The 70,250-nt window shown below is 41.0% G+C and overlaps 2 protein-coding genes across 3 annotated transcripts; both read right to left on the reverse strand.

Moving 5' to 3' along the window:
• Positions 1-31,305: 31,305 nt before the first annotated feature.
• LLPH (LLP homolog, long-term synaptic facilitation factor) lies at positions 31,306-38,899 on the reverse strand. Of its 2 annotated transcripts, none has more exons than XM_059683522.1 (3): positions 38,770-38,899; positions 36,726-36,937; positions 31,306-34,519 (listed from the first exon to the last, which is right to left on the reverse strand). In XM_059683522.1, exons 2-3 carry the CDS (start codon positions 36,928-36,930, stop codon positions 34,341-34,343), a joined length of 384 nt encoding a protein of 127 aa, XP_059539505.1. In that variant the 5' UTR covers positions 36,931-36,937; positions 38,770-38,899; the 3' UTR covers positions 31,306-34,340. The 2 variants fall into 2 exon arrangements, with proteins under 2 accessions (XP_059539505.1, XP_059539506.1); XM_059683523.1 differs by having other exon boundaries at positions 36,726-36,939; positions 38,775-38,838.
• Positions 38,900-42,439: 3,540 nt separating this feature from the next.
• Positions 42,440-60,426, reverse strand: TMBIM4 (transmembrane BAX inhibitor motif containing 4). Its single transcript, XM_059683521.1, has 7 exons — positions 60,153-60,426; positions 51,948-52,056; positions 50,607-50,712; positions 48,303-48,336; positions 45,559-45,676; positions 43,373-43,418; positions 42,440-42,693 (listed from the first exon to the last, which is right to left on the reverse strand). The coding sequence occupies exons 1-7, from the start codon at positions 60,247-60,249 to the stop codon at positions 42,490-42,492; spliced, it is 714 nt and encodes a 237-aa protein (XP_059539504.1). The 5' UTR covers positions 60,250-60,426; the 3' UTR covers positions 42,440-42,489.
• Positions 60,427-70,250: the final 9,824 nt, after the last annotated feature.

The raw sequence follows: 70,250 nt of genomic DNA on the forward strand, positions 1-70,250 counted from the left end.
CTTCAAATAGGTTTTCAATATCTTGCCCTCTCTCTTCTTCTGGTATCCCTATAATTCTGATGTTGGTACGCTTGAAGTTGTCCCAGAGGCTCCTTACACTAACTTCATATTTTTGGAATCTTTTTTCTTTTTTCTTTTTCGGTTGGGTATTTTTTGTTTCTTTGTATTTCAAATCTTTGACTTGATTCTTAGGATCCTCTTGTCTGCTGTTGGATCTCTGTATATTATTCTTTATTTCAGTCAGTGTATGCTTAATTTCTAGTTGGTCCTTTTTCATATCCTCGAGGGTCTCACTAGATTTCTTGAGGGTCTCACTAAATTTATCGGCGGTTTCCATAAAATTCTTGAAAAACCTTATAAATGTGGTTTTGAACTCTATATCCAGTCGTTTGCTTTCCTCCATTTCTGTCATTTGTGACCTGTTTCTTTGTCTCCGCATTTTTTATGCTTCCCTGTGTTGGTAGAGTGGTTTTGTGTGCTAGGTGTCCTGTAGGGCCCAGTGGCTCAGCCTCCCCCATTACCTGAGGTGGACACTCTTGGTGCACCCCCTTGTGGGCTTTGTGCACAGTCTTGTTGTAGTTATGCCTTGATTGTTGTAAGATCACTGCGAGGAATTGACCTCCAGGCCAATTGGCAGTGAGAATTGGCTGTGTCTGCAGTGGGAGAACTTCTGTACTGAAGACACCCTTCTGGGGCAAGACTTGCTTCAGTGGGGCTTTGGTGCTCACTGAGTCTGCCCCCTGGGTGTGTCCCTTATGGATCTGAGGAGTTGTAATTGGATGGTCCCACTCTGACCACTGGGTACACTGGCTCTTGGAGGTTACCCAGCAGGAGCTATGAAGAGAACTGCAGACTCCCCTTCCTTTTTTGGAGTTTGGAGGTGCCCTGATGAGGCCCAGCTGTGAAGCAATGCAAGCCACTGTGGGGCCTTGGGCCTTCTCTTGGAAGTTCTGGGTCTGTCTGGCCCAGCTGCAGTTTGTTAGGTAATTTTCAGGTTGCAAATGGCCGGGGCATTCATATGCAAAAGCCTCTGCCGCAGCCTGGGTGGGACGGGGTCTCAGGGAATCAAAGGGCGGAGCAAGGAACTATGGCAGATTTTCAGCCCTGCCCTAAGGGGCCTCGCGCGTCTCAGTGTCCTGATAATTTAATTGCTGCAAGCACCTCTGAGAGAAAGCCGCCCTTGAGTTCCGAGTTCTGCCCGCTGCCAGACAGTCCAGTTTCTCCCCGTATGAGTCCTGGGTCCCCAGAGACTTCCCGGAACCGGAGTTCAGAGCAGTCGGGAGCTTGTGACTCCCTCCCAATTCAAAAAGACAGCCGCGTCCTCAGGTACCAGCCCCTTTCCGCGCACTCTCGAGCCTCCATACCTTTGCACTTTACTTCCGCAGCTCCTGACCCTCAATGTGCTTTTCTCTTTCCTTCTAGTTGTAGAATGTCCACTCCGCCAGCCTTCCTGTAAGTTCTGGATGATGTCCGTTTTGTCTTTTTATTGTGTTTTGAAGTTGTTGTAGGAGGCAGCAATTTCGGTGTTTCCCTATGCCGCCATCTTAGTTTCTTCTACTATGTGTTTTTTTAAAGGGTGCTTCCAAATTCTGTTTGAAAAAAGGTCTCTAAAATTCCACCCCATTGAGGAGCTGGAAGGAGAAGAATCAGGCTCCACACTACTCATGCAGCCATACTCGTGTAAATAGTTTTCATTTTACAGACAGCATTTTCTGAATTGCGCACATATTCATACCCATTTTCAGAGTCTTATTATTTACAAACCAGAGCATTAGCAATCCTCCAAACATGGTAGAACTAAGCCATTTAGACCAATCTTTCCATGAAAGAGAACTAAGGAGCAAAAGTAAAACAGTTCTTCACAAAATAGTGAAGAATTCCTGGGCCAAAATCCAGGTGAAGACCCCAGAGAAGTAAACACAGTGTTCAAAGTTGCTCTACCCTGAGGGCATTTGCTGATGAATAAGAAATAGTTTTTAAACAAAGCTGGGCTTTGATTGGACTTCAAAGGATCCAGAGTATGAAAATAAAAGTTACGGGCCTGCCAAAAACAAAGATTCTGATAGTCTCTCTTACTTAACATCAGCATAAGGATTCCTGGAAGTAGCCCAGACTTCACAGGGATTTATAGCTAACATCTATCTGGGTTGTTCGGGAAACTTTCAGCCTTCAAAACAGATTATGATGTCTCTAGATTCAGAATGTTCCCAGCCTCCTGGTTGAAGCACAATTGTATGCTCTACAGGGAAATAAATGTTTAGGCCTCCAACCAGTCCTAAATGTGGTGTCTAGCACACACACAAAAATAATTAGGCACACAGAAAGCAAGAGCTTCAGTTGACAACTGGGAGGAATAACAGCTAACAGACCCATAAACATTTGAGATACTGAAATTATCAGATGAATACTATTAAAAAATATGCTTATATTTTACAAAGACATAACAGCTAAGCCTGAAACTTTTATTGGGAAACAGGAAACTATAAAAAGTGACAGAGAAGCCCTAGCTGGTTTGGCTCAGTTGATAGAGTGTTGGCCCATGGACTTAAGGGTCCTGGGTTCGATTCTGGTCAAGGGTACGTACCTTGGTTGCAGGCTGGAATCCAGACCCTAGTCGGGGTGCATGCGGGAGGCAACCAGTCGATGTGTCTCTCTCAAATCCATGTTTCTCTCTCTCTCTGTCTCTCCCTCTCCCTTCCACTCTCTCTAAAAATCAATGGATAATGTATTTGGGTGAGGATTAACAACAACAAAAAAGGTGACAGAAGATTTGAAAACTAATCAAATAGAAATTCTACAAATTCATGATACCAACAGTAAAAATATACAAAATCAAGATTTTAGACAAACATAAGGAACTATCTGTATCAGATGCAGAACACACTCTGGCACTGGCTTCCTCTAAGTTAACAAATTTCTGAAGTAATAATGCTTGTAGCCAAGATAATTTATTTATTTATTTATTTATTTTTAATTAAATCTTTATTGTTCAGATTATTAAATTTGTTCCTTTCCCCCCCCTCCATAACTCCCCTCCTCCCAGTTCCCGCCCCACCCTCCGCCCTCACTCCCCACCCACTGTCCTCATCCATAGGTGCACGATTTTTGTCCAGTCTCTTCCCACATCTCCCACACCCCTTTCCCCCCCAAGAATAGTCAGTCCATTCCCTTTCTATGTCCCTGATTCTATTATAATCAACAGTTCATTCTGTTCATCAGATTATTTATTCACTTGATTCTTAGATTCACTTGTTGATAGATGCATATTTGTTGTTCATAATTTGTATCTTTACCTTTTTCTTCCTCTTCCTCTTCTTAAAGGATACCTTTCAGCATTTCATATAATCCTGGTTTGGTGGTGATGAACTCCTTTAGCTTTTCCTTATCTGTGAAGCTCTTTATCTGACCTTCAATTCTGAATGATAGCTTTGCTGGATAAAGTAATCTTGGTTGTAGGTTCTTGCTATTCATCACTTTGAATATTTCTTGCCACTCCCTTCTGGCCTGCAAAGTTTCTGTTGAGAAATCAGCTGACAGTCGTATGGGTATTCCCTTGTAGGTAACTGAGTTTCTTTCTCTTGCTGTTTTTAAGATTCTCTCTTTGTCTTTTGCTCTTGGCATTTTAATTATGATGTGTCTTGGTGTGGTCCTCTTTGGATTCCTTTTGTTTGGGGTTCTCCGCGCTTCTTGGACCTGTAAGTCCATTTCTTTCACCAGGTGGGGGAAGTTTTCTGTCATTATTTCTTCAAATAGGTTTTCAATATCTTGCTCTCTCTCATCTTCTGGCACCCCTATAATTCTGATGTTGGTGCGCTTGAAGCTGTCCCAGAGGCTCCTTACACTATCCTCGCATTTTTGGATTCTTTTTTCATTTTGCTTTTCCGGTTGGATGTTTTTTGCTTCCTCGCATTTCAAATCATTGACTTGATTCTTGCGCTCCTTTGGTCTGCTGTCGGGCGTCTGTATAATATTCGTTATTTCAGTCCGTGTGTGCTTAATTTCTAGTTGGTTCCCCAATATAAGATCGAGGGTCTTATTAGTTTTCGTGTAGATCTCATTAAGTTTATCGGCAGCTTCTAAACAGTTCTTGAGAGACCTTAAAAGTGTGGTTCTGAACTCTATTTCTTCCATTGACAATTTTGTCCTGTTTCTTTGTCTCCGCATTTTGTTATGCTTCCTTGGTGCACCCCCTAGTGGTCTTTGTTCACAGTCTTATAGATAAATCTTGATTGTTGTAGCTAATTCCAGGGAGGGTTTGACCTCCAGGCCAAGTGGCTATGAGAATCAGCTGTGTCAGCAGTGAGAGAACTTCTGTCCTCTAGGGAGGTGCTAATCTAGCCTTTGCCTGAGGCTATCCGGCAAATGCCTCTGTGCAGGGCTTGGGTGGGGCGGGTCGCACAGGATCAACAGGGTGGGCCGGAGAGAGCAGTTATGGCGGCTCTCAGTCCTGTCCCAAGGGGCTCTGCCTCTCTGAGTCCCAGCACCCGCTGCAAAGCTGGGAGAGAAAGCTGCCCTCGCTCTGACCGAAGCCAGACAGTCCGGCTTCTCCCGTTTGAGTCTGGGTCCCTAAAGACTCGCCCGGATCTGGTGCTCAGAGTCTGCGACTCCCTCCCGATTGAAAACAACAACCGTGCCCTCCGCCGCCAGCCCGCTCCGCGCACTCCGCACCTCAGAATTTGACTTCAGCACTGCGCCTCCTCTGAGTGTCCGTATGCGTTTCTCTTTCCTCCTAGTTGTAGGACTTCCACTCAGCCAGCGTTCCTGTGGTTCTGGGTGATGTCCCTTCCGTTTTTTGGTTTCACTTTTGAAGTAGTTGTTCAAAGCAGCAAACTCCGGCGTTAACCTATGCCGCCATCTTGGTTCTCCAAGATAATTTATTTAATTCTTCTAGGTATTACTGGTAGTGCACAGCCTGGGCCACATGGCAGAGATGTGCTGTATTGAGTAGTGGCACTTTACTTTAGCTTGGATTCCCACCTCCTACCCCTACTGAATTATTACTGTTGATAAGAGTAGAAAGCCAAGTCCAGATCATTGATCTATTCTGTAAGTAGAACCTCCAAATATACAGTCATTTTAAGGAGCAGTTCCATTATTGGACGTTGAGCCAAAATCCCCACTAACTACATTTGTCTATATGACATCGAATTTCAGAATACAGCAGAAGTGGGTCCAGAAGAGAATTAAAAAAGAATAATAATAAAACACACAAGGGAAATCCAACAATATATCTCTTCCTTTTTTCTCTTTAAAATAATAATAATCCTTTCCTTTCCCATATTTTTTTATGAGGAAAGAACAAACTCTGTCTTCAGAAGAGCTTGCAAATTAGCTCTTGCACACTGGCTTTCTCCATTTTGGGGAAAAATAACTTCTCCTCCATGACACAAAGTCCTGAAGCAGCATCTAAAGCATAAATAATAATAATAATTTTTTTGCCCTGGCCAGGTGGCTCCGTTGATTGGAGTGTCATCCCATACACTGAAAAGTGGGTTCAATTCCTGGTCAGAGCACACACCCAGGTTTCAGGTTCCATCCCCATTTGGAGCACATATAAGAGGCAACCAATTGATGTTTCTCACATTGATGCTTCTCTCTCTCCCTCTCCCCGCCACCCGCCGCTCCCTTACTCTCTATAAAAAAATCAATTAAAAAATAATGGGAAATACTTTAATTACAAAAAGATTTTAATTGATGAACTGTGTTTAGAAGATAGTAGGCATTCAATACATATTTATTTACGAGTGCCAATATTTCTACATTCATTGCTAACACACTTACATTTAATCTTTGAGGTAGATATGATTGTCAAACAAAGGCTCAGAGAAGTTAAGCCACTTGCTGAAAACCACACAGTTAGTCTGTGTTAGATCATCAACTCAAAGCCAGATCTGACACCAAAGCTAGAAACACACAATAATACTTCTTTGTGGAATTAACCTAATAAACTCCCAGATGTCTAAACATCCCTAGTTCCCCTGTGAAATGGAAAGAAGCAGACTTACCTCGTTTTTTGCCATTTAGAAGCAATTAGGTGCATTTTCTTCCTGTGCTTCCGCCCCACCCCCAACCCCCACGCCCGAAAGTCTTAAACATTCCTGTGGACAGTAAAGCAATATTGCTCTCCTGATTAACTGTTTGCTGGAACAATGGTCTGGTCTCTTTTCATGTGTTTCAGGCAGTTCAACAGTCTTCATATTACTTTTTATGGTTTGCCATTTGAAATATCTACTTGGAAGACTGAGAATAAAACTGCTTTTTCCACAGACTAGTTTCTGTTTCCATTTGGTAGACTCTAATATTTCTTTCTTCTCATATTTCGAATTCAAGTGAAGTCAAGATGGCTCCACTCTTGGCCCTTTCACTATTTTCATCTTTGTGCACCAAGGCCTTTGAGCTCATGAGAACATGCCTGCCTCAGGGAAGGTTGATACAAGGATTCCTGAAGCCAACTACCTTTGAGTCTGCTTCCAAATTCCAGATGCAAAAGCATCCCCCGCGCCCCCCCCCCCCATAGATCAGTGCTCCTGGGGACACTTGAGACCCCCATCACTGCTAATATCAGGGCTTGGGCGTGGTGCCTTTGAATAGGGTTTCTCTCCTGCAGTTCCTGCCTGCCCTTCCCTACCTCACAACTTCCTGAGGGATTTCCCCAACTTTCAACCCAAGTGATTGAAATTCCCACAGAAACAACACCAGCTCACCCTCACTGGAGATCCCCAAGGCTTCTCCTCCCCTTCAATACCAACTTGCCTCAAAGAATGATGATTTTATTTTTTGTAAGATATAACTCTGTGTCAAAGCTAGAAGTTAAATAAACTCTGAATTAATCAATGTTTGTGATTAACAAGAGATAAGTCTGCCAGATACTTCATACAAAAAAAAAAAAAGAAGAAGAAGTGCTGTTAAGAAAGGCAAAGAGGCATCCTTGGAGGCAGATCTTGCAACTTCAAAAGGAATAAAATGACCAGCAATGTTCATACCAGGAAGCTAATCTCATATCCCTGCTCACAAGCTCCAGTACCATGTGTGTGCACCGTTATCTTCACTCCCGAATGTTACCATGGTTTCTCCTCTTTTGGGTGCCTCTAGAACAGTGGTTCTCAACCTGTGGGTCGCAACCCCTTTGGGGGTCGAATGACCCTTTCAAGGGTTGCCTAAGACCATCGGAAAACACATATATAATTACATATTGTTTTTGTGATTAATCACTATGCTTTAATTATGTTCAATTTGTAACAATGAAATTGGGGGTCACCACAACATGAGGAACTGTATTAAAGGGCCGCGGCATTAGGAAGGTTGAGAACCACTGCTCTAGAACTTTGGTGACTCTCACTAATACCCTTCTAATAATTGAACCCCGACTTTGCTTCTGTTCCAAATACAGTTTTGGTGTTTGGCTTCAGTCTTTGACCCTCCAAACTGCCCTGTAGTTTTTGTTTGTCCTCCACCACGCCTTGTTTGACTGTCTACCCAGCAAGGAGTATACCAGCAAAGAGATAGTTGATTTTGTTCAGACTTCTACCCACAGTAATGGCTTGTTTAGTTAAGGAATAGCTTCCTTTCTGAATGCTATATCTACAACCGAATTCTAAGAGTCATTTCCTACTCTAAAGCCTTCAGGTTTGGGGGTGGAGAGGAGTCTGAGATGGGGGTGGCATTCTTATACTAAAACCATATCTGTATATTTGTTCATCTTGATCAACAGTTGTATGTACTTGTGTGCATATCTCCATACAGAAGTATTCATTAGAACAGAGACATTTATTTACATTGTTCTTTTAAAAACACACACGCAATGTGCTGCACTCCATTTCTGCTTCCTGTATGAGTGAGTTTCCTTTCCAGGAATAGTTAGATCATGAAAAACGTTCTCCTGAGTTTTACTGAGCAATAATATGACACATAACCACGAAACCTCATATTAAGAAAAAAATTAGTTTAAATAAGAAATTGAAAATTTTGCCCACAAATAATACTGTAAAAGTTTACAGTCCATCCTATCGAGGATACTTTCCATAACTTTAGGGTTTGGTAGTAAAATATATACACACACATATGTATGTTTCTAATAACAAAGCACCAAAGTAAAATAAACCTGCTTGTCCAAATACGGTTGCGTTTCAGTCAAAGTTTTGCTTAATATTTTGAGAAGAGCTTTGAGAAGATAAATATTCTCAGCCTGGGATCTGACATCAGATGCGCATGGTGCCATCTACTGGCCATTGCTATGTGAGTCTTGATTGAGAGACCTGGATTTGGAAAGTTGTTTTCAGTACAAAGCGAACTCCCGGTTACCATATATCCACAGCTCTGATGGTGACTTGATTTTAAAACATCAGCTGTGCTGATGGGACATCCAAATTCTTGTTTCACTCAAATTATATGACATCTCATGTTTGAACAGCAATGCTTATAATTATATAAAGCCTGAGCTACATTCTGCACCAGGAGCCATAGATTGCCATCAAATTCTAGTGAGACGCCTTGCTCTGTCAGAGCATCAGAATGAGAAGGGGAAGCTCAGTGGTTGACCATTGACCTATGAACCAGGAGGCCATGGCTTGATTCCAGGTCAGGGCACACGCCCAGGTTGCAAGTTCGATCCCTATTATGAGGCGTGCAGGAGGCAGCCTATCAATGATTCTCTCTCATTATTGATATTTCTGTCTCTCACTCCCTCTCCCTTTTGCTCTGAAATCAATCAAAATATATATGTTTTTAAAAAGAATGAGAAAGGGAAGCAGACCTGGCCAACTGTGTCTTCATGGAAACACCATCTCAAGAGCATAGGATGTTCCCAGTAACGTGAAGCTGATGAGAAAGAGGGGAAATGTTGCCACTAAATGAGTCTCTGTAAAGACAGCAGTTGGCAGGATCTGTCCCACCTCTTCAGAAGTCTCGAGGTTACTGAGGCTGCAGCTGATGGCTCGCCTTCCCCAGTGACTTTCTGAGCCAGTTTTCTCTGGTGGCCCAGTCCTGGAGAGCAGGTCCAATGTCTTCTTCCTTGTTCATCTCCCCACTGAGTGCATGCTCTTTGCATGGCATGTCCTACTTTCATTTGTCTTTCAGAAGCTAAGTTTGTTCTCTCCTCTAACGCTTTCTCTCTCCAGTGCACGAGACCCCTGTGGGTATCCCATACATCACTATGAGTCCATGGATCGTCCTGCCTGGCCCCTGTGGAGCTATGCTGAATTTGGAGCTCCCAAGGGCCAGGGCGATTTCAGACATCAGCCCAGCTCAGCCGTAGCAGGAGGGCTTCAGAGCCACCCCAGCTGCTGGTCAGGCCAGCACTGAGCAGCCATGGTCCTTTCACACAGGGGTTGTGCACAAACCAGAAAGTGTTCCGTAGGTCTCTGTGCAGAGACCACCTGGTCAGATCAGACTTCTGAAATCTCTTTTTTATTTAAAACTCTATTATGAAATTATTTTTCAAAAATTAAATTCCAAACCTGATGTATATTTTGAGGATGGACCCCAAGCTTCTGAGAGGAGGGTAGGGGCCCTGTTGACCCCAATATTAACCAAACCCCTTTAAAACGCTATGGCTATCTGAGGTCTCTAACAAAGACTGTGTGAAAAATTTGGTAGAAATTAGGAATCAAAGTCAATTCTTTCTCCCCTTCACACCAAACACGGGTCTATTTGCATGTCCTTAAAAATAGCAGTATGACTCATGCAACAGTGTCGGATGCATATTGATGATTTTAGCAACCAGTCTCTCCTTCTGCAAAACAATAAATGGGAACTTCGAAAGGGCCTAGAAGTTTATAAGAGCACACAATACAAAGTCCAAGACCACAACAATAATTTTAAACAGCAAGTTCTGTAAGCAGGAGCGATACTTAAAATAAAGGTTGTACCCAAATATTGTTTTACTTTTAAAAGGCTAGTCACACTTCAGTTAGCACAGAAAAGGGGCCTAGAAAAAAAGGTTGTTTCCTGAATGGCGCAACCCTAACGTCACTTTGCTGGGATCCAACTGATGCCCATGTGTCCGTGGTAAAGAGTTCATTACCCAAAACAAAACAGTTTTCACCTAGTACATGCGAGCTGTAAGAAAAGCCTTTCAAAATAGAACAAGTCTGCGGTAATTTAACTGAAGATGAAGAGACACAAAATAGATTTGCACAGTACAAAGACATAATGTAAGTTAAAGTACTGACATCATCAACTGTGCCCATTCAGAGCCCAAATCTAGTTGATAGACTTTGTGAATTTTCAACTTGATATAGTAACAGAGGTTTAGGTTTTGGTCTGGGCCTTCTGAGGATTACTGCTTTGTTTCAAGTTTTTTAAGTAAAGCTACCAATTGGTAAGTGCTACTTTTACTATAGGGAGGAACTCGGGTTATTCAAGAAGGGTGCCCAAAATGTGGCACACCCAAGAAACATAGCTTCTATTGCATTTGAACCTCAGTCATATTTGCAATGACAGTGATGCACAGAGAAACTAAAATAATATATTTTCAGTGCCCAAACTTCTAACTATTCCAAATGTTCATTTCTCATTTTTGAAAGAGATGTCCACCCATTCTGAATTTTCTTTGAGCAATCTTTCAGTTATTTTCCAAGGATCTGCTTGTCTATAAACAGTGCAGGAAAGGAAAAAATAAGGTGTGCTGAATTCAATGAAAGAAAGAAAAAGAAAGGAGTGAAGGAAAGAGGGAGAAAAGACAACACTTGAGAAAAGAGAGACACAGAAAAGAGGGAGGCAAAGGGAGAGACAGACAGACAAGAGGGGATGAGGGGGTGAGGGCAGGAGAGTGAAGACACAGAGAAAGGAAATCAGGGAGAAGAAAGAAAGAAGCGGGGGAGGGAAGTAAGGGGGGGAGACAATACCAGAAAGATAAAAAAGGAAATAGGGGAAAGAAAGAAAAAGCAAGAGAGAGAATGGGAGAAAAAAATTACAAAGGGGTGAGGTGTGTGAAAGAGTTGAAGAGTGGGGGGGTGTTGGTGGGGGCAGATTCCTGGAGAGGCTGAGAAACAGAGATAATAATCAAATAGGCTTTTAGGAATTCCACAGGTGGAGCTGGAAGGAATAGTAGAGAACATCTCATCCAACCCTGCAGAGCACAGATTCAGAAAGAGACGACCAGGGAGGTTAATAACTAAACGAAAATCACCCAGCCAGATACCACTGTTGGGAAAATGCCATAGAAACAAAACAAACAGGCACTTCATGGCAGCTTTTCGGTCATGAAATGCTTGAGCAGCACCCACGCCCTGAGGAATGGACCAGGGTAGTCAGAGGTGCCGGTGTCCCGGGACCAGGCGGGAGCCGTCTGATTCAGCATCCTCTGACGTTACTCCTGGGCTCCGGGCGAAGTCCCCATGCAGCTGACAGCTCCATAAGCGAATAGAAGTCTCAAAAACAAGAGCAGTAATAACAAAACTCTAATCCCTCTGGTGTTTAGAGGGGGATAGGGCTTGAACTCTAGGGTCAGGCTGCCTCTGTGCGAATCCTCACTGAGCCCCTGCCTGCTGACCCCACTAAAGCCTTTTCTTTACCTGTTTCCTAGTCCGTAAATTGAGATCTCAACAGTATTTACCGCCCAATATTGTCACGAGAATTAAGTAAAACAATCCGTGTGGTGTGATGACTGCAGTGGCCGGCACACCAAACACAAAAGGCTTCGGGACTCCTTGCTGGACTACTTGAGCTTCTGTGCCGCCCAGCTGTGTTGAGAGCATCAGACTGACTGCATTTTACTTTTGTACAATACTTGGTTATGAAATATCTTTGGCATTTATAATGAATGAATGAATGAATGAATGAATGAATGAGAAGGTATAGTGCCAGGCTGGCAACCACTCGGTGAGACTTTCCAAGCTCTACTTACCAATTTTGTGGGACCCTAAATGTCCAATGTCTTAGTTATGAAGAACAAAATTTAATTTTACATTTGACGTGCTTGGCTGCAGGCCTACTGAATGCTATTTGTTTTGAAGTGAAAACGGAAAATTTAAAGTAAAGCAGGACTTCCTAACTTACAAACATTGATGCTGATCTGTCGCGTTTGCTATTAAAACAGCTCTATGTCTACTTCAGCCAAGGTGCCGATCCCCCGTGACCGCCTCTGCGCCTTTCATGCCACTTCGGAGTGCTCTTTTATTGCAGGAAGTGAAGTAAGCCAGTGGGGAGGCTGATAAAATCCCTGTTAGAGGCAAGTGGGTAAAAATGAGATTAGGGAATGTGAGTGCATCTCTAAATCACAGCACTTGACCAAACCAATTACAGTTAAGTATACTTTTGCCTCAATCCAGGGGAGTAAGCAGTGATCCAGCGAAAAGGAGACTCAAACTCCAAGAATGGTAAGCTATAGGTACTGACTGTTCACACACACACACACACACACACACACACACACACACACACACAAAGCATGCATGATTTTCCTTAGGAGAAGTGGTATTCCCAACTTCTCCAGATGTTGTTTTGTGATCACAATACCTCCTATTATGGAGTACATTATAAGTGACAGACACTGGGCTGGGAATGTCACATATGTAATTTCATTTAATCTTCACAAATCTGTCCATGGGTAGTGTTCCCCTTACAAGGATGAGGAAATGGAAGCTCAGAGAATAATAGTTACACTTTTTAAAAAATATTTTTATTGATTTTTAGAGAGAGAGGAAGGAAGAGGGAGAGAGAGATGGAAACATCAATGATGAGAGAAAATCATTAATTGGCTGCTTCCTGCACACCCGTTACTGGGGACTGAGCCCGAAACCTGGGAATGTGCCCTTTGACTGGAATTGAACCCTGGACCCTTCAGTCCGCAGGCGGACGCTCTATCCACTGAGCAAAACCAGCCACGGCAATAGTTATACTTTTTAATACTTACATGTGCTACGTGTTTTTACATATGTTACTTCATCTAATCTTTTTAATGATTCTGTGAGATGGATTTTTCCCCATTAAAGATGAAAACAATCCAGCCAGTGTAGCTGAGTGGTTGAGCATCGACTTATGAACCAGGAGGTCAGGGTTCGATTTCTATCAGGGCACATGCCCGGGTTGCAGTCTTGATACTCAGTGGGGGGTGTGCAGGAGGCAGCTGACCAGTGATTCTCTCTCATCATTGATGTTTCTACCTCTCTCTCCCTCTCCCTTCCTCTTTGAAATCAATAAAAATACATTTTAAAAAATAAATTTTTTTTAAAAGATGAAAATAAGCTGTGGCCAGATACTCAGTTGATTAGAGCGTCATCCATATATGCCAAGGTTATAGGTTTGATCCCTGGTCAGAGCACATACAAGAATCAACCAATTACCCTGACAGGTTTGGCTCTGTGGATAGAGCGTTGGCCTGGGGACTGAAAGGTTCCGGGTTTGATTCTGGTCAAGGGCATGTATCTTGGTTGCAGGCACATCCCCAGTAGGGGGTGTGCAGGAGGCAGCTGATCGATGTTTCTACCTCTCCATTCCCTCTCCCTTCTTCTCTGTAAAAAATCAATAAAATATTTTTTTTAAAAAAGAATTAGACATCTCAAGCTAAACTTACTGTTAAAAAAAAAAAAGAATCAACCAATGAATGTATAAATAAGTGAAACAAATCTCTCTCTCTCTCAAAATCAATAAATTTTTTAAAAGTTTAAAGGTGAGAATAGTGTGGCTCATAATTATTTAAAATAGCTACCATTTATTGCATACTAAGCACGCGTCACATCTCTTAAATACAGCACATTATCTCCTATAATTCTTACGACCTATAAAATAAATCCTAATTCCACTTTACGAATAAGTAAACGAGGCACAGCAAGGCACACAACCTGCCCAACATCGGTCAACTAAGATAAGACAAAGCCAGGATTTTAACCAAGATTTTGGTGATTTCAAAGCCCGAGTGCTTAACCTATACCTTGTAAACAGAGTTTTAATAAAAGAATACAGATCTAGGGGGCATGGCTCCAAAGCCAATTTGAAGGAGTTCCCACTGACCAAATCTGAAACAATTTGAGCATCGAAATAAATAATAACAGTAATGGATTATAATACATTTGCTAAGAAGGAATTCTTAAGTCCACACTGATATGAATGAATGAAAAGAAGAGAAATCTCATTCTTAAAGTAGGAAGCCAGCCAATAAATACAGGGGGGAAAAATGATGGAATTATAAAGCCACCATAGTAGCCACCATTCTAGTAATAACTAATTCTTGAAAGAAACATCAATAGATGCCAAACTTAGTGGGTGAAAGTGGAGTGAAGAATGAGACTTTATATAGTCTAAAAGTATCTCTCCACACAAGATATTTTTTCATAACAAAGGGAAAAATAACTTTACAGTAGAGAGACAAGGCAGACACCACAATCTTAACTAAGAGGTCAAAGTTAATACCACTAGTAACAAGACAAGTAGACACCGCATGCAATTTGTCTCTCAATAAAATGCAATGAAAAGAACGCAGCATCCATGATCTCTCAGCCCAAGATGTACCAGGGTCCAATCATAAGACAATGTCAGAAAAACACAAAGTGAAGGACATCCTACAGAATGACAGGTGTATAATCTTCAAAATCGTCAAGGTCATAAAAGGATTGAGGACCTGCTCCAGAATAAAGACACTAGAGACAAACAATGGAGTGCCGCATGTGTCCTTGAATTAGATTCTTTGCTATAAAGGGCATTCCTGGGGAGGTCATTCGCTGCCCCTATGCTTCAGTCTCATTACTTCTGAGGTCCTTTGCAACCTGCAAATGCAAGAGGCCCGCACCTTCCCAGAAGTGTGTAGCACAGCCTTTCGGTGAGGGAGAAGGGGAGTGGGAGATGGGGTGGGATGTGGTGAGAGTTACTGCGCGGTGTGGGGAGGAGCAGGAGGACGGTGGTGCCGCAGAACACCAGCCTCCACGTCCCTGGACTTCCAGACCCAACAGCTGCTCGCAATCGATTGGGAGGGGGTCTAAAAATAGGTCAAAACTCCATTAACAGCACAAATGTGGAAATAAAAGTACCGGACTGGAAATATTGGATAGATATTAATACTTAATAGACTTGCCATTTGAATAGAAAAACCTAAACTAATAGATGAAAAACGAAACTATGTGGAATATTTGAAAGTCTCATCATCACAGATGTTCCACTGAAATCCTAGAAATTCCTAGACAGGGCCTGACCTTAAATGTAAGTGGATATTGGGGAAATAACTACTATGTTCCCGTTCTCTCTCTCTCTCTCTCTCTCTCTCTCTCTCTCTCTCTCTCTCTCTCTCCACGCTCCCTGGAACTTCTAAAGAGCATTCAAAGTTAACAGGATATAAATTCCACCTTTGAGGGAATTCTGAACAGTTTTAAAGTTCGAATTTATCTTAATAAGGTGTCAACATAGAAAGCAGACCAGTATTCACATCAAGTTCGAAAGAATTCCTTCTATCTAAAGAGATTGACATTTACTGGATTAGAAAGAAATTTCCCTCTTTATCTTTAGAGATTATAGAATTCCTTCTTTTGTTATTATTTCCTTCTGTTTCTCTCCTGGAAGGATGATCTATTTCTGTTTTTCTTACTGATCCATCTCATCCTACTTTAAAGAAAAAGACTTAAGGTCTAGACAGACCACAGACCGTGTTTCATTGTTCAATCACTGTAAAAAAGGCAGAAGGATCCTGTACTGCTAAATTTTCTTGACTATCTTTAGACATTTGTCTCTTTCTTTAGTAACCTTTCATTCAAATGGGGTGTGTGTGTGTGTGTGTGTGTGTGTGTGTGTGTGTAGACACACATGTTAGAGGTGATAATATATATTTTTTTAATTGATTTCAGAGAGGAAGGAAGAGGGAGCGAGAGATAGAAACATCCATGATGAGAGAGAATCATGGATCGGCTGCCTCCTGAAAGTCTCCCACTAGGGATCGAGCCCACACTCCAGGCATGTGCCCTTGACTGGAATTGAACCTGGGGCCTTTCAGTTCACAGGCGATGCTCTATCCACTGAGCCAAACAGTCTAGGGCTGGTAATATATTTTTAAAACACAAGACAACTTTCTTCAAAAATGTACCTGCTCTTCAGTCATTCTGGGAGGCTGTATGCTCATTTCAGCTCTGAGACATCAAGTTTTTAAGGCTGGCTACATTGACAAAAATATAGTCATTTGACAATATAATCTCTGTTAAAATTCCTCAATCTCAGTTAGATAAGCATATCGCTTAAGTAAATCGATTTCAGCTAAATAAAATTATGGTACTACATGCATATAACTGAAAGTATTCCCAACCTGCAGCTGTTAAAAGGGATTATTTAGCTCATCTCCAATACATTATTAAGTGAAAAAAGACAGACTCAGTGGTGTGTGTGGTGTACTATCACTTACATGAGGGGCAAAAAGGATATATACATATACATGTATCAAAGCACAAAATATTCCTGAAAGAATACACAGCAAACGCTGACGATGGCGGCCAGCGGGAGTGTGGCGAGGTGGAAGGGAGGCATGGAAGGACAGACACCTATTTGTGACTGTGCATTTGAATTTGTCACGAATATGTTTTACCTAGTCCACAAAAAAGGAAAATAAGAAAGAAGTCTCCTTCCATCCCATGTTTAATGGTCACGCGGTAGAACACTCTACTGACATGAAGTTGGGCTTTGGGGTCAGGCAGGTTAAGATTTGAATCCACACTTTAACTGGGAGACTTTCTCTGGGTCCCCGAATTTTCCTGAACATCCATCCTCTTCCACGGAGAGTGGGAGGAAGGATCACTGCCTTCAGTGTGGTCCTCCTGGATTGAGGACAGCAACGAATGGAAACCCAGAAAGCGAGCAGAAAACCGCAGCCCTGTTTCCTCCCTGCGTGTCGGAAGGGCCTGTGGTGGTTACGTGAGGTCCTTAGTAATTTTTAAACAGTTCATTGATTACAGCTTGTTCTTTTCCACTCTTACCAAGAGGTTACAAACAAACTGTTGATAAGAAACCCCTCCCCATGCCCCAGGGAACAAACCTCCTGCTTCAAAACCACCATCCTGGTAGAGGCATTGCCTTGGGGGATCATGAGTTTAAAGAAAAATAAAAAAATAAAATAAAAAGAGGGAAAGAAAGTTTTACTACTTGTCTTAAGACATGAAATTTCACCATTAAATTTCTCTCTTTTATATCTAGGTGGCTAGTAAATCCCTAGCAGCCTTAGTATAAATGATATTTAAACCTCATCTGCTAACACTTTGCAGGGAATTAGTTTAAGCAATTAAAATCTTTCCCTTCCCTAAACACCACCACCCATAAAACAGAGGACATTGAAAGGGGAGGCCAAGTAGTCTCTAGTCTAGTCTAAATTGCAACTTGCTGTGATTTTAGCAGTAACACTCTCCGTAAGACCCTCTACTGCCACCTGCTGGAAAATTGTAGGTATCTGCTGTACAGATTCTCCCTGGACTACAAGACAATGGCACCCCTGGAATTGTGCAGCAGGAAGCTCACACACCTGGGAGCAAGGCTCCCCAAACAAGCATCACAGCTTCGCCAAGGACTGGCACCACGCTGCAGCGCAGGCACCGCTGAGAGGCAGCTGTCACTTTCTGGTGTGTGTCCCTCATGAATTCTTTCCTACGGGGACTTTCCTGGCCCATCCGTGGTAATGGCCTGAACCTCTAGAGTGGAATGGCTGCAAGGCCCCTTCCTACCATTTCAAAGACCCATTCAGACCATTTTGGAGACCCCTTTCAGGGGTCCATGACCTCCCAGGTGAAAGAGTGCTTCATGAGTGTGAATTCATCTTCCCATCATTGCTTGAGGCAGCACCATAAATTGTGACAGTCAGGGAGGTTGACTGGAATGCAGCATTTTAGGCAAACTCGGAGGATAGGAAACAGATCTGCCTAGATGCCATCAAGACCAGGCAACTGGCCCCTGGAAACGCTGCTGAGGTCTTGGGTGCTGGGGAGCAGGGAGCAGAGAGGAGGGGTAAGAAGTCCTGAGGGGCTCGCACAGCCGGCCAGGTCCTCATCTCCAAGACAGAAATGAGGTTTGGCCTCATTCTTTTCAGCCCACTGATTGCTTTATTTCAAATTACCCTAACTACTTAGCATGGTGAATTAAGTTGAAACCCCCAAAAGTTTGTAGAGGATGTCATCTAATCTGATTAAACGGAATATTCCCGTCACAAGCCAGGGAGGAAATGGAAATTACTCTGAGTGCACTGCTATTAAATAATTTGCATAGACTTGCATATGCTATACATCAGCAAAGCATATGCTGTTTAGATTTAATGAAATAATTTTCCCTCTCTGAAGACTGACTCAGTCTCCGTCCTCCTCGCTCTGTCTTTTTCTTTTCCCATCTGTCTCTTTTTGAAGGTTGAAATTATTTTTACGGGAATGGCACACAGCTATGCACAAGTTACATAAAACACGCTAACAACCTTCCTGCTGGCAGGACTGGGAGGTCCTCCAACTGTGTGCTTCCCACGCGCCCTCCCCCTCGTCCACCTCACATAATTAAAGGCTCCCTTGAACGGCCCTTAAAAGGTTCAGCTTGATTCATTTGGGGCTTCCATTGATGGGGGGAGGGTGGTTTTAACCTTTGACTCTGCTTCCCCAGTGATGTTTTCCTAACCCTAAGGAACAGCATCTAAATCAAACTGAAAATGAAAGGACAGGTCTCCGCGGCGCTCATGTCATCCGTATCTGTTGAGTCTGTGACACCACCGCTGTGGCTGCACGTGCGCACTAATCACCCCTGAAAGATGTCTGTGCCTGCTCTGCATCTCAAGGTTCCAAACCCCTGACAAGTGCTGGCCGCTGCGAAAGCGTCGTTACCATTTTTATCAATGGAGACAAGGAAGCCCGGATAGACGAACATGATGTGTTAGTGGCAAGGGGGCGGGTGGGGGGACGAAATCTATCTATTTTTGTATTCTCTATGGATATTCCCTAGTTTTGGGTAATATTTTAGCAGATCTCATGTTCAGTTGTAATGTAGCCAACAGAGGAATTCTAGTGAATTCCCCAACAAAATTACATTAGGATCAAATGTGATAGTTATAAACACTATCCAGATGTTGGGGATGGACTGGATATAACTCTTTAAGCCCCAAATTACAGTATAATAAATGCAGGCATGGGGATCTGCCAATACATCTGAACTTCGTGTCGGAAACCAGGTCTGACCTTAATTTAACTCTGTAAGGAACTAAGAGTTTCCCCACTTGGGTAGTTAGGATGCATCCAAGGCTCTCCAAGTGCTGCGATATTGTCACAAGTTTTATCACTCACTTGAAGAATAACATTATCAGTTCCTGGAGTCCAGCCAATCCTAACACAAGCATTTTATTGCAAACAGAATTGCAAATATAAATAACTACTGAGGTTATGAAACAAACCTGTGAAATAAAATACAATATAATATGAAGATCACATTTGTCCTTGGTGAAACTTAGGGAGTCAAGATCCTATATAATAAAAGCCTAATATGCAAATCAACCAAATGGTGGAACAATGAGTCGCTATGATGCACACTGACCACCAGGGGGCAGATGCTCAATGCAGGAGCTGCCCCCTGGTGGTCAGTGCACTCCCACAGGGGGAGTGCCGCTCAGCCAGAAGCTCTGAGCTGGGCTCACGGCTGGTGAGCACAGCAGCGGTGGAGGGAGCTCTCCCACCTCTGCAGCAATGCTAAGGATGTCAGGCATCCTCTAATGGGAGGGTCCAGGCCAGGCTGAGGGACCCCCCACGAGTGCATGAATTTCATGCACCGGGCCTCTAGTAGTATAATAAATACTAAAATAATTTACTACATAAACCAGCAGTGCAAACTGGCACAGGCCCACAGCAAAAGCTAAGATTTGGCAAGAAAAAACTTCATCCTCTGCCCCTGATGTTTGCTTTCTATCTGGAGGGCTAATAGAAACTGATCGTTTGTACTATAGCTCATGGTCAGTGGTGAATGTATCCTAATTAGAATGTCTGTGGTCATAAGGGAAGATGAATATTTCAAATATTGTAGTGTCCAGAAAAAAAGAAAAAAGCAGGCACTTTGGAAAGCTGGAATCAATAGACTAACCAATTTGTTAAATGGTAAACTATAGCAAGCCTATCTGTGATATTGTGTTGGATATTGCTGAAAGAAACCAAAAGTAAAAGGAAACGTTTAAAGGGGTGCCAAATATGCATCAAATCCTTCAAGAAATGTATGTTTTTTATCTGGACATACCAAAGCATAGAATGGTCTCCCTGGCGAAACTTAAAAAACACAGTGCCAAAGATACGAGCTATACAGCCCCCCAAATTCAGAAGTTAAATCACCAAACCAAATAATAGATGCCATAAGCCAGCATAAGCACAGCATTGAGGAGCTCTGTGTATCTCCTACCACTAACTTTCCAAACGAAAAATAACTATTTGTAGCAGTCAAAAAGTACTGGGAAAAAAAAAAAACACAAGAAAACAGCTTCCAAAAAATGCAAAACCTAATTGATGGTTATATTGTATAAGAGTATTTTTTGAAATCATACATTTTTTTGCAAAAAGAATGTAAGTCTATCACTATCATTTATATAGTCTGTGAATGAACTCTTCCTCTGCTCCTTCCTCACCCTGCCGCCATCTTCCCCAATATTTTCCTCACTCGGTATGTGAGTTTGAGACAGACAAAGGAGTTTCAAGAAGGGAAGGTTGTCTGAGAATGGAGAACTTGGATGAGCCAGCACCATGGGCCTCAAGATACTCTCAGCAAAACCACCCAAACTGTCCATTGACACATAAACAAAATGTGACCTATCTGTACAGTACAATATTATTCAGCCATTAAAATGAATGATATTCTGCCCTAGCCGGTTTTGCTCAGTGGTTGGAGCATCGGTCTTAGGACTGAAGGGTCTCAGGTTTGATTCCAGTCAAGGTCACAGACCTCAGTTGCAAGCTTGACCACCGATCTTGGGCGGGACCCGTGCGGGAGGCAACCAATTGATGTGTCTCTCTCTTCCATTTTGTCTAAAAATCAATGGAAGCTCGACAGTCATGGCTCAGTAGTTGAGCATCAACCTGTGAATCAGGAGGTCATGGTTTGATTCCTGGTCAGGGCACATGCCCGGTTGCAGGCTTGATCCCCAGTGTGGGGCATGCAGGAGGAAGCAGGTCAATGGTTCTCTTTCATCGTTGATGTTTCTACCTCTCTACCTCTCCCTTCCTCTCTGAAATCAATAAAAATACATTTTAAAAAATAAAATAAATCAATGGAAAAATATATCCTCTGGTGAGAATTGACAACAACAACAACAAAAATGAATGATGTTCTGACACTTGCTACAACATGGATGAACCTGGAAGATATGTTCAGTAAAAGAGGCCAGGCACGAAAGGCCAAATATTGTATGATTCCACCCTTGAGAGGTATACTTAGAATAGGCAAATTCATAGAGACAGAAAGTAGAATAAAGGTTACCTGAGGTTGGGGGAGCTGGGAATGGGGAGTTATTGTTTAATGGGTGCACAGTTTCCATTTGAGATGGTGAAAAAGTTGGAAATTTAGTGGTGGTAGTTGCACAAAATTGTGTATGCTCTTAATGTCACTGAATTGTACCCTTAACAATGGTTAAAATGGTAAATTTTATTTTATGTATATTTTACCCTAATAAACAAGTACCAAAAAAGAGAGATTGTTAATATTCTTAAGGGAACAGCCGGTGGAAGCCCACATGCCCTGGCAGTGACAGACCTGAGTCCACTGGGAGAGATCAGTAAAGCTGTAGAGCAGGTTTGCAGCGGGCGGATTTCCTTCCTGGGTAGCGGGTATGAAACAGCAGGGAGGAGGGATTACTGTGAGAACTCAGAAGTCCTGGTCCTCCTAAAGACAGCAATACTTCCATCAGAAACAAAGCAAACACTGGACAAAGCATCTGCAGGGCAAGGGCACCAAGTTTTCACTCCTGATAGCAGGTCTCAACGCATGTTAACCTACAACAAAATACCTATTATGCGGCTCCTACCGCTAAGCACATCTTACCAGAAGCTGAAAGTAGAATGTGTGAGAGAAGGAGAGAGATAAGAGGGCGTGTAACAACGAAACGACCACCACCATTTGCAGTGAGCTACTGTGTGCTAGGTAGGCCCTGAAGGTGTCTCACTTATGCTTTCTTATTTAATCCTCATGACCACCTCTGAGGTAAGAACTACCACCATCCCGATGTTGTAGGGATGGAGAGGAAGGTACAGAGCGGTAAAGCCTCTCACTAGGAGGTAGTGGAAGAGTCGTCTGGTTCCAGTCTAGGGTCCCTGCCCTCAAGGCAAAAACAAAACAAAACAAAACAAAGGTAAACACTAATGATCCTCAAACTGGAAACCTTTTTCAAACACTAGGGTCAAAGAGACATAATATTTAAAGTCGTGAGAGTAAACAAAGTTGACAAAGGTAAGCATATACAAAAAGGAGATGATCGCGTTAGGAGCTCATCTTATATCCACATTTCAGTGGACAAGAATGCAATGGAGATGGAGGAGTTGTCAGAGATGGAGAAAAATGCCAAGAGTGTTAATGACACCAAGTCAAAGGAAAAGAGGGTTTCAGGAATGTCAACAATATTGAATGCTTCGGAGAAAGGACTGAGACCAGGCTGGTACTATTAGGCTAGAGTGCAATCACAAACAACCCCAAACCTGGGAGCTTTCCAAAAGCAAAGTCTAGCTCTTGCTCGAGATACGTGTCCATTCCTGGTTGGTCATTCTCCACATTGAGGTTCTTTCTCCAGGATCCTGGCTCATGGCTTCACCGTGGCAGAGAGGGTGGAGAATGACTGGCTGCTAAGGCCTAGCTCTGAGAAGATTTTGTATGTAAGTATACATCACCTCATATTGCATTGGCCAAGTCAGTCACGTGGCCACATCCAAATGAAGAGGAGAGGGGAGTGAAATTCCACCGTGAGCCTAAAGGGAATCAGAAATATTTGGTGGACGGCACTAATAACTACCACACTACCCTCAAGAGTAGTTGCAATAACAATACACCCCCTAATGTTTACACAGCATTCCACAGATTAAAAACTATTCTTACATATATTATCTCACAGGAGCCCCACAAATCAAGGTCTGTTTTATTATTTCCATGTTAAAGCTTTGGAAACAGGCTCAAATAAATTAAGTTACTTGCCCAAGGTCACATACTACTAAGTGGCAGGGCTGGGATTTGAACCCTAGTTTTCTGGCACTTAGTCCATCCAGGGCTGTTTCCTTGATGCCTCCAGGCAGACGGATGGGGGCAGATGCCAGAGTGCTGTGCTGAGAAATCAGTTGGAAGTGAAGGAAAGGAAGAGTGTACACTAAGAAGCTTAGATTTGATCTTGCAGCCATGGGAAGTCTCCTAGCTGGAGAGTGACTTATTGAAAGGAATGTTTTAAAAGGCTTAATTTACAGTCCTTCAAGTGTGCCCCAGCCAGGCAGTCACACACTCCTTGGAAGGATTAATTGTTTCAGCCTTTTGGGAAAGTGGTTTGGCAATATGGATCAGGAGTCTTTTTTTAAAAAGTTCATACTCTTCTAGAATTCGTCTACGAGAATATCACCAGATAAGGATTTACATGTAAGGTCATTAATATTTCAGGAAAATATTTTAGTAGCAAAAAATATTTTGGAAAAAGTTTAAATGTCCAAAAATAGGGAAATAAGAAAATTTATAGTTTGCCCACAAGACAGAATAAGAGGCAACTTATCAAAAAAACACTTTTAAAGAATTTCAGAGGCATGGGAAAATTTTTCATGATACAAAGCTAAGAAAAAACGCATATAAAATTATACAGTGTTAAGACAATTACAAAATATATATATATACATATATAGATATTCTCTGGGTGGTTGAATTATGAATGATAGCATTTCATTTCAACTTTCTTAGACTTCATAAGTTTCTACTAAATACATGTGCTATTTATATGAAAAAAAATAAGAAAAGTTACAAAAATAAAAATAAATGGCTGAATTAAAGGCAAAAAAAAAAAAAAGTCCAGGGGAAGGGGGTTTGTTATTTTGTTTTAATGAAAAGGTGTTTTACTACCTCTGAGGCAAAGAAGCACAGTTACCAATAGAAAAGGTTTAGCTATTAACCACAGCAGAAATAGACCTGCAAAAAAGACCCCTGGTCACACACCATAGTTTCATTAGGAGCCCCTCTTTTATTTATTTTAAAAATATATTTTTATTAATTTCAGAGAGGAAGAGAAAGAGAGAGAGATAGAAACATCAATGATGAGAGAGAACCATTGATCGGCTGCCTCCTGCACGCCCCACACTGGGGATTGGGCCCACAACCCAGGCATGTGCCCTGACCGGGAATTGAACTGTGATCTCCTGGTTCATAGGTCAATGCTCAACCACTGAACCATGCCAGCCAGGCTAGCAGTCCCTCTTTTTATAGAAAGGAATAGAATTAATCTTGACATGAAGCAGAATGTTAGCGTTTGTGTGACTAGTTGTCACTGTGTTATGTTTTAGAAAAAGACTGGTCTGAGAGTAGAGACCTGGGCTCCTGGCCTCTGTTATGAACTTCTAATATGTTGCAAAAATTGGGACCTCAGTTTCCTCATCTGTTAAAAAACACAGGATTAAAATAGGTGATCTCTAAAACATGTTTCAGCCTTAAACCCTATGACGATTTTTGGTCTGTATTAATTTCATGTTAATGAAACCAACCTGTAAGAGTATTTGGGTAAAACATTTTCAGCTAGACCACCCAGCAAATGCAACTAAATTGGAATGCTTTCATATGTGCCAGTATTCTAGGTGCCATATTAAATTAGAGCAGAGTCCTTTCTTCAGCATCTGACATTTCCAAATATGGTTCATAGACTTAAAGGAAAAGTTAGCTATGAGACTTTTGAAAAGCTTTACAATGGAATGATTTTTTTATTTAATTTGTCCAAAGACTAAAAGACCAGGTAGAGGTGGAAGGTGGGGAACATATCTAAACACATACACACACACACACACACACACACACACACACACACACACACACCCCTGGCTGGTGTGGCTCAGTTGGTTGGGCATTGTTCCATGCACTGAAAGGTCACTTGTTCAATTCCCAGTCAGGGCACATGCCCAGATTGTGGTTTAATCCTGTTTGGGGTGCATGCAGGAGGCAACCAATTCATGTTTCTCTCACACAATCAATGTTTCTCTCTGTCTCTTTCCCTCTTCCTTCCTCTCTCTCTAAAATCAATACAAATATATTTTTAAAAAATAAACACACATTACAACATGACAACCCTTTGGTGTCACCCACCTTGCTTTGATACTTACGGTGAGTTCGTATACAACTGCCTTCAAGTAAGAAATTTAGGGAGGTACTTGCAAATATAAAATGCAACCTAACTTCATTAACTAAGGATGGGAGACATAAAACAGATCCAGCTCACCTGAACTTCCAAATAAAGAACAGAAGCGTTCATTTAATAAGTAGGAGGCAGCAAACTTTTCCTTAAAAGGCCAGACAGATATTTTAGACTTTGCAGGCCAGAGAAGGGTCTCTGTCACAACTACTCAACTCTGTCTTTGTAGCACAAAAGCAGCACATTAACCAGTGGGCATGACTATGCTCCAATAAAACGTTGTTTACAAAAACAGATGGCCAGCCCTGTTGTAAAGCATATTTTTTATTTTATTATTTTTAATCTTCACCTGGGGATATGTTTTTACTGATTTTAGAGGGGGAGGGGAGGGGAGGGGAGGGGAGGGGAGGGGAGGGGAGGGGAGGGGAGGGGAGGGGAGGAGAGAGAGAGGTTGCCGAGATCAGTTGCTTGCTGTGCTCGCCCCCACAGGGAATCGAACCCACCACCTTTTGGTGTGCTGGATGACACTCCAACCAACTGAGCCACCTGACCAGGGCTTAAGTTTTTATTTTTAAAAAATGTTTTAAAGAAGTACGAAAGATAAACAGACGGAAGGAGAAAGACTAAAAGTAAAGGGATGCAAAGAAAAGGGAGATTCACAAGAGTGTACCAAATGGGGACCAGGGCAGGGTGCTGACAGCCAGGAGGGAAGAAAAATGGGTCCATTTCCCCTGTCCTTTCGGTCTCTGCTCTCTGGAATTCAAAGCGCCAAGTTTGACCTGCAACCCTTTGGTCTTGCTGGAGATTTCCTGGTCAAAATATTCAGCTGGCACATGCCCAGCAGTAACATGGCCATCCCAGTTCCCCATTCCCTTCAAACCATCCCCAAGTCCTAGTGGTCTCAGCCTACCCTTTGCCTATCCAGAAATTGCTCAATGTCAAATTCCTCCCTGGCACTGTGAGCGCAGTGTGTATACAAGTCTTTAATGACAAGGGTGGAAAATTAACCATGGGTCAATTTCCTCATCCATTGGTCACACCTTAGCATTTCCTTTCAATTAAGAATTACACCAAAAGGACCTCTAGACCTATGGGGTCGGTCCTCTGGCACTTTAGTTCTAACAACTAAAGTATACTCTTCAGGTCTGACCTTTTAAACCTTGTAACCTGAGATGTGAGTGTGAGAGAATAAAGGACTTATAACCATCAGGCGGAATTAAATTTTAACCATCTTAATTAAGTGGGGATCTCCCACTCTCCACTCCTTTCCATTTCTTTCTCTAGCACTCTCCTCCAGAGATAATTCAACAGCCTCTTTTCAACCCATACCTGGCTTTAAATAACACTCACATTCAGGAAGTTCTTCTTTACATTTAACCCAAATCCCTTCTGCTACAGTTAAAACCCATTTCCTCAGTGGAGATTTGGAACAGCTGGTTCCCATTCTCTTTATAGCAACTCTTCTTAAAGATTCATAGGCTTAGAAAGGTCGTCCATACCAACGTCGCCTAAGGCATACAGCTTCCTTTTCTTAAGCATTTTCCAAGAATATTTTCCTATATAGTTATCAATAACCAATTGCCTAGTCTGTGGAGAGCTGACTCATTAAGCACAGTTCTACAGCTGGAGAAAAACAATAGCCCCCTATCCAATTACTCAAGGGATTACCTGAATTATTAAATACCTGTGCTTTTTTTTGAAGACACTTAATTTGCAGTTTGGGACAGAACACAAACTAACACAAGAGCACAATGCTTGCTTATGTCTGAGTAGGGAAGCCTGCGGGAATGACCAATCTTTGGCCAAGTGCCTACAGCTCTGCTCAAGAATATCACCTCTTTATGTGAGCAAGGTGAGGCATTTTAGAATTTTGACAAATAGCACCCAATGTTGGTCTCTCACTGAAATTTGTAACTGTCTTCTCCCCACCACATATCTCAAACTGTTTCTTCTCTAAAGCATTAAAAAAAAAAATCCTGGAGCAATACAAAAGATCTTCAGCTGACTTTTAGGAGCAAACAACATATGTTCTCGAACATCTGTGCTTTTCCCAAGCTATTTTTTTCCATTATTGTCAAGAGAAAAGAAGTTTAGTGGAATGTTTATCCACAGAGGCACAAGTCTATAATACTCCCTGTTGATTACATATGAGACACAAAATATTAGTTTATTAAAAGCAGCTTCAACCATTGCTGTACAAAGCGGTTCTCCGATGGAACAGATTTATGAAGTAACAGCTGAAAGGTATGCAGATCACAAGATACATGACAAATGTACTTTATTACATGGATCAGAAATACCATATGTACTAGCAGTTACCCAACTAAGACTATTTAAAGGTTTTGCTGATATTGAAAACTATAAAGACACAATGTGAGAGTGAGAAAGTGTTTCATAAGATAGCATAATGACAAGATAAGTCATCACTTTAGGAAATTAAATATTCTGCATATTATAAAACTATGCCATTCTTTAAATTAAAATGCAGGGGACTTTTCCCCATTGTTTAAGGCAGATGTTTATAACATTTTTCATACTTTAAAATGGAACGTAGTGGAACGAATACAAGACTTAACATGAACACATTTAAGATTTCAGATTGAGATACTTAAGTCGCAATCATGTAGCGTTAAAGACTACACAGAGCAAAGCAAGCACAATGCATTTAGACATGACAGCTTCCTGCAAGGCATTTAACTGGAAAGGACTTTAGCAGCTTTCAACCCTAATTCCACATACAGTAGTCCTCCCTTATCTGAGGTTCCATTTTCTGCAGTTTCAACAGCCTCTTTTCAACCCATACCTGGCTTTAAAACTGGAGTCAACTGCAGTTTGAAAATATTAACTGGAAAATTCCAGAAATAAACAATTCACACCATTCTGAGTCATGTGATGAAACCCAAGCTACCCGGCTCCATCCTGCCTGAGACATGAGTCTCCCTTTGTCCTGTGCATCCACACTGTACACAGGGCAGTGAGATACTTTGAGAGACCACATTCACATAACTTTTACTACAGTATACATGTGATCCTTGAACAATGCAGAGGTTAAGGGTACCGACCCCACCCCCCATGCAGTCCAAAAACCATGTATAAAGTTTGACTCTCCAAAAACTTACAGTTTGTCCTTTGGTATCTGAGGGGGATGGTTCCAGGACTCCCACCCAAATCTGCAGATGCTCAAGTCCTTTGTATAAAATGGTAGAGCAATGCATACAGTTGGCCCCCTGAATCCTTGGATTTCCAACTGCAGATCAAAAATACTGTTTTCAATCCGTGGTTGTTTGAACCCACAGATGTGAAACCCAGGGATAAGGAGGGCTGGCTGTATATTTATTGAAAAAGGCCTATCTATAAGTGGACTATCCTATCTAATAAAGAGGAAATATGCTAATTTACCCTCACACCATCACAAAGATGGCAGCACACACAGCCAATAAGGGAATATGCTAATCGACCCTCACACCATCACAAAGATGGCAATGCACACAGCCAATACGGAGGGAATATGCTAAATGACTGCCATGCCCTCAAAAATGGCGGCACCCAGTCCCCTCAGCCCCACCAGGGCAGCAGATGTGCGGCAAGGCCGGGCAGTGGGCCCAGTCGTTCTGCGCGCCTGCCTCAGGAGTCCCCCAGTCCCCTCAGCCTCCCAGCCGCCCAGGGCTGCCCGAGGCTCAGGTAACCAGGGCTGGCCGAGGCTTGTGCTGCCGGCAGTGGCAGCAGCAGAGGTGTGATGGGGCGTCGCCTTCCCCTGATCGCTGGGTCGCCTTCCACCCCTGAGGGCTCCCGGACTGTGAGAGGGGGCAGGCCAGGCTGAGGGACCCCCCTTCCAGTACATGAATTTTCATGCACTGGGCCTCTATTATTATTATAATTGTTCTATTTTTATTATTAGTTGTTGTTAATATCTTACTGTGCATAATTTATAAATTACTTTTACCATAGGTATGTATCAGAAAAAACAGTATATATAGGATTCACTGTCTGCAGTTTCAGGCATCCGCCAAGGTTCTTAGACTGTATCCCCTGCTGTAGATGGGGCGGGGGGGGGGGGGGGGGGGGAGGGGGCTACTGGGCAGTGTTTGAATCCATTCTGCTACATTGCAACTGAGTGGCTGTCCAGCCTTAGCTTACAGGGTGGTCCTCCTGAGGCTGCCTGTTCTGCCTCCCAGCATCCTGGTTAGAAAGTTCTTCCCTAGAGTGAATCAGTCTCTCTCTGAAGCTTCCCATTAGAGGCATTCATTCATTCTACACGCTGGAACAGCCATGCTCACTATTTAACAGTGGCATGAATTTGGGCAAGTTTACTTACCTCTTCAAAACAGTATCCTCATCTGAAAATAGGAATAAGAGTATTGATCCCACAGCATTGTTTTAAGGATTAAATGATATAACATAGGTAAAACGTTTAACACAGTATGCATCTTCTAAATGTTGGTTATTACCATTATTCTACCAAATGAGTCTTATTTGACATCTCATTTTATTTTTCTCCTGCTCTAAAATAGGTGCAGAAGACCCTTAGCATTCAACTTTGCAAAAGTTAGGGGTGTTGTAGGCAGGCACACATCTGGTCAGGCTTTCCTGCTATATGATAGGACCCTGCAAACAGCAGAGTGGCCTCTGACCTGGCATGAGTACTAAACAGCTCCCCACTCCCCTCCAACAATTCCTTGTAAAATTCGTATGTGCTTGATATATATCTTTAATTCTCACCCAAGAATGTTTTTATTGATCTTAGAGAAAAAGGAAGGAGAGAGAAAAGGGAGGGAGAAAGGGAGAAAGGGAGGAAGGAAGGAGGGATGAGAAAAAAAATTGATTGTTTGCCTCCAGTACTAGTCTGTCCGGGGATTGAACCCGCAGTCTTTTGGTGTGCGGGACAACACACCAATCAACTGAACCACCCAGCCAGGGCTGCAATGGTATTTGTATATGCTGGCAAATACAGGGGAAAAGAATTCTATTTTGAATCACTCTGCCAAGTGGCATCAGAAGTCAGTCACTTAGCTAGTCAACAGCCCCAACATCTTCATCTCAATAGCAGTATTTATAAATTTGGCAATTCTTTTACGTCTCTTTAGATTTCTCCCACTTACCTTATTGTGTGGCTAGCACTTCACTAGTCTAAACCACACACCACTGCCCTTCACCATCATTATGCAGTCTATTTCAGATATTCAAATCAAGTCAGCCAGTTATTTCCCCAACTCCTAAAAATCCTATCTTAAATTTGATTCAAATTCTGAACATATACAAATTTTCTGATAAATAAATGTATTTGTGAACTAGTGGGAAAAAAATGTATCTACGTCCATGTGACATTAAAAATAAAAAGAAGTGGTCAAAACCACTACTTGACTCTGCCTTAAGAGTTTCAACTGTGGTTCGCATTTCTTCTGTTTAGTAGCTTGCACACCACTGACCTCGGGCTTCCCCTTTGGGGCTGGGTCAGCCCATGCTAAGGGAGTGCTACCAGGGAACTGCAGTCTGGGCTAGGCCCGGAGATCTGAGAAGGGTTCTATAAACCATTTCTCTGCTAAAACCTATTCTTTATCTGATCCCAAGCTTGCATCATGGTTTGGACCAAAAACAGGTATTCTACCCTAAAACTACCTTTCTTTCCCAGCAAGTTTGTACATCCTTTAGAGGCAGAATAGCATTGTAAGATTGTAGGCTCTGGGGCCTGAACTTGAATCCCAGTTCTCTCAGTTTTAGCCATAGGGCCTGTGTGCCTCAGTTTTCCCATGAGTACCCAACTCATAGATTGCTGGGAGGATAAGTTAATACTGTGATTGAAGAGTTTAGGATTAAATAATTTAGACTAAGTCCTGATATATGAAGCAACCAATAAATGAAAGCAATTTTGATTATCCTTATTTTAAATTTAATTTAAAAAAAAAACAAAAATAAAATGTTACATTCAATTCAGAACGTGATTGAGCCCACTCATCCTAATTCCAAAAATGATTTGGTGCTTGGCTTGAGCTCCATCTGGTGGTTTTACAGCAATTCCCTGGAAAACATGAGTCAAATAAAAAGATGACAAATTTTTGAAAAAAATATTTTGCTCATTTAAAAGATTTAAGGATGTTGCTATACTTCTTTTTAATTTTTTTTTAATCCTCACCTGAGGGTATGTTTTCATTGATTTTTTTTTTGAGAGAGAGGAAGGGAGAGACATCCATGCAAGAGAGAAACATCAACTGGTTGCCTCCTGTATGTACCCCAACCAGGGATAGAACCCACAACCTATGTATGTGTCCTGACCAGGAATCCAACCTGCAACATTTTGGGTGTAAAAAACAAAGCTCTAACCATCTGAGCCACCTGGATGGGCTATACTTCTTAATTATAATCTTTAAATATAAAACAACAAAAGAGTGATCATACCCTATACTCATTTTTGAATGCCAGTCCAAATTTCCTGCCAAAATTTGGAAGGGGAAAATCTTGCTGGCAGTGCAGTCCACCAACTCAGTGCCTTAGCGGCCCCAGTCTCAACCTAGTGCAAGACAATTTCTTTTTAATAGTCTTTCCAGAAGCTATAGGACGCTTGAGGACTTGTTTCTCAAATAAGTTATTGACAATGATGTTTGATTTTGTTAACTTTATGTTAAATCCTGACTGGACAAACTTCAGGACTGGACAAAATTAAGTGAGCATACCAACATCATTATGAGGCCCTGGATGAATGCTCAAAGCAACTACCACTGGAGTCAAATTAGAGGTTATCAGCAACAGAAAATGTATCTTGGGCACTGGACTCTTGGGCAAAATCCAGTAAAACAATACCTGACAATGTTGCCAAAATATAAGTAAGCACTAAATGGGTAACATCACCGATACAGACAATTCCCAATAGAAAAAAAGGTAATTTAGCTAGTATATTTAGGATAATGTTAGCAACTTTTTATTTCATAAACAAACATTTATTTACCTTTTCCTCACAAACTCTATTTGTTGTTCATAACTATACCACAAGGCAAAAAAGGCCATGAATGACATTTATTCTCCAACTCATCTTTTTTTCCTCTAAATATATTTTTATTGATTTCAGAGAGGGAGAGGGAAACATCGATGAGAGAGAATGATTGGCTGCCTCCTGCACGCCCCCTATTGGGGATCAAGCACGCAACCTGGGCATGTGCCCTTGACTGGAATCGAACCTGGGACCCTTCAGTCCGCAGGCCAACGTTCTATCCACTGAGCCAAACCAGCTAGGGCTCACATCTTCTATTAGATTCTTTGAGAAAACTTATTTTAAGTATTTAAAAATTATCCACTAACTTTTTGGTGAACTAACACTGAGTAAATTGAGAAAAGTCTATTACATAAAATAATTTTTAAGATTTTACTGGCATTCAGTTTTATAACTCAAAACTCCTAAAAGATTTGGGTCATGTCCTATTTATCTCTATATTGTACCCCAGGCTAGCAGTTTGCCTGGCACAAAATTTGTGTCCTGATGACTAAGTGACTTGATTCTAACAGATCCCACTTTTAATTTAGTTCTCTCCTGACGTTAACAGCCTCTTCTGAGTAGACATCCGTAAAGGCAGACACCTTGTATCGTCCCTTGTGCCCCTAGCGCCTGTAAAAGACCCTGGCACACAGTAGGCACTCAAATATTTGTTGTTCCAGTGAATATATAGTGATGGTTAATATTTTTACAGTGAAATTTCAGAGGGAACACTAAGTTTATTTTAATTTTTTTTTGTTAAACTTCACCCGAGAATATTTTTTCTATTGCTTTCAAAGAGTGTGGAAAGGAGGTGGGGGGGGGGGGGGAGAGAAAGAGAGAGAGAAAAACATTGATGTGAGAAACACATTGACTGGTTGCCTCCCACATGCACCCTGACTGTCCAGCACTTGGGGGATGCTAAGTTTAAATGTTTAAATGGCTTAACTAAAAGTAAACTTAGCCCTGGCCAGTGCTGGTCAGTGGTTAGAGCACGGGCCTGTGCATCAAAGGGTTATGGGTTCGATTCCAGTCAAGGGCATGTACCTAGGTTGCAGGTTCAATCCCCGTGTGGGAGGCAACCAATGGATGTGTCTCTCACATCAATGCTTCTTTCTCTCTCTCCCTCCCTCCCTTCCACTCTCTCTAAAAATCAATAGAAAAAATATCCTGGGGTGAGGATTAACAAACTAAAATTAAAAAATAAGAGTAAATTTAAATAAGAGTGAAATTAGTAAACTGTAGCAAGACAGAGCCAACAAAAATCATTTCTTTATACAAACATTTCCAACAGTATATTCTATTCTTCTGAATACTAGTTTTAACAAGTCAAAGCTAAACAAGTATCTTTATTGCTAGATCTCTATAAAGTAATACTGAGCAAATACTTTCTGTGTATCTTCAAGCATGTAGCACTTCCCAAACTGATATGACTACAAAATGTATTTTTTCACCACACATCTGGAAAAATAGATTCTGAGAAATATACTCTTGGAAATGTTGCATTATATTAGGCTACATAATAAAAAAACTGATAAACATTACTCTAGTTCCCAGGATATTCTAATCTCTTTAAAAGATGGACCATACTAGCTAGTACATGTTAATAGTCTATCTAAAAATTTAAAAGAAGAATCTGGACTTCTCCACTACCAGAATACCTTAAGGATACATGAAAGAAAAGATATTCACGATCTAAGCAAAATACCTTTCATTATGAAGTATACAAACTCAAAACTCCAAACAAGTACTGCTGATAAGATCCACTGACATTGCATTTTAAAATAACATTATATAATTAGTCTTCTTTAATCTTAGTATAGTATCACTTATCTTTACAAATACCAAAAACCACAACCACATTAATATTTGATAGAATCTTGATGTCTGAAATCTAATCCCTGTATATCAGATAGCGTCCAATTAAAATATAAGTATAGCTTTCATTCATCAAAGGAAATATTTTATTCAAATTTCTAAAACAAATTTGAGATGTTATGTTGGGTTTGAATTGAAGAAAAAGGCCCAGTTAAAAAATGGTTTTCCTTTGATAGAAGCTGAAATAGGTGTATCCATTCTAATCAAAGATCTGCCCCATGTGGCACTTTTCAAGTTTTTAAAAGTCTACCAGGCCAAACCCTTAGCCGCCTTCGCTGCTTTTGCTTTGCTTTTCCCCTTTCCTTTTTCTCGCTTTGCCTTCAGCCTTTTTCTTTGCCTCTGGTTCATCCATATGGGGTACTGTCCATGCTGGTCTAGAAGAGTCTTTTTGTTTCTCTTAATGTCAGTCTCCATTTTCATGTCATCTGAATAAAAAAATGGAAACGCTATTAATACTCACGAATGAAAAATCAACCCTGTAAAAGAGCATATTAATGCAGTGAGAACATCAATAGTGAAAGTGGTCTGAAACTACAAAAGAAAAAACAAATCCCTCATTTGACTAACTCTGAAAACCCCTAACACTTTCAGTGGAGACACACACATGCTGTCAAGTGTTCCTACAACTGTGAAAGACAAGTATTTGTGAGCAAAGAGACATCACCTTTTTAGTCTCTAAAAAACTTTCTAAAGAATGTTGTCATGATTGTCCTTCTTTAGAATAATAAACGTTAAATAGGAACCATTAAGGATGTATGAATTTGAGTCACTGCGTTAGGGGTAAGTATATGGTTCTGAGTGAGTTACAAGAACATTTCTTAAATTAAGTGCCTCCTTGAGCTAAATAAGACAGCTGAGCCATTAAAAAGTGTACCCACACTTCTAATGGACGGGCCTCAGAAGTCAATGAGCCGATTAGGAATGAATGGCCACTTCTAACGCCGTGAACTAGGAAGAGGAGGAGGAGCAGTAAGCAGCAGGATTTAGATGACAGAGATGGAGAGAAAATAGAGAATGACTGGATATATCTCGGGGCTACCACACTTTTCTAGCCAGATCACATGAAGAAATCCAGCTCTACTAATAGGAGACTTGGCAGGAAGCTCAGTGCAACCATGCTGTGGCACATCTACCACCAACCTTACTTATTGTGAAGGACATGCCCAGAATGGCCGTCCCTGGGAACTGACCAAGGTATACAAGGTCGTCCATGTTTTCTACCACCTGACATTCACTTATCTGGTTTACTTTCTCTCTTCTCTAAAACAATGGCAAGTCTACTAGAATAGAGGCCTTTTCTCTAATATTCATTATTTCCACAGTACCTGGAATAACTAGTTGATGAATGATTATTTTAGGTGCTATTCTAGATTCTAGGGACATAGTGGTCCAAATAACCTCCCTGCTCTCATGGAGTTTACAACATTCTTTTGAGAGGAGAATAACAGAGCAAACTTCAGCCTGTGGTAAGCAGTTTTTTAAAGAGAGGTTCTGTACCTCTGTCTATCAGAATCAGATTTAGTAACACATGGTAGACTCTGGTAAGCACATGAAAAGACAATGTAGTGTTTTAAGCATGAAAATAAAACTTGATTTATATTCTAAAAAGATCACACTGATTGATAGGCTGAAAAAAATCAGAAGGGAAAAAGAGCTGAAGAGAGAAAAGGCTACTATCATAATTCAGTCAAGAGATAGTGATCATTTAAAGTGAAAGCATAAATGAGAAAAACGAATAGATTCCCGTTGTATTTTGAAGATACTCAAGATGTGCTAATTGTTTAGATGTGGGAGAAAAAGGAAAGAGGAATCAAGGGTAACTGTGAGGTTTGTGGCTTAAGAAATTAAGTGGGAAGATGAAGGAGTGGAAGGGGAAACATGAACTTGAAAGCAGAGATGAGGAACCATATTGAAAACAGGTAGATTACTAAATGGGGAGACACTGTGAAGAACGGGAAAGGAAATTTCTAGGATTCGAAAGTTAAGGAATGCTGCTCTTTTCCTTAATCACTGTACACCACATAAATACACTTCTATTTTAAGACCCTAAGTATTGTGAGTGCTTAATTTAATTTGTTGTCAAAGTAGTATATTAACCATGTGAAAACCAGTGAATCTTTCTCTGTATTGAAACTATAATATACAGCCTCCAATTTTAGACTATGATTAAGACAAAGTGGTCTCTAGAATCTGTCAAAATCAAATATAGGGAAACTTTACGAATTTTTAGGATAATGTAAGTGCAGAGGACTCTCAGAATGGGAACTGGTTCTTGCAAAGGGTAAAATGAAGAAAGATCTCCTTTTGTCCTGCCTCGTCCCTGACTGACTTGTGTACCTTCCAATGAGGATGTCTAGGTTTGCCTACTCCTGTAGCACTGTCTATTTCTGAGACATTTGGGATATTGCATAAACATCAAAGGCCCACTCTGCATATCCCCAAATGTGCCTATTCACATGAACTGGCTATAAAATAGTTTGGCACAGAATCTCTAGCAGCACCATAAGCCTTCAAAGAATAATGTGGGCATGGCAGGAGGTTTGTAGGGACGCAAGTGTGGGAGTGAATGGAAGACAGGAAAAAAGAAAAAAAGTCATAAAAGGAAACTGACAGAATATTTTTTTAACTCACCTTTGTCATCTTTCACCACACACTGGGTTTTCACTTCAGAATGTTTGGGGGCCACCACAGTTGCTACCTCATGAACATCTTTCATTAAAACATCAGTATCTACTTTAAGAATACTTTTAAGTCTGCTAAGCTCCTTTGGGGCATTCTTTTTTCTCTTTTCAGCACGCATCTTCCTTTTCCACTTACTCCGTAAGCTTTTAGCCATATTTTATCTGGAAAGTGAACAAAGATACATATTAAAAAGTAAATATGTACCATCAAAAAGGGGCAAATGCTGGGAAAACCAAATCAAAAGGTATCTCTACAAAACATAAACAAACGGAAGGTAAAGCTCTTTACTCTGTTCATGATTTATGTTGGCTTAATGTGCAACTTCTGTGTGGATCAACATGGCCATGTACAGCCATTAAATAGTTAAGAACACCAAATCAAATTCCCCTTGGTCACTCACTAGCTATAAGTCAAGCCAATTCTGAAAGTTCCTGGAGTTTCCATACAAGATGCAAAAATTTAATTTCCCCCAAAGCATCATCACCTTACATTTCGGCAACGACTTACAAATCACAAAATGCTTTTATAAATATCTCTCTTAACTGAATTTTGACTTCACTCACTCCTACAGGACACCCACCCGAGTCGTGATCACCCACCCCTTCAAGTCAATCTAGCCATCTTAAAGTTGTCCAATTCCACTGCTGCTTTCTCTCCATCCCGTCTTCCCAGCCCTAAATCCTCCACAAGGTGGTTAGTGAGCTTCTAAAAACTTAGAGCAGCCCTGGCCAGTGTGGCTCAAATAGCTGGAGCACCATCCCGTATACCGAAAGGTGGTGGGTTCGAGTCCCGGTGAGGGCACATACCCAGGTTTTGGATTTGATCCCTTGTTAGGGTTTGTGCAGGAGGCAACCCATCTAAGTTTCTCTCTCACACTGATGTTTCTCTCCCCAACCCCTTCCTCTCTAAAATCAACTAAAAATAAAATTAAAAAAAAAAACAACACAAACACACAACTTAGAGCACATGACCGCCTTTCCTTAATGACTTTCCACCTCCTATCTTCAAGATCTACAAGGTTATTTGTGATCTGATTCCTGCTTCCTTCAACTCTCTCTCCTCTTGTTCCATTTCACCCCCAACTGCATCTGAAAAAAGCCCAACTGGTGACAATGCAGAGACAGTGGGGATGTGACGAGAGGGGGGAAGGAAAAGGATTATAAAGAGCTTTTAAGGATAGTTTTTGAGAGTGATTTATAACATCCTCTTAATTGTGCTGGATTTATAGCTGCATACACCTATCAAAGCTTATATATATTACACACTTTAAACATATGAAGTCTATTGTGCTAATTACACATCCATAACGCAGTTATATAAATCGTTATGACACGGCTTGGATGGGAAAAAGCCCAAACGATGTCCACATCAGTCCCTTTCCATTTGCTCTCCCGTGCCTTAGAACCCATCTTCTCAAGGCTTGCTCCTCACTTCACTGCCTGAGAAAGGCCTTCTCTGCCCGTTAACTCCCCTCCTAGTATGACAGATCCTTCCCTTCCTTTTTAAGATGTGTTACAGTCTGAAACTGCGTTTATTTTCTGTCACCCCCGATGGACTGTGAGCTCCAATGGGCAGGGACTACATCGGTCTTTTTCACCGTTGGATCCGCCGAGACGTAACTCTCTGCACATAGCAAAGGTTAAATAGACTTGCTGAATTAATAATGACTAGTGGGGTACCATTTCTTTGGACGCCAGCAATCACAAACTCAGGCTTTTCCCTTGTGAATAACAACCCCAAACCCGTATGCAGTGGGGATGGAAGGATTTCGTTCAACAGACTTGAGGGCCGAGGTTCACCCGGGCCAGACTGAACGACGGACTCCAGTTTGCCCGGAACACCGATGCCCGAGGGCCGCCAAGACGAGAGGCCCCGGCCCCCAGGAGCGGCCTGCACCTCAGCCTGCCCAGTGATGGACGAGGCTGCAGGCGGGCTTCTCTACGAGAGGCAGAACCGAGAACCAAGTCCCACGCGCCACAGGACACCTGCTTACCTCTACAGGTTCACCACTCACAGAACACACGCTCCAGACGACCGGAAGCCCAGCACTTCCGCCTTCCGGGCTGCCTCGCCACACCGCCCCGCCCCCTGGCGCGTTGCACGCTGGGAGCCGAATGTCCGGGAACGCCTCCAGAGGCGGGGTCTTCTGAAGTTGAACGCTGACGCGCTTCCGGCGTTTGCCCGTCTGCAGGCCTTGGAGCCTGGCTCCTCCCAAACAGGTTCCGAAGCGGAAGTTGAAGAATGCGGAAGAGCCCCTGTCGAGGTTGTGGCGCCCGCCAGGCCCGCTTCCCGAGCGCGGCGGCGGCAGTCTGACATTTTAACCCAACGAGTGACGTTGACCCCCGGACCCTGCTGCCAGGTAAGGAGCTCAGAGCCGGCCTTTAGCGCTCACGTTCACACAGTACTAATGGATTCCCGCCGAATCATCCTCCCATGGACACATGCTATAATGTGGTAAAGGCCTAGGGTAGGGGGCTTTTTAAAAAAAGTAGCCCGCTGTATTTGGTCAAACATTAAATTAGTTCTCCCCTAATGCCTTGGCAGGGACAGACCAAATGACTTCGCAGGCCGGACGTTCCCTGCCCTGTATTAGAACTTCTTTCAAAAATAAATGTTTGTACTGCGTTTTAGAGAAAGCTCACTTCTACGTAGTTCAGATTGATTGCATCTTGCTTAATATACCAGGCCAAGGCTATTAAATAGACATTTGGCACAAGGAAAGAGAAAAAGACAAACTTATGAAAATGTCTTGGTGTTAAATATATGCCGTAATTCAGCATTACTAATGCTTTAAAAAACTGAATTTTAACCTAAGCTTTCCAGTTTGTATAGTTAAGTGGCCTTGGAATATTTAAAAATCCCTAGTCCATTCCTTCATTCATCCATTTGAGGGTGTACTCTGTGATGAGCACTGTGTGATGAGCACTCTGCTGGGTATACAAAGATGAAGGAGACCCCACTACAGACTTCAGGAAACTTTAACCCCTGATGGAAGGACATTGCTTCTCCCCCCTCGCAGGGGTGGACGGATGCTGTGGGACGGGAGGCACAGTGGGTCGCACTGCGTACCTGACAGGAAGTGGGCCGTCTCTCCATCTGAAAGGCATACTGCACTATAGACACCAGCCAGGCCGGCCCGCACCACCCTCCCCCCTCCCCCCTCCCCCGCCGTCCCCCTCCCCCCTCATTCCGCCTTCCCACTCAGGCCTCCCCTCCGTGTGGAACCCCTGATGTGCATAATCACTTAGTGAAATAGGAAGACTGCTGGGACTCAGATGGTGGCTCCTGCTGCCCAGGCCCCAGATGATGGAAGGGGACTGAAGCCAGGTGTGAGAAAAGTCATGCAGGCCAGTTAGGCAGGGTCTGCTGCACCTCCTTCCTCAGATTACACTGTCAACGGTTCTCAGATACTGCTCCTACCTACCTCTCTGACTGCATTTTGTACCTTACACATGGAGTTGCCTGTCACTCTGAGTCCCACTAATTCCACTTTTTTAGTATTTCTGGAGTCTGTATTTTCACGTTTACTTGATGTAAAAAAAAATTGAAGTTGCACGCGCCCTTTTATCCAGTAATTCTGCGTCCCGGTATATTCCCTACCTGGACAAACTCTGTTATCTGTGCATGCTGGTAAACATACAGGGACCTACAGAGCAGGACTGATTATGATGGTAAAAAAGGAGGAACCATATAAAATTCAATGACAGAAGAGTGTATGAATAACTATGGTTCCTTCATAAACTATAATACTCTACACCAATGGGTTTCAAACTTCTGGGTGTAGTGATTTCTGTACACCCTTAGAAATTACAATATTTTTCATACCAAAAATTACAACAATTTTTGGAAAACTTGATACAATTTTTAAAAGATAAATTATTTACATGTCTACGTTTTATCTTAAAAAGTGTATTTCCCAAAACAAAAAAACAATTTACTGAAAACAGTGGCATTGTTTTACATTTTAAAAAAAATAGTTTGGCTCAGTGGATAGAGCCAAACGGCCTGCGGACTCAAGGGTCCCAGGTTAGATTCTGGCCAAGGGCATGTACCTTGGTTGCAGGCACATCCCCAGTAGGGAGTGTGCAGGAGGCAGCTGATCGATGTTTCTCTCTCATCGATGTTTCTAACTCTCTATCCTTCTCCCTTCCTCTGTAAAAAATCAATAAAATATATTTTAAAAAAATAAAAAATGGTTTAGCCCAGCCAGTGTGGCTCAGTGGTTCAACATTGACCTATGAACCAGGTTGCAGTTCAATTCCCAGTCAGGCAGCCAGTTGATGTTTCTCTGGTGTTGTGGGTTCCATCCCCAGTAGGGGGCATGCAGGAGGCAGCCTATCAATGATTCTCTCTCATCATGATGTTTCTATCTCCCTTTCCCTCTCTGAAATAAATTAAAAAAATAAATAAAAATATATCTCTTTATATGTTTGTATTGATTTGATTAACTTTTAGAGAAACATTTTGTGTCCCACTTATTTATGCATTCATTGGTTGCTGCTTGTATGAAATTTGTCTCTCACAGTTCTGGAGGCTGGAAAGTCCAACATCGAGGTGCCGGCAGATTTGATGTCCAGTAAAGGCCTCCTTTCCAGTTCACAGACTATGTCTTTTCACTGTGACCTCACATGGGACAAAGGGTGAGAGGTCTCTACAGGGTCTCTAATCCTTTAAGAGTAGGAATCCCCTTCATGAGAGCTCCACCCTCATGACCTAATCACATCCCCAAAGCTGTACCTCCTGAAACCATCACCCTGGGCATTAGGTTGTGGGACACAAACATTCAGATCAGACCACTGCAAAGTCCTAACTCTTTTTAGTATCTCAGAATGTGACTATATTTGGAGATAGGTCCAAAAGAGGTAATTAAGGTAAAATGAGATCACTAGGGTCCCCTAATCCAATATGACTGGTGTCCTTATAAGAAGAAGAAATTTCACACAGACAAGTATAGTGAAAGACCATGTGAAAACGGGGAGAATATGACAAGCCAAAAGCGAGGCCTCAAAGAAACAAATCCCAACACCTTGATCTTGGACTTCTAGCCTTCAGAACTGTGAGAAAATACATTTCTGATTAAGCTACCCAGGCTGTAATACTTCGTTATGGCATCTCAATAAAGTATTACAGTGAGGAAACTTGCCAAAGTTTCACTGGCCGCTAGTTTACAGTTATAATTTTAAAATGAAACCTGCACTTAAAAAAAAATGTCTAATTTTATGTCACAATATCTGACTTTCAAGCAGATTAATTTTTAATACATTTTATGATGAAACATCATTAACACTTTAACACAATTCTGAATAATTCTCTGGAATTTATCTTTTAAAATTTTTCCTTTCTAAATAAAATAAAAAAATCCCTAGCAGCTCAAGGCAGAAACCAACCCTGGACAGGATGCTATCACATCACAGAAGGCACACATACCCTCACTCACTCTGACTGGGACAGTTTAGACGTGCCAGTTCATCTTTGGGATATGGAAGGAAACCAGGGTATCCAGAGAGAGCCCATACAGACATGGGGAGAACTTGCAAACTACACACCAACAGTGGCCCTTACTGGGGATGGATTTTTTTTCTCACTGAACAAAATATTAAGATCCTGCTATATTATGGTATAGTAATAGCTCAGAAGTACATAGCATACAAATAAAGTAATAATTGATAGTTGTTTGAAACTTTATTAATCATTTTACATATCCTGTTTTCAGTCACTTTTTAGCTGCTTCCAAAAGTCGCAACAGGTGCAAGAATAGATTGATGATATCCAAGTAGAGATTGATGGCAGCTAATACATACTCCTCAGGTGATAGCCTGTGCATCAGTGAATGTGTGTCATAGATGATGAATCCACAGAAAAGAAGCGCTCCTACAGCAGCCACAACCAATTCTACTGTCTCACTATAAAAAAATAACTGTAGGCAAAACATTAAAGTAATAAGTAAGAACAGTATTAAGCATACTGGAATTACTTGCTTTTAAGTTACATATACTACATACCTATATATTTAATAATGCTGTACAACTTTGAATACAATATAAAAAAATAACTGTAGGCAAAACATTAAAGTAATAAGTAAGAACAGTATTAAGCATACTGAAATTACTTGCTCTTAAGTTACATATACTACATACCTATATATTTAATAATGCTGTACAACTTTGAATACAAATGTTAAAAGTAGAAAAAGGCAAAGCAGGTCCACCCTGGCTTCTGATAGATGAAAGAGTGACTGGTTGAATCAATGGATATCCCCCTACTAGATAACCCACTGACTTTGAACAGTAGCATCCCAAATATAAACTACTAAAAAAATTTTTTCATAATGATATGTGCCACTTGGAGGTTAGCAATTACAAATGAGGGCCTTTAAAACTCATTTGTTCATCTTTCTTTCTATCAATAATACTGATTAACATAAGACCTTGATTTTTCAAAAGATAATTTTATAACCACTCTATACAAATGTTTCAGATAATTATAATGAAGTATCCTATCTTAAGATTATGCCTCTGACAGCTTTTTTGAGAGTATAGTATTTATATTGACATGGCCAGAATTATATTTCAAGTTATCATTCTAAAATAACTCACCCTCAAGATTCCTGACAAGCACAAAATCCACAAAACAGCAAACAGTCTATGGAAATAAAATATTAATAATTTAGAATAAATATTGTTCCTTACAAAAAACTTTGTAAACCCATTCAACATATTCTGAAGAAATAAATCCATCCTATTATTTGTCAAAGTATAGTTTAAATATAAGAATTCATAAACATACAATGAATAATGTAGAATACCCAGAAATTGAAAGAAGAGCTATTTATTCAACATTTGTTTATATGGTGCATAACACTAGTTAAGAGTGTCAATTTTTAGATTTTCAATTGAAATGCACAGGAAGCACACAGCCCCACAACAGAATTAAATCAGAAATTAAATACACATCTATATTATAATACAGTGTAGTGAACTGAGGATATGATGAGATTCCAGCCTCAGTTATCTTGCTGGAACGGCCATAAAGCTCAGGCTACCTCTGGCATATTTAGTTAGAATGAAGTATCTCACCGCCTCATAGCATAGATCCTTCAGGACTGAAAGGGACTCAGGACTTGTCTTTTCATACCTAAACCCTGGGGAAACGCCAAAGTTTCTGCACCAAGAATATGGGAAGTTGGGATTAAGAACTATAGAGCATGTGAGATTTACCTTACTTACAAGCAAATAAGTGACCCTAGCACAATTTTGTGGATGCTAGTAGAACACAAGAGACTCCTAGGTCTGAGATAAAGGACACTATTACAACAATAACAGTAGCTGAAGAACTGGCATAGTAGATAGGTGTTGTGGGAGTAAAGAAATTAGAGAGTTAGAAGGACAAGGTTGAAGAAAAAGTATGACGTTTGGCCTAAGATTTCAGCAATGGAATAATCCTTAGTGATTGCAAGGTCCACAAAGAGGCCATGGCAGGGAATGAAAGTTCCTGCAGTAGAAGAGGTCCAGAGATATTGAGAGGCAAAGGTGATGGATGGGCCTAACATGTAGTTTGATGCTACAGTCTTCAAAGAATGAGGAGGCTTGACCGAAAAGGGGATCAATGACAGTAATGAGGAAGGGTAGGATGTGTATCACCAGAAAGCATAAGCCTTAATGCAGTGAATTCCTATAATGCTGAAGGAATAATGAAAAGTGGCATCAGGAGACTAAAGCAGTTTTTAATAGTAACCCCCACCCCTACCCTATATAGGGTGTGGGGGAATGAGTGGCTAGAGAACAGTTCTCAGGGAGGAATCACGTCTCAGCTGAGATAAGGAAGAAGAAAGAAGATGTTATGAAGGGGCTGAAATATAGGGAAGATTATTTACCAGGAGTTCTAGAGACTATAGTAAAATGGATGGGAAGGAGGGGAGCAATTAGAGTTCGGAATAGAAAGAAGAGAGCAAACCTTTCATTATATATATATATATATATATGAAACCGCCTTTCCCCAAAAAATAAGAATAAAAAAAGAACATGTTATGTTTCCCTAAATCAAACTCCATTTTAATAAAACTATTCATCTTGCACAATTATCAGTGTTGTCTAACCAGCTATATTTTATCCCAACAGATTTCTGATCATCTGGATTACCAGGGGAATAAAGGAGTGTGTGTGTGTGGGGGGGGGGGGGGGGGAGGGGGGTTACAAGAGTACAGTTTTGTAAAATTTTAGTGTTGTAACAGGAAAAAGAACAGTAAATGGTTGGGTGATTATTTGTGTCAACAAGAAGCCAGAGTGATTTTAGAAAAAAAGAGTCTATTCATTCTTAACACAGTACTATTATCCTAATAAAAAGGATCATTCCCATATATCTATTAGTTTGAAGAAGGATAGAGGTTAATCAAATGGATCAAAAAGATTTTAAGGTTCATGCAGACATCTCCAAAATCTTGCTTTCACCAAGGTTTTGGATGGTTTTGGTAACATTTATGTTAAGACAAAAACCTAAATAATTTAGGCAAATTCCATACCATTCATAAAGTACAGAAGCCTACTCTCTAGAAAGCTAATTTATTTTAGCATTCACTTCCTTTTCAACATAGAGGGGAAGGAAATGACTCAAAGCCAGTTTCCATGCCCTTGAATGTTCTGGGAGAGTAGGATCCTATAACTCAAAGAGATGACCTTTCATTGTGCTCCACTTTAAAAGGCAGTATTCAAAACTAACAGTATAGCACTTCTCTCAAAACTATAATATTAAAGATATCTATCATAGCCATGAATATATTACTTACCCTGCTCCAAATTTGCTGAAATCTTTCTTAGATTGTAGAGTATACATAGTCAAACCAAGAAATACTGCAGTAGTCAGTACAAAAGCTTGGAGAATAATATACACATCATAGAAAGTAACTAAAATTAAAAAAAAAAACAGATTAAAAGTGCATATAAATATACTCAATATAAAACAGCTTTCTTTCTGGGTCTTAACCAAAATGCTTTATTTTCTCATACTACATGCCAATAAGAACTAAGAAAAGATTCCTTATTCAGCCTTGAGTATTGATTGGTACAGTAAGACTACCTCCATAATGCAATAACTAGGCTCCAAAATATTCATCAATGCAAAATAAGGAGGTCACATTATTCTGAGTTAAAGAAATGACTGGAGATTACACAGCTAGCCAGTTAGGAGTTTTGGGGGTATGGAGGAACAATTCTCACCCTACCCCTGTTCTAGATGCAATTAATCACTATCTGCAGTGATTGTCCATTATGGCTTAGATATCAATAGAGAGGATTCTGGGTTCTGTGGCTGGCCAGGAATTCCTGGATAGTATATAGCAGTTCTAGCAATCACCTGGTTAATTGTACCCAGTTCATGGATCGAATATGGCTATTGCAATACAACTGCTTAACATTTTAAGAAAATGATAAATTATAACCTCTTTAAAGGAAGTTAACTGCTTTGAACCCCAAACCACGTAAGTTATTTTTAATTTTTCAGGGATTAATCATCCAAGCTCTTTCTATTCCTAAACGCTAAATTATTGTAATTTCTCCATTTATGCCATTACAGGATTAGGAAGGTGAACGCAGAAAGATAAAACATGAAATCACTTTTGCTTCTTGTCAGTAATTTCAGTGTAAGATGTTCTCAGATTATCCTCTCTACGTATTTCTACCCCCAATTCCAATACCCTTGAAATAAATCTCTTTCCTATATCCCTTACAAATGGTGGGAGTCAGGGAGGGCAGAGATGGATTTGATAAAAACATTAATAGTAAGTAACATTAATAGATAATAAATCTAACAAGTAAATATTAACACTTCCTGTGTTATAAAATTTCAGTCCTATTTTAGTACTTACTATTTTCTTATATTCTAATTATTTTATAAAAGGTAATTACCAAACAATACATAAATTCAATAAACTGGCATCAAAAGTTAAAAAAAGTATTGACAAGATAGGAAGAGATAAATATATTAACCATAAGGATTAACAGTTTATTGAGAGTAATGGTTTATACTGAGCCTTTTGATACCCCAGGTTATCATTTTGAAACAATCATAATTTTTACTGTTAATCATAAATTTTTTTACTTGAGGCATTAAATAGGGTACATCAAGTAATTATAAAAGACATTCCTTTCAAACACATTTAACACCAAATACAAAACAGAAATTACTACTGTTTTTTTGTGGGGCCATTTGAGAAAAGATGAGATCTATATATATAAAAAACCAGTGACCAAAAACAACAAAAAAACCAGTGACCAGAACGTAAAGACTGAAACGACCAGTTGCTATGACACCCACTGCAGCCAGCCAGCCAACCCGCCCAATGGGGGGAAGGGGCCAGCCAGCCAATCTCCCATGGCCCCTCTCCCCCAGCCGGCCCTGCCCCTGATCGGCCTCTCCCACCCCAATCAAGGGCAGAGCAGCCAGCCAACCCACCCACCCCACCCCGTGGCCCTTTCCCCTGGCTGGCCCCGCCCCTGATCGCCCCACCCACCCCAATAGGGGGCGGGGCCAGCTGGCCAACCTCCTGCAGCCTCTCTTCCCACCCGGCCCCACCCCCAATGGGCCCCCACCACCCCGATTGACCTGCGGCCCCTCCCCCCAGCCAGCTCCACCCCTGATCGCCCCCACCACACCAATTGGGGGTGGGGCTGGCCAACCTCCCACAGCCCTTCCCCTGGTTGCTGACCCCTGATAGGCCCCCTGGTCAGCCCCCCCTGACCCCAATCAAGGCCGGGGCCCGCTGGCCAATCGCCTGCGACCCCTCCCCGCAGCCGGCCTGGCCCTGATGGGCCCCGATCAGGGTGGGCCGGCTGGCCAACCTCCCGCCAAGCCTTGCCCTGATCTGCCCCAATTGGGGCCAGGCTGGCTGGACCCCACCCATGCACAAATTCATGCACTGTTGCACTGGGCCTCTAGTATCATGATAAAGTATAGTTTGATGCAGACAATTTAAGAGGCTGAGCTCATAAAAAAAAAAAAAAAAAAAAAGCCTGGCCAGTATGGCTCAGTGGCTAAACATCAACCAATGAACCAGGAGGTCACGATTCAATTCCAGGTTAGGGCACGTGCCCATGTGTTGCAGGAGGCAGATTCTCATCACTGATATTTTTGTCTTTCTCCCTCTCTGAAATCAATAAAAATATATTAAAAAAAGGAAAAGCAGCTGAGCTTGTGATGAAAGTACCTGGCTCAAAACATATCATCAGCTCCTCTAAGGGCCCTTTAAATTACAGAAAAGATTGTCTTATTTTTATAAATGAATAAACACAAATGAATATTATTCTACATTCCTACTGTTTTTCTAATTCTTTTCCACTCCCTCTAAGCTCAGTTGAACTATGTAAAGTATAAACATTTAATTTTTGCCTATATTTTAGGAATTTTTTAGTCTATACCATATTTTTGAAATATGACATTCCATGATGTTAAGCTTTAGTCCCAAATCCTTTTATCCAGAATACTTATCCATATTAAAAAGTAACTGTAATACATAGGAGAATAATTATGGCTTACCAACACAGGCCACAGACAGAGCTTCCAACAGTGTCTAAGAAAAAGAAATTGAAATTACATAAATGCATGTGAAATTTATACTGTCATGTACATGGTTCTAATTTCTAGTTCAATGTGATTCCGTATGTATGATCTCATTTTAGCTTCAGAGCAGCCTTGTAAAGTATATGGGACAGATAATAAGCCCATCATATAAAAATGAGACCTCAGTATATTGAGTGAGAATATTTAGATTCTAATTGTGATACCATCACTCCTTAAACTCTAACTAGATATTTCATATCTGTAAGAGGAAAATTATAGAAATAGTACCAAAAATTCTATTTTTCTCACTTTGTGTAATGTAAATAAAAATGAAATTGCAAATCATGTGCACATTTATAAAAACAAATATCTCACTTAAACATAGGAATATTAAACATTTATATTAAATTACTAATTAATTTAATACTAAATATATAGGTAGAACTTTGGTGTGGCAATCTTAAAACTTTCTCACAATATTCTCTCTTTCTTCCCTAGTAACAGAATTTTTACCTGGACACACATTTTTACCTGCTTTTATTAAACATTCTATTTTTCAGTATCCCTTACAGCTAGATCTGGCCAGGACTATATTCCAGCCAACAGAATGTGAGTAGAGACATGTACAACTTCTAAAAGTAAAGAGGCTTCCTCCCTTTTCTTAAATAACTAGATGGAATATGGATATGATACTGAACATCTTATACCATGTGACACGTTAGGAATATCTGAACCTTAGCAGGTACCTGGACCTCTGACAACTCCACTAAACAGTCATTCATATTTTTTACATGAAAGAGAAATAAACCTTGTTTTAAACCATATCACAAGTAGCTCTAGTTTCTTTTCTCTTAACTATATATCTTTACTTTTTTTATATGCTTACTTTACCATAGATTTGTCTCAGTCATCTGAGAGACCATATCATAAAAGCAAAGTCAGCAGTATCAGTAGTGGTTTATAATCGTACACAGAAACACTCCCTGTTACCCTTCCCTACCTAAAATCAAGAAATCATTAGGACCAGAGAAAAAATGGTATTAGAAACTGTACATGGATGTGGAGTCAATGAAGTCACTGCCACATCCTATATAATAAAGAGGTAATATGCAAATTGACTATCACTCCAACACAAGATGGCTACCCCCATGTGGTCAAAGATGGCCAGCAGGGGAGGGCAGTTAGGGGCAATCGGGCCAGCAGGGGAGCAGTTAGGCATCTATCAGGCTGGCAGGGGAGTGGTTAGGGGTTGATCAGGCTGGCAGGGGTTAGGGGCAATCAGGCAGGCAGGCGAGTGGTTGGGAACCAGCAGTCCCAGATTGTGAGAGGGATGTCTGACTGCCCGTTTAGGCCTGATCCCACCGGACATCCCTCAAGGGGTCCCAGATTGGAGAGGGTGCAGGCTGGGCTGTGGGATAACCTTTCCTATAACAAATTTTCAAAGTCGTGAACTTTTCTTTCATAATATTAACAAAAAGGTGCGATCAGAATTCATAAAACTTTCTTAAAGGCAATTTAATCTGATGAATAGCATTTTCAATCTTATTTGACTATAAATATTCTTAATAGAAGTTTGGAAGATTTTGATGTACATTTTAAGTCAGAACTCAAATCACACTGGATATAAAAATGGGAAAAGTAATTTTTAAAATATATAACTTGAGGCCTTACCAACTCATTCTGGTCAGATTCTAAGATTGAGTTTTTATAGGTAGTAGTTTGGGTTTTCATTTTCACAAATATTTGAAACAAATGTGACTTAAACTTAGTTCCCCCAACAATGATTTTGAAACAAGTTATTAGGTAAAGCACATCAATTGAACAAAGTGGTCCTTTAAAAGAACCAGAGTCATTAGACAAAAATAAACCAAGGAATTAATCATAAAGATTTCAATTTAAGGCTTATGAAATTAAGGCCAAAATGTAATTTCTTACCAAATAAAAGCATAGAATATTAGGAGTAGAAAGTATCAAAGGGATAATCTACTTTAATATTTTCACATTACACATGAGAAAACTTAGGTACAGAAAGGCTAAATGCTCTGCCAAATGTCACATAACCGGATAGTGGCAAAGCCAGGTCACGTGATTCCAATTCATTACTTTTTCCACTATATCATAATATTGACAGAAAAACTTTGAAACTGACAAAAGTTCAAAAATCTTTACAGACTAGGAGATTATAAATTCTGTTAGTTTACATATATGCATTCAATTAAGTAAGAACATTTAAAACTCAGTAATAAATGTTAAAGGGACAGATATTGTCAAAGTACTCACAAATCCAAAAAGCAGGTACAGGTTAAGGGGATGCTTATGTCTATTTAGAATCAATGCAAAAATTGAACCCAAAGATCCAATGGCAAACACCAAAATTAAGGCAGGACTGAAAGACAAAATTAAAAGCAGTTTAAAGTTAAAAAAAATACAGCATAAATAATATTACAAAATTTAATAAAATGTGTCTATTTTATGTGTTTGTGAAAGTAGAAAAAACAATCTGGACGGATCCACACCAACTTGTCAAAAGAAATTATTTTTCCATCTGGGAAATCTGAGGAGTATGAGATGGAAAGGAGTAACAGGACAAAGAAAAGAGCTCACAATGCAAGGGGAAGACTTTTCCTTTTTACTTCATGAACATCATATTTGAATAAATTTTGCAATTGCTTTTTTAACCAAATTACAAAGAAAAGCTATTAAATACTAAAAAAATTTTTTAAATCTTTAAACAAAATTTTTAAATATGTTTTTATTGATTTCAGAGAGGAAGGGAGAGGAAGCAAGAGATAGAAACATCAATCATGAAAGAGAATCATTGATCGGCTGCCTCCTGCACGCCCCCACTGGGGAATCAAGCCTTACAACCCGGGCATGTGCCCTGGCTGGGAATCAAAACGACCTCCTGGTTCATAGGTCGAAGCTCAACCACTGAGCCACATCGGCTGAACAATAAACAAATTTTATACCTAACTACTTTTTTAGGTATTTACTACATAGCTGTAATTTAAATTAAAGATCTTTAGCCCAATTGCAAACAAATAGTTCAAGACTTTCCTTTTGTAGGGGAAGGGAGGATAGAAATTATCTACTCCTAAGAAAATATTCATTCCTTATTTTTCCTTTCCTTTAATATAAAGATTCTATATTACTTTTAGCCATAAAAATAATTATTCTGGAGGTCAGGTCTTAAACAAATTTGGGACAAATCATATGGAGTGCCTTTGAAAACTTTTCAGTGAAATTATAGGCCTGATCCAATACTAAGATGACTTAAAAACACATTAGTTAAATACCTTTATTTTTCAAGTGCTCTATTAGGCTTTGGGGACAAGGCATAAGTCTAATAAAAGCAAAAAATTAAGACTAAAAACTGTATACAGTAAAAATTCTTAATACAATTCCAGGAAATAAGGGGGTTTAAACCTATAAAACTGTAAACTAAAAAGTTGAGAGGTAAATACCATGTTATAGAATATTTATCAAAACAAAACTAATGTTATTTACAAGAGTTAATAAACACTTTTACATTCAAACATAAAAGAGAATAGAAAATAAAGAACTTTGCTTATTCCCTTTTGATCATAAGCAGTGGCTGAAAGTGATTCAGAATCGTCTTACCTTTCATGTACAAATGTCCGTATAGACTCGAAGTATAAAAAAATTGCAGATGTCACTGTAGTTAAGAGAACTTGCAGAGAAAGGATGGTGTAGACTTTTCTTAGAAAGGCTAGAAAAGAAAAAAAATCATACATAACTATTTTCTTAAACATTTGTCATAGAACAGCAAGATCAAATGTCTTATTAAATTTGTATATGTATTTCTTAAATATTAATCCAAATAATGTTATCTGTAACTGAAACTTAAAGAAAATGCTTCCAAAGGGGAAAAAATTGTTAAGTGGGAACTGTCTTCCAAGAAGCAGCAACTTAAAAAAAAATTAATGGGCCAGAATGTAAATGTTTTTCCATCAATATAAAAAGAAAGCATTGAATGCATATTTGTAAATAGCAGTGGTACAACAAAAGATTAAAAAACAGAACACTTAAAAGGATTAATTCTATCTTGAAACTGAAATGCAGGAACAGAAAGCATGTGTTTACATATAAATTTAAGAAGAAATCTTAATTTCCAAGCAGTACAAATGTTTCCCTAAAATGAACTTCCCCTTAAAAGGCAAACAATATATAAACATAACTTTCACTCACCCATTTTTATTTCTCACTTATAGAACCTCTGCCTCTAGTTTTTATACAATAGAAATTCTTACTTTCAGAATATTTTATCAACATCCATAAATTAACTCCAAGGCCTAAAGATTTAAAAATACTTAGTCTTCTGATATACGGATAATATAAGTAATACACTGAACACCCGACTCACCAGCAGCTTCACAAATAAAACATTAACAACAGTTCCCACCTCCTCTATGTAAACATCTATAATAATAAAAGCAAAATATGCTAATTAGGCTGGATGGCCTTCCAGACGACCTCCAGCGGTTCTCAACCTGTGGGTCGCGACCCCTTTGGCGGGCGAACAACCCTTTCACAGGGGTCGCCTAAGACCATCCTGTATATCAGATATTTACATTACGATTCATAACAGTAGCAACATTACAGTTATGAAGTAGCAATGAAAATTTTATGGTTGGGGGCACAAGATGAGGAACTGTATTTAAAGGGCCAGAAGGTTGAGAACCACTGTTCCAGACGAAGCCGGGGTCCTGGGTGCCAGAGGGAAGCCGGTGCTGGCAGGCAGGGGAAGGAAGGCCTACTCTTGCATGAATTTCATGCATCGAGCCTCTAGTACTGATGATAACATCCCTCATCCCTTAGCTAACTGCTAGTCACCTTTCAAGATTCAGCCTTTCTCATTTCCCCAGTCTGAATTAAATGTTCTTCCTCATGCTCCCAGTTTACCCTAACCATACTTCTAATCACATTTTTTTTTATTTAATTATTTTTTATCTTCACCCAAGGATATGTTTTCATTGATTTCAGAGAGAGAGAGAGAGAGAGAGAGAGAGAGAGAGAGAGAGAAGGGGAGAGAAACATCAATTGGAGGATAATTAATGATATCAATCAAATTTAAAATATACATACTCTTTTGACCCATTAATTTCACTTCTAAAAATTTATCCTAGAGCAGGGGTGGGCAAACTTTTTGACTCAAGGGCCACAATGGGTTCTTAAACTGGACCGGAGGGCCGGAACAAAAGCATGGATGGAGTGTTTGTGTGAACTAATATAAATTCAAAGTAAACATCATTACATAAAAGGGTACGGTCTTTTTTTTTTTTTTTTTTTTTAGTTTTATTCATTTCAAACGGGCCATATCCGGCCCGCGGGCCGTAGTTTGCCCACGGCTGTCCTAGAGCAACACTTGCAGAAATTTACAGAGTTATGGAAAGATGTTCCCTAAAGCACTAGTTGAAGGAATACAAAAAAATAACCTAAATATCCATCAAGAGGGTATGATTAAATTAATTGTGGTACACACATACTAGGTAAGACCACTGCCATTAAAAGGCTATTGTGTACTGTGATTTTTCTAAAATACATATTTTGTTATTTTAGAGAGAGAAAGGGAGAGGGAGAAACATCGATGAGAGAACCATTGATCAGCTGCCTCTTGCATGCCCCTATTGGGATTGAGCCCACACCTGGGCATGTGCCCTGACTGGGAATTAAACTGGAACGATGCTCAACCAACTGAGACACACTGTACTGCTATTTTTACATGTAAAAGATATTAAGTGAAAATACAAAATTGCAGTAAAGTATATATAATCCCATAAATTATAACATTCTCCTGAGTCTATAAAATAGTATGTGTTAGTGTTTCAAAAATATACATATAGCATATTGCTAAAATAGACTAGTTTAATAGGCTATAATATATTTCATATATAACTGACTATATAAACTTAATTGGCACTGTAAAAGTGCTCAAGGTAGAGACTGTACTCAAAAATTCATTCTCCCATAATTTTTCTGTAGCTTCATGATTTGTTGTTTTCCAACAAGGAGCCTTGACATTTTATATTTATAATATAACAAAATTATTTTCCAGAAAATGTACACATTACAGTCAGCTTAATTTTGCTTTAAAAAACAGGTGGAACATTTCTTTCCTTTTTTTAAAAAATATATATTTTTTTATTGATTTCAGAGAGGAAGGGAAGGGAGAGATACAAACATCAATGATGAGAGAGAATCATTGATTGGCTGCTTCCTGCACACCCCCTAATGGGGATGGAGCCCGCAACCCAGGCATGTGCCCTTGGCTGGAATCGAACCTGGGACCCTTCAGTCTGCAGGCTGATGCTCTATCTACCGAGCCAAACCAGCTAGGGCTGGAACATTTCTTTTTTACTTATTAATTGGTAAAGGACCAGAGACAGCTGAGAACCACTTTTTAATACAAATGTAGTCAGCTCAGTTACCAGCCTAATTCCCAGGGCTCCTAAGTAAAATGCTCCAGCATAATTTAAATATTCATGAATGAGTAAATGTTCATTGAGTTTTGGGTTATTTAGATCAGTATTGTCATAGTGACATAAGACATACAGAAATAAATATAAGACTAATTTTTCTTTAAAAACAGTTTAGGTATGCAGAGAGGTAGAAATTATGAAATCTGGTTTAGGGATTTATGAAATCTGGTTTCTAGTCCCGGAGCTTCACTGCAAAGAACCATGCTATTTTATTTATATGCTTTTATTTATTTTAGAGAGGGTAAAGGAGGGACAGAGAGAGAAACATCAATGGTGAGAGAGAATCATCTATCAGCTGCCTCCTGCACTCCCACTCCCCCTACTGGGGATCCAGTCTGCAACCCAGGTATGTGCCCTGACCAGGAATCGAACTGTAACTTCCTGGTTCATGGGTTGACACTCAACCACTAAGCCACCCAGCCAGGTAAGAACAATGTTATTTTAGACAAGTGTTTTTAAACTTAGTTTTCTGTAAATCATGGGTGTATATTATTTCAGGATTGTAATTCCAGGGAAACTGACAATATTTTTATCACAAAAATTCTGAGCAAAACTTTGTGGCATTCAGTTTCAGGGGTTGGTGGAAGGGAGGGATAAATGGGGAGAGCATGGAGGATTTTTAAGATAGTGAAACTATTCTGTATGATACTGTAAAGGTAGGTGTAAGTCATTATACATTTATCAAAACCCAAAGAATGTACAACACCTAGAATGAACCCTAATGTAAATTATGGGCTTTGGGAGATAATGATGTGTCAGTGTAGGTTCATGGATTGTAACGAATGTACCAGTCTGGTACAGGATGTTGATAATGGGGGAGGCTTGGAGTGTGTCTGGGCAAGGGTATATGGGAACTCTCTGTAATGCGGATTTCTTTCAATAGATGGAGTTACATATATGTTGATATATATGCAATTTGATATGTATGCTATTTTGTTGTATTGACAGCAAGCTTCAAAACTTCATGTCAAACTTGCTGAAGGTGTTAACATCATAGATATTTTTATACTTAAAAAATGTCGAATTTCGTGCCAAAAAAAGAGCATTTGCGGGAAGTTTTAATTCATTACTTTATTTTGAAGAAACGTGCTGCTGAAAGTTACCGTATACTTCGGGAAGCTTATGGTGAACATGCTCCATCTCAAGATACTTGTGAACGTTGGTTTAAACACTTTAAAAGTGATGATTTCGATGTGAAAGACAAAGAACGTCCAGGTCAACCGAAAAAATTTGAAGACCAACAATTACAAGCATTATTGGATGAAGATGCGTGTCAAACTCAAAAACAACTTGCAGAAAGATTAAACGTTGCTCAGCAAACAATTTCTGATCGTTTACAAGCAATGGGAAAGATTTTAAAGGAAGGAAAATGGGTGCCACATCAACTGAACGAAAGACAAATGGAAAACCGAAAAGTCATCAGTAAAATGTTGCTTCAACGGCACGAAAGAAAGTCTTTTTTGCATCGAATTGTGACTGGTGATGAAAAGTGGATTTATTTTGAGAATCCCAAATGCACAAAATCATGGGTTGATCCAGGTCAACCATCAACATTGACTGCAAGGCCAAATCACTTCGGAAACAAGACAATGCTCTGCGTTTGGTGGGATCAGGAAGGTGTGGTGTATTATGAGCTTCTAAAACCAGGTGAAACCGTTAATACTGATCGCTACCGACAACAAATAATCAACTTGAACCACGCTTTGGTCATAAAACGACCAGAATGGGCCAGGAGACACGTCAAAGTAATTTTGCTTCATGATGACACGCCATCACACACTTCAAAACCAGTTAAAAGACACATTAAAAGATCTTGCCTGGGAAGTATTAACCCACCCACCGTATTCACCAGACCTTGCTCCTTCAGATTATCACTTGTTTCGGTCGATGGCACATGCACTTTCTGAGCAGGACTTCAAAACATACGAAGAAGTGGAAAACTGGGTCTCTGAATGGTTTGCCTCAAAACAAGAAAAGTTCTATTGGGACGGTATCCACAAATTACCTGAAAGATGGGGGAAATGTGTAGCCAGCGATGGACATTACTTTGAATAAAGCACTTTTGATGTTTCTCTTGAAATTATCATTTTTCTTTGATTACAAAATCTGCATTATTAACCGGTACACCGGTACTTTCCACATTTAATTTTGCGGTGAATCTAAAACTGCTTTAAAAAATAAAGCTCATCAAAACAAAATAGGCAAAAAGACATTTCTTCATAGAAGATATAAAAATGGCCCATAAGTATATGAAAAGATGTTCAACATCACTAATTATTAGGGAAATGCAAATTAAAATCGCAATGAGGTATCTCACACCCATTTGGATGGCTATTTAAACAAACAAAATAAATGTTGCTGAGTTTGGACCCTTGTGCAATGTTGATGAGAATATAAAATGGTCCAGAGCCTCTATGTAAAACAGTATGGTGGTTCCTCAAAAACTTAAAAATAGAATTACCATATTGTAAGAAAATAGGAAATATATATTGGTCTCTGTCTCTGGGTCCTGACACAGAGCTCATGAAATCCTTCTAATTTCCTGAGTGATAAGAGCACTTGGTGCATGTTCTAATACTGGTTTTTGACCCTGGCTCCTAACATGGCTGGTCCCTTGTAATGTCCTGGGTGATAAGGGTGCCTTTGTTCTGAGTGGCTTTGGGTTGGCTTCTGGATGGCTCCTGGACAAGGGCCAGGCACAGGAAGATCAAGCTATGATTAGAAGGTGGAATTTTCAGCCCAACCCCCATTTTCTTGAGAAGGGAAAAGGGCTGAAAATGCAGTTAAATGCCTACATGAGGAAGCCTCCCAAAATCCCAGTATTGTGGGGTTAAATTCTTGGTTGGTGAATTTATCTGGGAGGGCGAACACTCCAACTGCATGGAGCCAAAAGCTCCTGTGCTTGGGACCATCCCAACAGGCTTGCCATATGTACTCCATCTGGCTGTTCATCTCTATCCTTTAATGAACTGGTTTCCCTGAGTTCTGTTAGCCACTCGAGTAAACTATCACACCTGAGGAGGGAGTCTTGGGGACCTCTAATTTGTGGTCAACTCAGACAGAAGCTGGGGACCTACTACTTGTGACGCATCTGAAGTGGGTGGGAGCAGTATTGAGGGACTGAACCCCTAACCTGTGGGATCTAACACTAGTCAGAATTGAGTTAAATAGTAGGACACTCAGATGGTATCACAAAGAACTGCTTGGTATTGGGGGGAAAAACTCACATTTGAAAAAAAAAACCCACCTCACATTTGGTGACCAGAAATGTCAGAAGTGTTCAATGTGAGAAGTAAAAGAGAAACACAGGAGAAAGAACTGGGCTTTTCCCAATGGAAAAACAGGTTTTTCACCAAAACACATTTGATCCAGCAATTCCACTTCTGGGTACATATCCAAAAGAATTGAAAGCAAGGTCCCAAAAACATATTTGTATGTTCTATACATAGAAATGGAATATTATTCAGCCTTAAAAAGGAAATATCTGAGACATTCTGTAACAGGGATGCACCCTAAACATGCTAACTGAAGCGAATCACAAAAAAACAAATACTGTATGATTCCACTTATATGAGATATCTAGAATGGCCAAATTCATAGAAACAGACGATAGAAAGGTAGTTGCCAGGGGAGGGGGGAAATGGGAAGTTCCTTGATGGGTGTAGAGTTTTGCAAGATGAAAAGTTCTGGAGATTATTTTCACAATGTGAATAATACTGAATACTACTGAACTTTAGTACTCTTAAAAATGGTCAAGGTGGTAAATGTTTAATGTTATGTGTATTTTACCACAATTAAAAAATTTTTAATTAAAAACAAAAACTTGCCAAAATAATTCAAAATTCAATTCCAGAAATATAGTTGCTAGAGATCATGATTCTTAGTGCATCAGAGCTCCATAATTCCTTTTCCAGAACAAGTTCCAGCTGCCCAGTCAGGATGAAAATCTGGGGCAGCTTCTGTCATCAACAGGCTAAACTAGAGGGGGCAATGAATTCCACTTAAATGAAACTGAGCATTTTATTTATTTAATATATTTTTATTGATTTCAGAGAGGAAGGGAGAGGGAGAGATAGATAGAAACATCAATGATGAGAGAGAATCACTGATCGGCCGCCTCCTACATGCCCCACACTGGGGATCAAGCCCGCAACCCGGGCATGTGCCCTGACCAGGAATTGAACCGTGACCTCCTGGTTCATAGGTCGATGCTCAACCACTGAGCCATGCCAGCCACGCAAAACTGAGTATTTTAAATTTAGAATAATTTCTGCCCACTAGATATGGAATAATTTAAAACTAATATGGTATTTTGATTGACTTAGAAATCAACTATTTCCAGCACCTGCCCCAATAATACTCAAACCTATGTTGAGTTCTAGTTCCTACAGAGAAAATAATGAACAAGAATAGATATGGTTCCTGCCCTCACAGATCTTATAATCCAGCAAAGGACACAGATAGAAAAATTAAAATGCATTCACACAGTCCCTGGCTGGGTAGTCAGTCAGTTAGACTCAGCATCATCCAGTTACACCAAGGTTGCGGTGGGATCCCCAATGAAATATAAATAGGTGGAACAACAGATTGATGTTGCTCTCTCTCTCTCTCTCTAATTAATAAATAAATAAACATAAAATGCGTGCCCTGGCGGGTGTGGCTCAGTTGATAGTGCCTCCTCAGGTTGCGGGCTGGATCCCCGGTAGGGGGCGTGCAGGGGGCAGCGGATATAGATGTTCTACTCTCACATCAGCTCTTGTTTCTCCCTCTCCCTCTCTAAAAATCAGTAACAATATAAAAAATAAAATAAAATGCGTTCACATGCCCTACAGCACAAACATCCCAGCAGATAACTCAATGCAGGTTTTGTGTAACCACAGTGATTACACAATACATCACAACGGTTACACAATACTGATTACACAATACTGATTACACAATAAACTTATTTTCACTGTGAAAAGTAACCTCTGGTATCTTCTCACTTAAAGATGCCCCAGCACGGCTGCTGAGGCTTTCATCTGTCCCTTTCTACCCCGGAGACGACAGGGTTCAAGGAGGAAGGGCTCCAGTTTCGTTTTCTCAGCTCCCAGCTCGGAGGCCTCCCTGGGCGGCTCTCCCCTCCGAGCCCCGCGCAGGACCCGCGCTGCGCTCCGCTCCGCTCCGGCCCGGCAGCCCCGAGGGGAGGCGGGGCGACGTGCTTCCCCGCCCGGACCCCGCTCTCCCGGAGCCGGCGCGGGGGGCGCTCTCCCTGGGAACCCGGACATCCGCCTCCCGGGGCGACTGCGCAGCAGCAGGGCCCGGCGAGCCCGGGAGGGCGACCTACCCATGCGGATGTGCACGCTGGCGGAGGCCACGCAGCTGCCATAGTTGAAGTCGTCCTCGATGGAGGAGCGGGGGTAGAGGGGATCGGCGTCGGCCATGTCGGCAGTGGAACCGCAGCTCCCCGCGGAATGACGCGGAGCGCACGGACCTCAACGGCCCTCGGTCACTTCCTGAGCGCAGTCCGCCCCGAGCGCCGGCCGCTTCCGCGAGCGGCCGCGGCCAATCCGAGCGCCGGTCTCAGCGCGGCTCCAGGAAGGCTGCGGGGGTTAGGGTGCCGGAAGGCGGGTGCGTGCTCGGCGTCAGGTGAAGGGACACTTCTCTCAGATGTTCCTCAACAGCCTTTTTTTTTTTTTTTTAAATCCTCACCGGAGGATATGTTTTTATTGGTTTTGAGAGACAGAGAAACATCCATGTGATAGAGAAACATGGATTGGCTGCCTCCCGGCCGCCCCCACCGGGGATCAAACCGAAACCTAAGAGGTGCCCTGGCAGAATGGAACCCTTTAAACCTTCCTTGGCTGTGGCAGAGGAGCGCCGGCCCGCAGCAGGGCCAGGGCGCCCAGAGGTGGGTGTTGAGGGGCCCTGACAGGCAGCGCCCAGCGCGGTGGGTTAGGACCTCCTGATACAGCCAGGTTGCGGGTTGGATCCCCCGTCAGGGCACAGACAAGAAGCAACCAAAGAGCGCATAATAAGCGGAACGACACACTGGTGTTTCTCTCGCTCCCTTCCTAAAGTAATCAATCAAGCACTAACCGGTTTGGCTCAGTGGATAGAGTGTCCGCCTGCGGACTGAAGGGTCCCAGGTTCGATTCCGGTCAAGGGCATGTACCTTGGTTGCGGGCATATACCCAGTAGGAGGTGTGCAGGAGGCAGCTGATCGATGTTTCTAACTATCTCTCTCCCTTCCTCTCTGTAAAAAATCAATAAAATATATTTTAAAAAATAAAGTAATCAATCAATTAAAATTAAAATAAACCCTCTGGCTAGTAGAGTTGCTAAAACAGTTAGAAAGCGAAGTCCCATCCCTTCCCATTAGTCCAGCGGTTCTCAACCTGTGGGTCGCGACCCTTTTGGGGGTCGAATGACCCTTTCACAGGGGTCGCCTAAGACCATCGGAAAACACATATATAATTACATATTGTTTTGTGATTAATCACTATGCTTTAATTATGTTCAATTCGTAACAATGAAATTGGGGGTCACCACGACATGAGGAACTGTATTAAAGGGTCGCGGCATTAGGAAGGTTGAGAACCACTGCATTAATTCAACAAATACTTCATATCTCCTACAATAATCACACTGGGGATAGGTGTTTGTTTGTTTTGGTTAATCCTCACCTGAGGACATTTTTGCATTGATTTTTTTTTTTTTTTTTTTTTTTTTTTTTTACAGAGTGGAAGGGAGGGAGAAAGACAGAAACTAATGTGAGAGACATCAGGACATCAGTTGCTTGCCTCTTACAGAATCCCCGACTAGGGCCCCAGATTGAACCTGCAACCCTTGATCGGAATCCAACCCAGTACCCTTCAGTCCGCCTGCAGAAGCTCTATCCACTGAACCAAACCAGCATTTTTTTTTTTCTTTTTAAGTCCTCATCTAAGGATGTTTTTTTCATTGATTCTAGAGAGAGAGGAAGGGAGAGGGAAAGAGAAAGAGAAACATTGATCAGTTGCTCAAGCAATCCAACAGGGATGGAACCCACAACCTGTGTATGTGCCCTCACCTGGAATAGAACCCATGACCCTTTGGTGCATGGGAGGACATGCTACTGATCCACACCGACCAGGGCCTAGAGGTACATTAAAAAATTTTTTTTCGGATCTGCCCTGGCCAGGTGGCTCAATTGGTTGGAGTGTCAACCTGTACACCACAGGATTTCCTATTGGATTCTAGGTTAGGGCACATGCTTAGGTTTAGGTTAGATCCCGGTGGGTCAGCAGGTGCAGAGGCAGCCTACTGGTATTTCTCTGTCACATGGATGTTTCTCTTTCTAAAAATCAATTTTAAAAACATCTTCAGGCAAGAATTAAAAATATATATATTAAAATTTTTTCAGATCTAAAATTTTATTTCTTTTTTTTAATTAAATCTTTATTGTTCAGATTATTACATTTGTTCCTCTTTTTTCCCCCCATAACTCCCCTCCTCCCAGTTCCCGCCCCACCCTCCGCCCTCACTCCCCACCCACTGTCCTCTTCCATAGGTGCATGATTTTTGTCCAGTCTCTTTCCGCATCTCCCACACCCCTTTCCCCCGCAAGAATAGTCAGTCCATTCCCTTTCTATGTCCCTGATTCTATTATGATCACCAGATTATTTATTGACTTGATTCTTAGATTCACTTGTTGATAGATGCATATTTGTTCATAATTTGTATCTTTACCTTTTTCTTCTTCTTCCTCTTCTTAAAGGATACCTTTCAGCATTTCATATAATACTGGTTTGGTGGTGATGAACTCCTTTAGCTTTTTCTTATCTGTGAAGCTCTTTATCTGACCTTCAATTCTGAATGACAGCTTTGCTGGATAAAGTAATCTTGGTTGTAGGTTCTTGGTATTCATCACTTTGAGTATTTCTTGCCATTCCCTTCTGGCCTGCAAAGTTTCTGTTGAGAAATCAGCTGACAGTCATATGGGTATTCCCTTGTAGGTAACTCGGTTTCTTTCTCTTGCTGCTTTTAAGATTCTCTCTTTGTCTTTTGCTCTTGGCATTTTAATTATGATGTGTCTTGGTGTGGTCCTCTTTGGGTTCCTTTTGTTTGGGGTTCTCTGCACTTCCTGGACTTGTAAGTCTATTTCTTTCACCAGGTAGGGGAAGTTTTCTGTCATTATTTCTTCAAATAGGTTTTCAATATCTTGCCCTCTCTCTTCTTCTGGTATCCCTATAATTCTGATGTTGGTACGCTTGAAGTTGTCCCAGAGGCTCCTTACACTATCTTCGTATTTTCGGATTCTTTTTTCATTTTGCTTTTCCAGTTGGGTGTTTTTTGCTTCTTCGCGTTTTGAATCTTTGACTTGATTCTTGCGCTCCTCTGGTCTGCTGTTGGGTGTCTGTATAATATTCTTTATTTCAGTCAGTGTATGCTTAATTTCTAGTTGGTTCTTTATCACAACATCGAGGGTCTCATTAGATTTCTTGAGGATCTCACTACATTTACCAGCGGTCTCACCAGTCTTTTCGAGGGCCTTACTAAGTTTATCGGCAGCTTCTAGACAGTTCTTGAGAGACCTTAAAAGTGTGGTTTTGAGCTCTATATCTTCTATTTCTGACATTTGCGTCCTGTTTCTTTGTCTCCGCATCTTTTTATCTTTGCTTGGTGCACCTCCTAGTGGTCTTTGTGCGCAGTCTTGTAGTTAAGCCTTGATTGTTGTCGGTAATACCAGGGGTGATTTGACCTCCAGGCTAACTGGCTATGAGAGTCCGCTGTGTCTGCAGTGGGAGAGCTTCTGTGCTGGATCTCTAGGGCGGTGCTAATCTAGCCTTTGCCTGAGGCTATCTGGCAAATGGCTCTATGCAGGGCTTGGGCGAGGCGGGTCCCCGGGGATCTACAGGGCGTGCTGGAGCGAGCAGTTATGGCTGCTCTCAGTTCCGTCCCTAGGGGCTCTGCCTCTCAGAGTCCCAGCAATCGCTGCAAGCCTCGGAGAGAAAGCTGCCTTCGAGTTCCGACCGAAGCCAGACAGTCCCGCTTCTCCCGTTTGAGTCTGGGTCCCCAGAGACTCACCGGATCTGGAGCTCAGAGTCTGAAACTCCCTCCTGATTGAAAACAACAACCGCGCCCTCCGCCGCCAGCCTGCTCTGCGCGCACTCCGCACCTGAGTATTTCACTTCAGCACTGCACCTCCTCTGAGTCTGGGTATGATATTCTCTTTCCTCCTAGTTGTAGAATTTCCACTCAGCCAGCCTTCCTGTGCTTCTGGATGATGTCTGTTCTGTCCTTTAGTTATATCTCTGAAATGGTTGTTTGAGGCAGCAATCTCTGGCGTTAACCTATGCCGCCATCTTGGTTTCCTCTCCTAATATTTTATTTCTTAATTTTATTTTTCATTTACAGTTGACATTCAATATCCTATCCTATATAATACTAGTAAAACCCTAATATGCAAATCGACCTAACTGTGGAACAACTGGTCGCTATGATGCACACTGACCACCAGGGGGCAGATGCTCAATACAGGAGCTGACCCCTGGTGGTCAGTGTGCTCCCATAGTGGGAGCACTGCTCAGCCAGAAGCTGGGCTCATGGCTGGTGAGTGCAGCAGTGGTGGCGGGAGCCTCTCCTGCCTCCACAGCAGTGTAGGACCCCTTGGGGGATGTCCAACTAATAGTTTAGGCCCGCTTCTCATGAGAACGGGCCTAAGCTGTTAGTTGGACATCCCCCAAAGGGTCCTGGACTGCAAGAGGGCACAGGCTGGGCTGAGGCCCCCCCCCCCCCCCGTGCACGAATGTCATGCACCGGTCCTCTAGTTATTTTATATTAGTTTAGATGTACCGTGTAGTGGTTAGATAATCATATATTTTACAAAGTTTTCCCCTGATATTTCCAGTACCCACTTGACACCATACATAGTTATTATATTATTAAATATATTACCTATGTTGTACTTTATATCCACATGACTATTTTGTAACTACCAATCTTAATCTCCACCTTTTTTACCCAGTCCCCCAAACTCCCCACCCCTCTGAAACCATCTGTTTTCTGTATCTATGAGCCTGTTTCTGTTTTGTTTGTTTATATTGTGTTTTAGGTTTCACGTATAAGTTAAATAATTTGGTACTTGTCTTTTTCTGACTGACTTATTTCACTTAGCATAATATCCTCAGGGTCCATCCATGCTGGTGCAAATGGTAAGATTTCATTCTTTTTTATGGCCAAGTAATAGTCCACTTTTTTATCCACTCATCTATTGATGGGCGCTTGGGTTGCTTCCATATCTCGTACATTGTAAATATTGCTACATATATTCTTTCGAATCAGTGTTTTGCATTTCTTTGGATATATACCCAGAAGTAGAATTGCTGGGTCATAAGGCAGTTCCATTTTTAATTTTTTGAGGAGTCTCCATACCATTTTCCATAGCGGCTACATCAATCTGCATTCCCACCAACAACGTAAGAGGGTTCTCTTTTCTCAGCATCCTCAGTAACACTTGTTTGTTCATTTATTAATGAGAGCCCTTCATTAGGTATAAGATGATATCTCAATATACTTTTAATTTGCATTTCTCTGATGATTAGTGACATTGAGCATCTTTTCATATGTCTATTGGCAGTCTGTATCTCTTCTTTGGAGAAGTGTCTATTCATAGGGATGCATTTTCAATTCTGTTATTTTAACAATAATATTAATCCCTAAATGTAATGAGCATTTTCTATAAACCAGGTTTTTGAATGAAATAATGCTTAATCCTGGAAGACAAGTAGGAGCCAACCAGAGAAGAGTGGAGTGATGTAGGTAAATTCTCAAAGGACCAACATCTGCAAAAGAGGGAGGAGGGCAAGCCTCAGTGGGAGTGGGGTACAGAAAGCAACCAATAGGCTGGATAGATAGCAAAGGCCAGATCTCTGTATGCTATCCCAAATGTAGAATACATTGGAGAGTGTCCCAACCAAAGGCAGGTAAGAGGGGCTATTCTATTAATCTAAAAGAAATGATGGTGGCAAATTCGATGAATCAGTTACTATTTGTGATATTGTGTCATTTCACTATAAAGGCGAGGTGTAGATTTACCCAGAGTGACATCATCCCAGGGTCCCGGGGACATTTTTTGATGAGTTTACGTTCACTCCGCCCCTACTTTCACCATAATACAGTACTCAAAAGACTTACTAAAAGTGGAACTCAGAATAGCTGTGGAACTGTCTATTTTGAAACTAAATTCTTAAACTTGATGATATTGGAAGCTTTTGTCAAAAAAAATTAACCTCATTTCCATAAGGATAAGCCAAGAAGCACCTTACATGTTATGACTTCACAGACATTTTATAAGCATATTGCCCATTTTAATATTAAATCATAACAAGAGGATTTATTATATTAAAAAACTGGAGTCCTAGCCAGTATGCTAGCTAAGTGGTTAGCACATCCTCTCTTGTCTCTTCTCTCTTTCTCTCTGTCATGTACCTACCAAGGAAAGGTAGGAGGGGAACTCTGTCATCTACAAGCTAGAAGGAGGAGAGCTCTCAGCAGAAACTGAACCCTGCTAACACCTTCATCTTGGACTTGTAGCCTCCAAAATTGTGAGAAAATACATTTCTGTTATTTAAGCCCCATAGTCTGTGGTATTATATGTCAGCCTGAACCAGTTAATACAAGATTTTTTGGGGAAATTTATTTAATAGCAAGGAAATGAAAGTGAAACCCTTGAGAGGGAAAATGTACACGATTTGTGTTTATTACATGACAATGAGATTTGTTTCTGTAAGCATTTTTATAAGTATTTTTTTCAACAAACATTGCATCCAGAGTTCTTACAGCCAGGAACAGTTTTGTCATCTGTAAAATGCAGGAATTGGACTAAGATCTCTAAGCCCTTTCCTAGTCTTAAACTGCAAACAATCGGAGTAAATATTTTACTGCAAGAGAAAAAAATGTTGCCATATTCTCAGATCTTTTCACATGTCTGGGATTCTTCTAGGGATAAAGAAATGTTGGCTTCAAAAAATAGCACCTTAGCTAATATTGAAATTAGCATGAAAGCCCTTGGCTGAAAATTATTTGATTATAAAAATCAGATTTTAAAAGTCAGTGATAGCTAGGGACAAGTTATTATAGGAATACACCCTGAGGTGCAAAGGGCCATGAAAATAATTCAAAAAGAAAATAGTGGCAGCTGTCCCTATGGAGCTACCCCACTCCTTTCCCCACCCCCTTTTCCCCGGTGGGTTTTCCTGGCCTTTCTCTCTCCTAAGCTCCAAGGGCCCTTCTTTTGCCTCTGTAACTTGGTTCCTGAACGCATTTCTTCTACCTCTGTGACTTTCAAAATAAACTTTCTCTTATAAAAAAATAAATAAAAATAAACTGTCAAATGGGATCAACCATGCAAGTGTTGGAAGAAATTATTTTCTAGACTTGAGAATTTCCTAATCATAGATACAATGCAATTTAACTTTTGGGAATTTGGAAAACACGGGTAAGAAATAAAATCACCAATAATCCTTGAACCTAAAATGTTAATCATTCAGATCCAGAGAAAGATTGAAAGATCTGAATGAGACTTGGTCCCCTCAAAGCCACATATTATTGCCGATATCAGTCACATGCCAACCTGACTCTCAGTGTACAAACTACTGTAATTTTAAATTTGGAGGTCAGGGTAGACCTTGGCCATGTGATAAGTGCATACCAGGCAAAGGAATAGCAAGGCCAAAGGCTCCAGTGCGGGACTCTACCTGGTGTGTTCAAGGACCAGCAAGGAGGCAGTGTGGCTAAAGTAGAATGAACAAAGAAACAATATCAGAGCGTACACAGAGCAGAGGGGCAGGGCGAGAGAGAATTCAGACGGTATAAAGAGTTTGACTTTTATTCTGACCGAAATGAGAAGCCAGTGTGGGCTTTTGAACAGAGGAGAGACATAATCAAATTTGATTTAAAAGGGTCATTCTGGATGCAGTGTTGAAGAAAGCCTGTAGGAAGCAATAGTGAAAGCTACTTTGAGTTAGGGGACAACTACAGTGATCAGACAAGCCATGATGACTCAAGCCTGGGGTGGCAGCAGTGCAGGTGGGGAAAAGTGCCAAATTCTAGATACAGTCTGAATAGAATCAGTAGGATTTGCTGGTGGATTGAACGTGGGCTGTGAAGACATGTAGGAGTCAAGGGTGACTACAGTTTTTGGTTCGAGCAACTGGAAGAACAGAGTAATCTAGAGGGGGGAAATGTGAGTAAAAGTAGATTCAGGAGGCATGATCAAGAGTTCAATTTTGGACATGAGTCTGGAGTTCAACAGACAGATCTGGGTTAAACATATATGGCAGTTCTCAGTAGGTGAATGGTATTTACTAGTAAAGCCTCAACACTGGTTGAGATCACCAAGGGAGTGAGTATAAATAGAGAGAAGAACCATGGACAGAGCCCTGGAAGAAGAGGAACAATAAAGAAAGTTGAAGAGTGACTAGTGAAGTAAGTGGAAATGTATGAGAATGTGGAAGACAAATGAAGAAAGTGTCCAAGAAGGAGGTGGTGATCAACTGTGTCAAAATTTACTAATAGATCAAGTAAGATGGAGACTGAACACTTTTACATTTAGCAATGATGTGGACGTAGGTGACCCTGAAGAGAGCAATTTCAGTGGAGTAAGGTGAGTGATGGTGGTTCTACTTAGAGTGAGTTTAAGAGAAGAGCAGAGGAGAAAAATTAGAGACAGTAAGGATATTCAACACTTCACTACAAAAGGGAACAAAGAAATAGGATGGTTGATAGAAGAGGAAAGTAGCATCAAAGAGGTTTGTTTTTGTTTTAAGGTGAGAAGAAATAACATCATATTTGTATGCTGATGGAATTGATCAGCAGAGAATGAGATACTGATTATATGGCAGAGAGTGAAACAGCTGCCCTTGATGTCTGTGAGCGGGGACAGGAGATAGGACCTCGTGCACAAGTGAAGATATTAGACTTAGATAAGAGCCTAGGTAAATCAGTCTTGGAAAAGAGGGGAGAATGTATATTGGCACAAATGCTGGTAGGTAAATGGACATGGTAGTGAGATCCTGTGGATGTTTTCTCCTGACGTATCAGTATTCTCAAGGAATACTCTCAAGATCATCAGCAGAACCTGAAGATTGGGGAGATTATGTGAATTGAGAATAGAAGACATAAAACAGTTGTCAAGGAGACCAGAAGAGTAAATGGACTAAAGGTACATCGTGTAACTGCTTGGCAGCATCAAGGACCAATTTGAGAGTCATGGCTTTGATTTTAAACTGAATCCAATTTACAGGGTTTGGATTCCACCCTAGCATGGGTGCAGAGCCAAAAATTAGAAAATTAGATTTAATCAGGAGGGTAGATTTGTCAAGAGAGTTCAATAAAGTGAGCGAGGAGCACGAGAATGGAGAGCATAGCAAAGGAGGGGTTATAATAATTGAGTGTGAACTTTATGGATAAGGACAAAAATGAGGGCTTCAAGAGGATGGGGCCAGAGATGGGATGGCAAGACTTTGGATTGGCACGCAGCCAGTGTGGCTAAGTGTTTAAGCATCAACCTATGAACCAGGAAGTCACAGTTCTTTTCCCAGTCAGGGCACATGCCCAGGTTGTGGGCTTGATCCCCAATAGGGAGCATGCCGGAGGCAGCCAATCAATGATTCTCTCTCATCATTGATGTTTCTTCTCTCTCTCCCTCTCCCTTCCTCTCGAAAATCAATAAAAATATATGTTAAAGAGATTTGGGATTGGTATTCTGGTGAGAATGAAGGATTATTGATGTTAGAGTACTAGAGAGAATGCACTACAAGTGCAAGTGGTGTGGGCAGAGGGTGGATTTATAAAGTATGGATGGCATGCAGTTGTTGACAATGACAAGTTCTAGGGGATGTTCATGCGAGTGAGTGACTGAAATTGGGTGGAGGATAAAATCATTGAAGGAGAGGAGTCAAGGAACTGAGAGTCCAAAGTATTGGAAAGATCATAATCTATTCTACATATATTTTAAGTCACCAAGAATTAAGACAGGATTAGTATTGAAGATAATTACAATGAGAAGGAGCTATAGTGTCTAAAAATGAGGAGTTGGAATTGAGATGGGGGTAGCAGAGGATGAGAGCAAAAGTGAAGAGTATAATGAATGATGCTTGGCCAGTGTGGCTCTCGGTTGAGGGATGTCCCATGCACCAAGTTCAATTCCCAGTCAGGGCACAGGCCTGGGTTTTGGGCTTGATCCCCAGGAGGATGTGCAAGTGGCAGTCAATCCATGCTTCACTCTCATTGATGATTCTATCTTTTCCTCTCTCTCCCTTTCTCCCTCCCTCCCTCTCTCTCTCTCTCAAACAAACATGAAAAGAGTATAATGAGTGATATAATCTAATGATACAGAATTCAAAACTCAGAGGCAGTTCTAGGGAATAGGGAGGAAGCATGGTCTGATACTAGCTACCAA

Source organism: Myotis daubentonii, chromosome 2 (assembly GCF_963259705.1).
Source record: "Myotis daubentonii chromosome 2, mMyoDau2.1, whole genome shotgun sequence".
Taxonomy (NCBI): domain Eukaryota; kingdom Metazoa; phylum Chordata; class Mammalia; order Chiroptera; family Vespertilionidae; genus Myotis; species Myotis daubentonii.

Coding starts and splice junctions, on each gene's coding strand:
- LLPH (XM_059683522.1), bottom strand. CDS start 36,930: ATGGCTAAAAGCTTACGGAGTAAGTGGAAAAGGAAGATGCGTGCTGAA. Junction 34,520..36,725: donor TGTGGTGAAAGATGACAAAG/GTGAGTTAAAAA, acceptor TTTTTTATTCAG/ATGACATGAAAATGGAGACT.
- TMBIM4 (XM_059683521.1), bottom strand. CDS start 60,249: ATGGCCGACGCCGATCCCCTCTACCCCCGCTCCTCCATCGAGGACGAC. Junction 52,057..60,152: donor CAGCGTGCACATCCGCATGG/GTAGGTCGCCCT, acceptor TTTCTTTTCTAG/CCTTTCTAAGAAAAGTCTAC. Junction 43,419..45,558: donor TTCAGCAAATTTGGAGCAGG/GTAAGTAATATA, acceptor TTATTTCCATAG/ACTGTTTGCTGTTTTGTGGA.